At 46.5% G+C, this 72,089-nt stretch overlaps 1 protein-coding gene across 1 annotated transcript; it reads left to right on the top strand.

Moving 5' to 3' along the window:
* Nucleotides 1-25,611: 25,611 nt before the first annotated feature.
* On the top strand, nt 25,612-55,567 carry LOC311233619 (coiled-coil domain-containing protein 13-like; the record flags this gene model as incomplete). Its single annotated transcript, XM_084320585.1, is given in 13 exon segments — nt 25,612-25,826; nt 32,093-32,241; nt 33,655-33,797; nt 34,057-34,140; nt 34,269-34,382; nt 35,356-35,460; nt 36,568-36,738; nt 38,867-39,043; nt 39,332-39,541; nt 45,942-46,023; nt 46,026-46,041; nt 46,648-46,697; nt 55,068-55,567. Coding segments are annotated over 13 exon segments (2,016 nt in total).
* Between the last annotated feature and the right edge of the window lie 16,522 nt (nt 55,568-72,089).

Below are 72,089 nucleotides of genomic sequence, written 5' to 3'. Positions count from 1 at the left end.
TAGTCTACTGAACACCCCATAATAGTCTCCATTCTACCATTGGACGAGACCTTGGTGCCAGGTCGCCATACCCCTCAGACCAGGTTCAATCGTACCGCTCAACATGTATGGACAAGTCCTAGTTCCGTGTAGGAATATGTCTACCGCACCACTAATGGTACTATTTGTTCATAGTGCGTATATATACTGCGCTATTAAAGTAGAGCTTTCTTTTAGTCCAGTTCCTTACCCTCCAACAGAGTGACAGACGCAAAAGCCTCCCCGCGAACCACGTGTGGGCAGTAAGGCCAATTCGGCCCAGTATCGGCATTGAGACATCGTGTATATTAATATTTGAATAGTCATATTTGGCACTATATCGTCGAGTTGGACGTATTCTATTAAGCTAATAATAGTCTATTCATATGTAGTGCCTCGTGCGGTAAGAGTTCTATAGTAATCAGCACCCCCATCGTTTCGGGCATCAGCTGGACGCTTATCCAGGGTGGTTGACCCCACGTGAAGCTGCACCCGAGGAGCTCCAGGCCAAAGAGCGAGTGGACCTGTATATTGGATTATTCTACCGACGACGGCTAGCCTTCCCCGGCTTGGATTATGCTTTGAGTACTTTGATTATTCTATGGATAAAGGCCAACACTGCGGTGTGTTGGAAATACCCCCCCCCGGAGAGGATGACAGGTGAGAAGACACTCTACACGACGAGGTCGCCTCACGTCTCTCCATCGTGGACCGGAGGACGCCGGCCACAGAGAGTCCAACTGCTTTCATCTGTGGATCGAGGATCGCTGGGCACCGGGTCGCACGACTGTGGGCTCTCCCAGGATACCCTCGGCCAGACGGGATACAGCCAGACTCTACCCCCCCCCTCCAGCTGTCCTACAAGCAGTCGGAACCTTCCCCTAGTGTATCCAGCTATATAATCATTCAAGTATCATTGCTATTGTTCCCTAAATATTCCAGGTTGTATATTTGCTTCCTGCGCAATCAGAGATTGGACATTCGATATTGATCTACCTACGAATACTCATTTGCCATAAAAGTGCATACTATTTCAAATCATAAATGTAATTAAGTGATCGTTGTACATACCTTTTGCTATGTATTATTATTAAACGCAGACTTTCGAATTGGTACATTTGTGTTGGATCCGTTTCATCAGGTGGGAGTGTTTATCATAATTATTTATACCTAGTACTGGGTGTAAAGTACAAGCCTCTTCAACTCATTCAAAATGCAGCGGCCCGCCTGATCTCAAACCTACCGAAGTCAGCCCATGTCACCCCACTTCTTAGGGACCTGCACTGGCTCCCCATTGCTGCACGTATCCGCTTCAAGGCCCTCGACCTAGCATACCGTGCGGCAAAGGGAACCGCTCCCGCCTACCTCCGGTCAATGGTCTCTAACTACACACCCTCAAGACCCCTACGCTCTGCGTCTTCTGGCCGCCTCAGATCTACTCCTATCCAAGCTCCCGGAGGGTCATCAAAGAGAAGCCGCCTATTCTCAGTCCTTGCCCCACAATGGTGGAATGAACTACCCATCCCAGTTAGGACAGCCGAATCCCGTCCAATCTTTCGCCGTCGACTAAAGACTCACTTCTTCAACCATTATCTGAAATGATAAAAAAAAAAAAAAAAAATCTAACCCCGACTAACCTTAATGTCATGCACTTGTCCTAATAAACTAACCTACACTGTAACACGCAACACTTTGATGAACATTGTTACTCAGCTGATAGAGTTATACCCTTCTTGCTGTCTTGTCGCACAGAACTTGTAAGTCGCTTTGGATAAAAGCGTCAGCTAAATGACTAAATGTAAATGTAAATGTAAATGGGTGGCCAGAGTCTAAAGTACAAGAGGTAGTGGTAGTAAGTATCATATCTAACCATACAGTCAGGGAATTGTACCCCTCAGTTACAATTGGTCCTTCGAGCCGGAGGGTAATCAGTGTAATATTAATATAGTGTTATTAATATTAAAATGGCCTATGATGAACACTCCACGAAACGATCCTCCTAACCAACAACGCCCGCGGCGCAAACGACAGCTCCCTCAGTACCTAGAGGCTTACGCTGTCAGTCAACAACCTAGTCTTCTACCAACAGTAAACGCGGTAAAACTAGAAAGTAAAATTATGTCTAACCCTAACGACCAGGCTACCCCGACCATAGAGGCCCCTATGGGTTCTAACGTAACTGACCCAGCTCACGGTGGGGACCAGGGGGAACCAGACATGACTTTACACCCCGCCAATACCGAAGAAGTAGTCCCCGACGAGTCCCGGGAGGAAGACAACACTACCGAGAGAGAACTCGGCACGGAAGAAGATGAGGAGAGCACCGTGGAGATAGAGCTCCAAGACTCCGCACGGAGTACCCCAAGGGACGGCTCCCCTATACAACCGTCTTCTCCCAGCGAGGCAGAGAGGACACTACAGCAGGCATTCCTCGTCAGCCTGAAAGCCTCTACTGAACGCGATAGACTCCAGGGTGAACGCGATCGATTGCAGATACAGCAACGGAGCGAAGAAGAGCACATACGCCTGGAAATAAGACGCATTCAGATGGAAGAGAATATGGCAAGAGACCGGGCCGACGCCCAGCGCGCCGCCACCGGTGCCCAGAGAGAATCGGATCTCACCAAGCGCGAAGCCGAGCGCGACAGAGCACAAGCGCAACTAATAGAACAGCTGATCAGAAGGACAACACCCCCTCCCTCCACCAGAGGCTCCAGGAACTCGTCTAGACATCACTCCAGGGCGGCATCCCCTAGCCGAGTAAGCGACCCTGAACTTGACCAACAGACGAGGTTTATACCCCCCGCAGACCCCCTTCCCCAACCGGTCCAAGCGAGACCCAGCCACCGGGAAGGAGCAGCATACACTGCGGAGAGGCTAAATCAGAGACTACAAGCCCTGGATGACCTAACGGAAGACGAAGAGGAAGAGGAGGAGAACCACGCCCGACGACAGCACAGTACTCTACCGGACCAGGAGGTCCAGTACAGCCCAGGCTATACCCCCGCGGAGCTGCGCTACAGACCCCCGACGCTATTCACGGGTGAGCACGACGCACGACCCGCACCGAGGAACAGCACCTGGACCAGCGGGCCATGGTACACAGCCGGTACCAGCCCACGCCAAGGAGCAGGAGGAGACTCGCCTAGGAGGCCTCTCCCCCAACGCTCGCCGATGTATCAACAACCCGCGTCATACATTGGCACACCTATGGTACCAGACTTCACCCAGGAGAACCGGGCCCAGTATACGGAGCTCCGCATGTGTCTGGAGACAATGTTGGTGGATGTCATTGATGAACGCCATAAATACGCGATACTACTGAAGCATTTAAAGGTACCCCGCGCGCACAACATAGCGCTCGCCTACGCCACTTCCACGACCCCATACACCGCAGCGCTGGTAGCGTTGGACCAGAGATATGGACGTATATGGGATTACGTGATCCAGGAGATCAGGCACATCGACCGCCTACCCCCAGCAACAGACAATCGAGCACTGGACGACCTGTCCATCAGAGTGCAGTCCCTGGTAGGGATGCTGGGAGCGCAGAGGGAAAAGGGTAGGCATGAACTATACGCCAACTCAAATGTAGAGAGGATCTTGGAGAATCGCTCTGGTGGTCATGCATTTGAATACAATACCCCACCGCTCCCGACAGGAGCGCTTTAGGCGGCAGAGAGACCACCGAGACCCTAATGGCCCCGAACCGAACCTCCTCGATCTAGCCGACTTCCTGGCGAGAGAAGTCAGCAGCTTACGGCTAGATACATTCGGACGGAGCACCCCTGGCTCCAGAGAAGGAACCAGGAGACTAAATGATGGAAGAAGATCGGTGACTGTCATGCACCAATCGGAGTCAGTGCCAAGCAGTAGGAGCCACAGTACCCCCTCAAGAAAGGAGAAGTGGAAGATAGTGTGCCCCTACTGTGAGAAAGAACACTGGCTGTCACAATGTGACTCATTCCCCAAGATGAATGCGGACGAAGCGAGTCAATGGATAAAGTCCAACAGACGCTGTTTTCGCTGTGCGCGATCACACATGGCAGCCGAATGCCGCTTAAAGAAAAAGTGCAGTCGGTGCGATGGAGCCCATCTGGACATACTCCACGACAGTAACAGACGGCGGCCTCCACCCGCACCATCAAGCAGCAAAGCAAGCGTCATGTACATCGACCCCGCCAGCAGCAGCGGAGCCAGAGTGCTCTTAAAGGTAGTCCGTGTGACATTGAGCTACCAGAATAAAGTCATGGACACTTACGCCGTCCTTGATGACGGGTCAGAGAAGACCCTTCTGCTCGCGTCCGCTGCGGCCCAGGTAGGGCTGCGGGGGAGCGAAAACCAAATGACAATTCGGACAATAAGAAGAGATTTGAAAACGATAAAGGGCGAGAATGTCTCATTCTCTATCGCAGCAAGCGGCCAGCCCGAGCGACGGTACAGGATTACAGACGCTTTCACCAGCCAAGAAATGGGACTCTCGCGGTACACATACCCCGTAGCCAAGCTGATGGAGAAATATGTACATCTACGCAAGCTACCGATCCCACTCATAGACGGTGCTACCCCGACACTGTTGATAGGCTCCGACCATGCAGACCTCATTGTCCCGATAGACCGGGTTCATACCGGACCCAGAGGCTGTCCTGCAGCAGTCGAGACCCGCCTAGGATGGACTCTCCAAGGCCCACTCGCCAAATCTCTCAACCGAACCACAGCCACTAGCTGTCTCCACTCCCGAGTCACAGAGGGAGACACCGCACTCCTGCAGCATGTAGAGAGGCTATGGACCTTAGAACAAATGCCCTTTAAGAACGAAAAGAAAGACATTCGCTCTAAAGACGACATCTACGCCATTAACCTCCTCGAGACGGGAACAAAGAGAGTCCCAGTCAGCGGCGTGTTGAGATACGCCACGCCACTCCTGCGGCGGGAAGGGATGCCTACCTTTCACGCAAAGAAAGACGCCACAGAGCGGTACCTACTAAACACAGAGCGGCGCTTAGCCAAGGACCCCGCCCAAGAAAGTGTATACCGCGCTGAGATTGAGAAGCTCATCACAGCGGGACACGTCACAAAGATTGACATTAAAGAGGCCGACCAGACGACTGAATCGTGGTACGTGCCCCACCACAAGGTTCATCACAACGGCAAAGACCGCATCGTGTTTAACTGCAGCTACCAGATCGGATCCCAAAATCTGAATAAAGAGCTATTGCCCGGTCCTACACTCGGCCCCTCCCTACTAGGCGTACTACTCCGCTTCCGCCAGGACAGGGTGGCTATCAGCGGGGATATCAAAGGGATGTTCCTGCAGGTGAGATTAGTAGAGGAGGACAAGCCCCTGTTGCGGTTCCTATGGAGAGAGAGGCCAGGAGATGAGTACCCAGCCATCTACCAATGGGAAGTCCTCCCTTTCGGAACTACATGCAGCCCATGCTGTGCTACATTTGCACTACAGAGACATGTCGCAGAGGACCCAGCAGCGGACGAAGAGGTCCGACACAGTGTGAAGAACAGCTTCTACGTAGATAACTGTCTACAAAGCGTTTCGACCCAGGAAGAAGCCGAGGCTCTCCTACTTAAACTCCGCGCCTCTCTGATCAAAGGCGGCTTTGATCTCAGGCAGTGGGCCAGCAGCGATCCGCACGTACTGCGCAGCCTCTCCTCCGAGGACAAGGCAGCGAGCAGCGAGACCTGGATGGCCACAATCCCAGGAGAAGCCCAAGAGATGACACTAGGACTAGTGTGGCGCTTCAAAACAGATTCGCTCCACTATAGACACAAACCCCTGACCACGGAGCAGGGAAGGTCGACGGCAATACCGACCACCAGACGGAGTGTGTACAGAACACTCGCCCGACAATATGACCCGTTAGGATGTATACTACCGTACACCACCAGGGCAAAGATGATTGTACGAGCATTGTGGGACAAGGACCAGGGCTGGGACGACCCCATTCCCGCACACCTTGCATCCACCTGGAGAGAGTGGGAGATGGAACTCCACTCACTCCCAGGCGTTAATATACGCCGAAGCTACTTCCCACCCACGGTGAGGCCAGAGACATGTAAAATGGATCTACACGTCTTCAGTGACGCCTCCGAGGTCGCCTACGGATCAGTAGCCTACTTGCGGGCCCAAGAAGAGGGGGGAGAGATCTACACAGCATTCATCCTCGCCCGCTCGAGAATAGCCCCACGCAAGCAACAGTCTATCCCACGTCTAGAGCTCTGCGCAGCCCTCGCAGGAGCGCATCTAGCCACGCTCATCCAACGTGAGCTCACCATTCCGGTGCATAGAACAATCCTGTGGTCAGATTCCACGACAGTACTCGCCTGGATCAAATCGGATTCATGCAAATACAAAGTCTTCGTGGGAGTCAGAGTCACTGAGATTCAAGAGTTAACCGGAGAGTTAACAGGAGAAGCAAACTGGCGCTATGTTGATACAAAACACAACCCAGCTGACGTCATCACCCGGGGAATGTCCCTAGATGACTTAACCCGACGGACCAGCATTCCTCAAGCTCCCGGAAGGAGATTGGCCCACGCCCACCCCGAGGGAAGCAAGTGACGAGGAGGCTGAGAATAAGAAACCCATGTTCTGTGGATTGAGCACTGTTGTCTCCGCAGACCCCAACATAGACGATTGCATTACCATAGAGAGTGCGCAGCAACGGACATTCCTGCGGCACCACCCAGAGATTAAGTCCCCCGCTGATATGTCAGCAGCTGACTACGAGGAAGCAGAACTGCTTCTACTGCAACGAGCCCAGAGAGACTCGTTCCCCGATGAACTAGACTGTCTACAGGGAGGAAAGCCCGTCCCATCAGACAGCAGATTGATTCATCTGGCCCCCGAGAGTGACACACATACCCTCATCAGAGTGGGTGGTCGCCTGCGGAGAGCCCCCAATTTACCGGATGACATTAAGTACCCGATCGTATTGAACAGCCGACACAAGGTCACAGAGCTGATTATAAAGAAATACGACGAGGATGTACACCACGCAGGAGCAGAGAGAGTCTTCGCGGAAATCAGACGTCGTTACTGGATACTTCAAGGAAGAGAGGCGGTGCGACGCTTCCAGCGAACCTGTCTAGACTGCCGAAAGTGGCGCGCGCAGCCCAGCATACCACGGATGGCTGACCTACCTCCATGTCACCTCCGACTCGGCGACAAGCCATTCCACTCAACAGGCATGGACTGTTTTGGCCCGCTGCACATAAAGAAAGGAAGAGGCACCGAGAAGCGGTGGGGTATTGTATTCAAATGCATGACCACCAGAGCGATACATATCGAGCTCCTTCCGACCATGAGCGCAGACTCATTCCTTATGGCCTTCCGAAGATTCACATCACGGAAAGGAAAACCGTCTACATTATTGTCCGATCACGGGACAAACTTCAAAGGCGGAGAAAGAGAGCTGAGGGAGAGCTTCCAAGCTATGGGCCCAGAACTTAAGACCCACCTCGCTCCAGCCCAGATTGACTTCCAATTCAACCCCCCAAACGCACCCCACTTCGGTGGAACTTGGGAACGAGAAGTACGTTCTATAAAGACAGCCCTGTACGCAGTACTTGGGGCCCAGACTGTGGTGGAAGAAGTCCTAATGACAGTCCTCACGGAGATTGAGGGAGTATTGAACTCAAAGCCCCTCGGTTACGTCTCCAGTGATGTAGCAGATGTCGACCCAGTCACCCCCAACACCCTCCTGATGGGGCGGCTAGATCCCGCGTTACCCCAGACAATGTACCGGCCTGAAGAAGCGAACGGCCGACGAATGTGGAGGTACAGCCAAGTATTAGCCGACAAGTTTTGGAGCAGTTTCCTACTGCACTACCTACCGTCTCTACAGACCCGCCAGAAGTGGGTAAAAGAGAGAGACAATTTGACGGAAGGAACAGTCGTCATGATTATTGACCAGTCACTACCCAGAGCTATGTGGCCGGCTGGCCGCGTAAGCAAAGTGATCACCGGTGCCGATGGCAAGGTCCGAGCAGCTGAAGTACTCGTCCAGGGGCGCATTTACACCCGTCCTGTGGCGAGGCTCATAGAACTGCCCCGACTCCCAGACACAATCGATGATGACCATGACCCTATGACTTTGTGAGTTGACTGACCCTTACAGCGAACCCTTGAGTGGTAGACAGTGCGGTTAATCTGTCTCTGTTTAACTAATTGGGTTGGGACCAATTAGGGGGCGGCTGTTCTGAAGGATCAGATTAAACCGAATATATATATTTATTTATATATATATATTTAATTGTATTTGTATATCCCCTGATATCCCTTGTATATTCCTTGTACAATATGCATTGAATATCCCTTCTAGTCTACTGAACACCCCATAATAGTCTCCATTCTACCATTGGACGAGACCTTGGTGCCAGGTCGCCATACCCCTCAGACCAGGTTCAATCGTACCGCTCAACATGTATGGACAAGTCCTAGTTCCGCGTAGGAATATGTCTACCGCACCACTAATGGTACTATTTGTTCATAGTGCGTATATATACTGCGCTATTAAAGTAGAGCTTTCTTTTAGTCCAGTTCCTTACCCTCCAACAGAGTGACAGACGCAAAAGCCTCCCCGCGAACCACGTGTGGGCAGTAAGGCCAATTCGGCCCAGTATCGGCATTGAGACATCGTGTATATTAATATTTGAATAGTCATATTTGGCACTATATCGTCGAGTTGGACGTATTCTATTAAGCTAATAATAGTCTATTCATATGTAGTGCCTCGTGCGGTAAGAGTTCTATAGTAATCAGCACCCCCATCGTTTCGGGCATCAGCTGGACGCTTATCCAGGGTGGTTGACCCCACGTGAAGCTGCACCCGAGGAGCTCCAGGCCAAAGAGCGAGTGGACCTGTATATTGGATTATTCTACCGACGACGGCTAGCCTTCCCCGGCTTGGATTATGCTTTGAGTACTTTGATTATTCTATGGATAAAGGCCAACACTGCGGTGTGTTGGAAATACCCCCCCCGGAGAGGACGACAGGTGAGAAGACGCTCTACACGACGAGGTCGCCTCACGTCTCTCCATCGTGGACCGGAGGACGCCGGCCACAGAGAGTCCAACTGCTTTCATCTGTGGATCGAGGATCGCTGGGCACCGGGTCGCACGACTGTGGGCTCTCCCAGGATACCCTCGGCCAGACGGGATACAGCCAGACTCTACCCCCCCCTCCAGCTGTCCTACAAGCAGTCGGAACCTTCCCCTAGTGTATCCAGCTATATAATCATTCAAGTATCATTGCTATTGTTCCCTAAATATTCCAGGTTGTATATTTGCTTCCTGCGCAATCAGAGATTGGACATTCGATATTGATCTACCTACGAATACTCATTTGCCATAAAAGTGCATACTATTTCAAATCATAAATGTAATTAAGTGATCGTTGTACATACCTTTTGCTATGTATTATTATTAAACGCAGACTTTCGACTTGGTACATTTGTGTTGGATCCGTTTCATCAGGTGGGAGTGTTTATCATAATTATTTATACCTAGTACTGGGTGGCCAGAGTCTAAAGTACAAGAGGTAGTGGTAGTAAGTATCATATCTAACCATACAGTCAGGGAATTGTACCCCTCAGTTACAGGTACAGTATAGTACAGCTCAATACATACAATTGTTAAGGGGATGCAGACCAGAGAAAGACTTTCGTCTTGTTTACATCAGGGTCCCCCATTTTCAATTCATCATAACATATATGACATACATGACATACAGATAGACAGTACTGCTACATCTATGCATTTATGACATATCAGATTTGCAAATACAGTACTGTTTGTGATACAAAAGTGTCCAGAAAAGGAGTGTTTATACATTTGGCGTAGAAACTGTACATTGGAGGAGGTTGGTTGGGTGGGGTGGGGTGGGGTTGGGTGGGTTGGGTGAGGGCTGTACATTGGAGGTGGGGGGGGGGGGGGGGGGGGTTGGGTAGGGAACACACACACATTTTACACTGTACATTGGAATATTGACAAAGCCTTACTTGGTCATTTACTGTACAACTAGGTTAGGACATTTGTAGGGGCCAGTTTCGAATTGCAGTCTCGCGTAGGTGTTTTTTGAGAGTGTTTTTGAAAGTGGGTAGTGATTCACATTCTGTTAGAGCCAGTATTTTGATTTTCATAAGAAAGCCACTTAATTGTGACGTCTGTAGTCAACGCACTACAAAGGACTACAAATCCCACAGCGCCTTGCGCTAAAGCCGCATTGAAGGCAACCTGTTGAGAGACGCGGTCGGGAAACAGTTTTTAACCGTTTCATATCGTTTCATACTTTTTCCTACCTTTTCACAACGTACCTTTTCGTATTATACGTACATACAACTTGTACAAATACCCTTTAAGTTATAAAGTTATATAAGCATTACCAAGAAAGAAAGAATACCTAAGTTGTTTGTTATTTACTTTGAGTTTTGCATATTTTCTTTTGAATATTGTAAAGGCCTATTTTCTTTGTTGCATGTGCAAATGTTTGGTACTTTATTTTGAGCAAACACATCGCAACATCATCGAAACCATCGGAGGCCAAGCAACACTTCGAACTGTGAGTAATCTAAGGAAAGAAACGAGTTAGAACTGTCTGTTTAAAGCGTCTATTGGCTTGATGGAAAGACTGATCGATTGATTGATTGACAATGGAAGGAAGCCACGACATTGTTAAAAACTCTCGAGACGGACAAATCCGTGTGGAATTAAATGGTTGCCACCATAAATAGAAGGAATTAAATACTATTGGAAATTATTAATGAATCAATGGAGCGGATGTGAATCGTGAGTTTACAAATCACGGACTTCAGAATGAATAAAAGCATGGGACCGCATTGACTTTCTGCATTGTGACAAGTGGATTTCTCTTTACCTGTCTAACAACCAGAGCGGTGCACTTGGAAGTAGCTCATTCGTTAGATACAGATTCGTGCATTAATGCCTGCAGACGTTTCATCAGCAGAAGAGGACAAGTATTGGAGATGAGGTCGGACAATGGAACTAATTTCGTTGCCACTGAAAGAGAACTGAAGGAATCTATAAAAGAGTGGAATCTGAGCAAAATAGAACAAGCTCTCCAGCAAAATGATGTCAAATGGACCTTCAATCCTCCTTACGGAGCACATCATGGCGGAGTATGGGAAAGACTAATCCGGCTTGTAAGGAAAATTCTGCTATCTATCACAAAACAACAAACACTTGACGACGAAAGCCTTTCAACAGTTCTGTGTGAAGTTGAAGGAATTCTCAACAGCCGACCTATAACTACAGTGTCAAATGATCCAAATGACTTGGAACCTCTCACACCAAACCATTTGCTACAGCTCAAGGTCAAACCTTTGTTGCCCCCAGGCGTATTTCATCAGCAAGATATATACTCAAGACGCCGCTGGCGACAAGTGCAGTATATAGCGAATTTGTTTTGGACCAGATGGATCAAAGAATATCTACCACTTTTGCAAGAAAGACAGCAATGGAATCGCGTCAAAAGGAACTTCATACCTGGAGACATTGTATTAATTATGGATTCAAATGCACCTCGTGGATCCTGGTTAATGGCAAGAGTTATGGAGACGCGTCCTGGATCTGGAGGACTGATTCGGAGGGTTCTTCTTAAAACAAAAACCAACATGCTGGAAAGACCAATAAGCAAAATATGCCTACTGGTGCCTGCCTTAGAATAGGGAAATAACTGAAGATGGACAATTAAGACATCCTGTCTATCTCAAATAGAATATGAAGACTTTACTTTGTCTGGCTCTTTTGAATTTTTGTTTATTGTTATTAAAGATGCCCATAACAATAGGGGCCGGTATGTTAGAGCCAGTATTTTGATTTTCATAAGAAAGCCACTTAATTGTGACGTCTGTAGTCAACGCACTACAAAGGACTACAAATCCCACAGCGCCTTGCGCTAAAGCCGCATTGAAGGCAACCTGTTGAGAGACGCGGTCGGGAAACAGTTTTTAACCGTTTCATATCGTTTCATACTTTTTCCTACCTTTTCATAACGTAACTTTTCGTATTATACGTACATACAACTTGTACAAATACCCTTTAAGTTATAAAGTTATATAAGCATTACCAAGAAAGAAAGAATACCTAAGTTGTTTGTTATTTACTTTGAGTTTTGTAAAGGCCTATTTTCTTTGTTGCATGTGCAAATGTTTGGTACTTTATTTTGAGCAAACACACCGCAACATCATCGAAACCATCGGAGGCCAAGCAACACTTCGAACTGTGAGTAATCTAAGGAAAGAAACGAGTTAGAACTGTCTGTTTAAAGCGTCTATTGGCTTGATGGAAAGACTGATCGATTGATTGATTGACAATGGAAGGAAGCCACGACACATTCCTTTACAGCTTTAGGTAGGGCGTTCCACATTGATGTGGCATAATTGCGAAACGTGTTTAGTCCCTTGTTTGAGCCGAATCTGGGTTTTACATGATTTGTGGAGCTCCCTCTGGTGTTGTGATCGTGGTATTCACTGACCTTTGGGAAGTATTTTGACATGTACATGGGTACCTTGGTCGCGTAGTGTATCTTGTAGACCAGGCCCATTGCAAGTTGCTGTACTCTGTCGTCTACTCTAAGCCATCCTAGGTTGTCAAAGTGGGCAGGGGTGAGGTGGGTTCTAGGAGTCAGGTCAAGTAGTAGTCTGACTAGCTTGTTTTGAGATGTTTGTAATTTGTTTTTTAGTGCCTTTGAGGTGCTTTGGTACCATGAGGTGCAAGCATAGTCGTAGTACCCTTGAATGAGTGCTCCTGCTAGAGTCTTCAGGGTATTCTTGTTTACCAGAGAGGAGATCCGGTACAAGAATCGCGTTCGTTGGTTGACTTTTTGTATTACATTGGATGCCATTTTGTCACAGGAAAGATTAGCCTCTAGGATGGAACCCAGGTAGGTAATTTCATCTTTCCTTGTGATAATATTGTCACCCACTGTAACCGAGAAGCCGTCGGTCTTGCTGAGTTTGTTATTTGAACCGAAGAGAATGGACTCTGTTTTGCCCGTGTGTAATGCTAGTTTGTTGTCAGTGAGCCATATGCAGATTTTGCCTAGTTCCGAGCTGAGGGTTTTTTCAACCTGTAACCTGTAGAGAGAGAGAGAGAGAGAGAGAGAGAGAGAGAGAGAGAGAGAGAGAGAGAGAGAGAGAGAGAGAGAGAGAGAGAGAGAGAGCGAGCGAGAGCGAGAGCGAGAGTGAGAGTGAGAGTGAGAGTGAGAGTGATAGAGAGAGAGAGGGACGGCGGGAGGGACTGCAGAAGTGTGTGTAATGTGCAGGGGCGGACTGGGACACAAATTCAGCCCGGGACATTCAGACGCACCAGCCCACGCACCGGCCCCGAAACTGGCCCACACAACGGCCGTTATGAAACACTCGTCCAGTATTAAACAACCCAAGGCTGTGGCTAAGGAGTCAACATCAGGGAGACCAATCTACACCCCACACACACACACACGCACACACACACACACACACACACATGAACATATTGAAGCACTTTGAACTGCAACCCCTGTATGAAAAGTGCTATACAAATAAAGTTATTATTATATATACCGTTACTTCCTGTCATTGGCATACGTTTTCTTTTTTTTAGCCTAGGGATAGTATTCTACACCATAATAATATTAAGGTTTTGATCCATAGAAAGGTCTGTGCTACACAATTTCAGTTAGATTCGATTTATTGTCCTTTAATTTTGCACTCATGACATTAGTTGCTTGCCGTTTAATCAATATCGAAAGACCCCCCACTTCCTCCCAGACACCCATTTCAAGAGCCTGTTCGCTGTGTCTCTCTCTCTCTGTGTCTCTCTCTCTCTCTGTGTGTGTCTCTGTCTGTCTGTCTGTCTGTCTGTCTGTCTGTCTGTCTGTCTGTCTGTCTGTCTGTCTGTCTGTCTGTCTGTCTGTCTGTCTGTCTGTCTGTCACTCTCTCTGTCTCTCCCCCAATTAAACTGTTCTACTCTACATCACCAGCATGTTTCGCAGCAAGTCACTTGTTGTTTTTGTTTTTTAATTCTAGCTTTTTCAGCTCCACCATTTCTTTTTTTACAGGGGCCAATTTCGAATTGCATATCATTCTTGGTTGACACTGAAGTTAGTAAAATACCATCCAAATTATGAAAAAGCTTTCTTGATGGAGAAACAGTGTCAAAAATCTGAAAGAAGGAAAGATAGCCTACTGTTTGAAATTCTCAGTTGTTAGATTACTGCTTCCCTCTGCTGATCAGCTCTTCCACCTTAGAGCTATATCTCCAGGCAGCCTCACGTTGTTCACTAAGCACAACATTTGACGACAAGGGCTGTCCCCGACTAAGGATTTGGATAGTCGACTTTGATTGGCCGAAATGAGCCGATAGTCGACTATTAGTCGACTGAGACAAAAAAAGTTGAAAAAAAGAAAGTATATATATATTTTTTTTATCGTTCCATTTGGGCTGTGGGGGTGCTTAATGTCTGAAGGAGTCGACGAAAGGCTTCTTGTCCTCTGCAAAAGCATGCAATTGGTCCACTGATGGATACATCTTGATATTTGTCTAGTCTAGTGTGTTCATTAGATGGGTGAAATCCTCTTTCAGTGCCTCTGTGCCTGTTTTCTTAGGCAGTTAGCCTCTGGTATGCGTGCCATTAGTGTTAGCCACACTTCTAGGCCTCTTTTCTTTTAGAAAGAATGACAATTTTTTTTTAAATAAAATAAAAATTCTAATATTTTTTTTTTCATTCGACTAAGAGGTTGGCAGTCGACTACGGCTCCTTTCGATCGATTAGTCAACTATTTGACTAATAGGGGTCAGCCTTAGACGACACAGAAACAAATCTTCATTCAAACAGCAATGGCAGGCAGCTCGCACAGTAGAAGCAATCGTCCGTGTTATCTGATTTGGAGAGTATTCCTTCATTAAAAGGACAACAAAAAACGTTTCTGAAGGCTTATATTGTCAGAGAATAGGCTACGGTGTCAGAGAATTAGGAGAATTAGGCTACGCTACGGTATGCTCCAAATGGCATTGAGTTTCTCTCGTTCTATGTCACGGATAGGCTAGGGGACACAAATTCAGCCTGAGACGTTCAGAGTCACTCCGGCCCGCGCGCACACACGCACACACACTATTGTCACCTATGTGTGTCGTTGCGCTCTGGGTAGTGTATCTGTAGTAGAGCGCTGTGTAGGCTACATCATCTGGACGGACTGTTTCTGTGCGAGCAAGCATGCGTACTATGGAATTTAATCCTGCCGGCACCACTGCCGGCCCACACACCGGCCCACATACTGGCCCACATTAGTGGCCCACACACCGACTCACACACTGGCCCACACACTGGCCCACACACCGCCCCACATTAGTGGCCCACACACCAACTCACACTAGCCCACACACCAACTCACACTGGCCCACACCGGCCCGCCGTACAGACCATGTAGCCTGGGAGATGACTGAAATCACTGCAAGAGCTAGTAGGCTATTTTTACGCATCTTTCTGTGGCAATTTTCATTTTTACATCTAACTTTCTCAGCCCTATACCCTACCAAAGTGGGCTGATCGGAGTGGACTAAATGGGCCAGTCGAACCCCCCCATAAAAACAAAAAAATTACAAAAAAAAAGATTTTTTTGTTTTTGGACCAGCCCACTAGCTTGTTTGCCGACAGGAATCGGGAAAAGTTTGGTCCGTTCGGAGGCAGCTTCCAGGGGAAGTACATACACCGGAAATTCTACCCCATAGACACTTTCGGCAGTAGTTCTTTACCAGGCTTTATCTCACGGAGATAAAACTAGGAATGGAACATATACTGTAGCGAATTTGGGATTTGGGTGATTGGTTAGCCGAGCTGTCACTCTGCACACTACCAACCTGGGGCTGGCAGGCGACGCTATTGGTCGAGCCCAGGGTTGGTAGAGGGGAGGGGGCAGGGGCTGACCTGGGGGAATTTCTAGTTTGAAATCATCTTTGCGTACCCCTAGGTTATTGTAGTAAGTAGGCTATGATGTGTTCTACCCCAAAATGCCCTGAGTGGGAAGGTGGTTTATTTACCAGTGTTGTGGCTATGTTTGTGAAGAAAATGTTTAAAGGTCAACCTCCACGTTGTATTTTTGTTCAATAAACAATGTGGACTAGGCCAACAGTGGCTTTCATGAAGAAGGGGAAAAAAAGTATTGAAATTGACCCAGTTTTAGTGTTTTTATCAAACATTTTGTCTGCCCAACACAATCACCACGCACATGCATATTTTAATCAATGGTTCATAACGTGCGTGTGTAATCGAAATGATCGTCACAACAGGTGCAGGACAACAGGGGGCTCACCAGGGGACGCTGAGAGTCACACAGCTAGTGGCAGGCAGAGAGCCTTGCTACCATAGATATATGCTTGCTACTACTAGCCGAATGGAAATGTATCTGTTTCACCTCACTATTGCTCCGTGATTATAGCCATCCATCCATCTCTAAAGCTAACCACTATTTGTAAAAGCCACAACCACGTTACCATATTTGTAATAATGTAAATCATTGTGTCGTTGTACACATATTGTGTTTATAACGTTAGTAGATAACATAGCTTAGCTTGGTAGCTATTGTGCTAACAACATATCCCGACATCCGGCTCGCTGGCCGGCATGAACGGCCGACCCAAAATGGTTCTCTCCTCTCTGTACACCCCGACCCGTCCCCACGGGTGCCCTGCCGGGGGGCCCATGGACGCGACGGCGGCGGCAGCCGCAGGGCGCCCGAGCCCGCAAAGGCTAGTGTTACACGATAGCTATGAGCTAACTAGCGCTGCGGGCTCCGGCGCCCCGCGGCCGCCGCCGCCGTCGAGTCCACAAGCTCCTCCGCGGGGACGGGGGCACACAAAGAGGAGAGAACCACCCGCAGGGACGGCGGGCTATAGGCTAACGTCAGTGAGTGTAGTGGTCCCGACTGCGTGTAGCAGGGACGGCGGAGATATAGGCTAACTGTGATGCACCGAGTGAGCCACCATTGATCTAGTACTATGACCCGGACGGACATAAGGCATACGTTTCCTGAAGTGACGTCACGGCCGTGCTAGGTGCTAGCGTCTGATAAGCTTTTAGATTCGGCTCATTAATATGCACCTGTTGTCCTGTTGACCTGTTGTGACGTCGGCGTTTGATAAGCTTTTTTGATTCGCGCGTGCATGTTATTCGTGCATGGACCTTTTTAACTCTTTCAGAGTGGCATTTCCGGTGTCAAATGGAAAAAAATAAATAATGAAATGATATACCAATGATGTAAACTACCCATAATTGATCAGTAGGGTTTAACCTGGAGGTTGGGCTTTAAGTAATTGGCCACATCCAGCTTGTCTGTGATGAGCGTGTTGTCAGTCTTTATGTTTATGTTTGAAAATCTGGTTTTAAGTTTTTTACTGCAGCCTAGTTGATTATTGAGTAATTTCAAAAGTTCACAGGGTTTATTTTTGTTTTCCTCAGTTTTGTCATTGATGAAATTCTTTTTTGCAGTTTTGATCATGGAGTTTACTTCATTTCTTAGTCTGTTTCTTTGCAGTTTGAGTTCACTGCTCAAGCTTTTGGTAAGCTTTGACTGACTTTTACGAAACTTTTTTGTCTCTGGTTTTCATAGCGGTCAATATTTCGGAGTGCATCCACGGCTCAGTGCGATTTTTTACCTTGGTGGTTCTTAGGGGGGCCAGTACTGTTGAGAATTTGGTTTTGGGGGGAGGAGGGGTAGCCTACAGGTATGGCAGAGTAATAGTAGAAATACATAGATAAGCAATACAATTAGATCTGACTATAAAAATAAGAAAACCTAAACAATGTAAACAATATAATTAACTGAATATAAAAACGTGATTATTGAAAGGTGTTTTTGTGCAGGAGATAAGTTGTAAAATACGGCCTCGCTAGAGCGTTCGCAAATGGGGGACTCGAGGAGGGACAGACCAGACATTCACACCTTCAACGCAACGGCTGCATACCAGAATATTAACGAACAGTTCCCTGCTCTTTACTTCATTGGTTCATCAAAGTTTCATTAGTTGCATTTCTTTGTCTGTGTTTATTTTCTATACGTGAATTAGCCAATAAATCACACACATGAAGTCAAGTATTCCTGTATTAATCCCCTTCGAGGAAATTCAAGCATCATAGGCAAGTAATAGTGATAACAGTAGTAGTATTACTATTAGTGAACAGTAGCCTACTGAGTGGAAGGATTCAATCAGACGTTAGTAATAGTGATGATGGTATGTATACATGGATAGTAGCCTACTAACAGTTCTCAAAGTTCACCATGAGCTCTCCAGCAATTGCCATGTAAGGACTGGAGACTGTAATGAAATTACATTACAGGGGGACCCTGATGGAAACAGGGGGACCCTGATGGAAACAAGACAAACGTCTTTCTCAGGCATAGGCGTAGTTTGAACCTCACGCCCGGGGGTGCGACTGCGTGTTGAACGATTTTTTTTGACCTTTATTTTATTATTTTAGCGTTTTTACAATGCCCTAACCCCTAATTTTTTATTTTATTTAGGTAGTACAGCAGCACACACACACACTCACACACACAGCACTACGGGGGATCATTTTTAACTGACTTGAAAAATGGAGGCTCTAATTATTATTATTCATAGAGACTCTCGGTCTCGAGCAATAATAATTATTACAGCCTCCATTTTTCGTGGACGAAAAATATACCAGACTATAGATATCAATTTTCCCGAAATAACGCTACCTGCCTCGACAAAATCCGTGCATTGGTTATCCAGATACATTAATTATCATCTCAGAATAAGTGGCTTTGTACAAGTGTTACAATCTATCGCGGGGCATTCTGCTGCTGCTGCTTGGTGCTTGGCCGCGCGTTAACCCTTTCACTGCCACACTACAGAAGGTTCGCCTTATAATGTGACATGATTACTACTATAAAATGAATGTATTGTAAAACAAAACATAATAGAATTCAGATTTGTTTCTCACAATTATTATAATTTTAATAAAATAAAATAAATTTTTTTTAAAGCAATTTCACCCCCGGCCACCAGGGGGTGCAATGCACCCCCTGCACCCCCATAAACTCCGCCCATGTTCTCAGGTCTGCATCCCCTTAACAATTGTATGTATTGAGCCGTACTGTATTGTACCCATTCTGCAATCTGTTAAATAAAGTTTTCATTCATTCATTCATTCATTCATTCATTCATTCATTCATTCATTCATTCATTCATTCATTCATTCATTCATTCATGTTTTCAGTTTGAAGAAATTGGCCGTGGAGTTACCTCGTCTACGCTAAGTGCAGTTCGCTTGATTGTCCAACAGATGGAGCCAGAGCTCCTTGTGTATCTGCAACGTGAGACAACATAACAGAAAAACAGGGAGAGATTGGATCGTAATAAAGTGAACTTGATGGCACCCGCTGAGCGTTCGGTTAATGTTATTCGTTTCCTTTGTCTATAATGATTCAGATTAGTAGAACATATTATGAAACTCTTCCTCTTTTAGGTGTTTTTGAGTTTAGATATTTTGCTCGTATCCTATTGGAGGGCGGCTGCCACGTGACGAGGGCGTGTTGGGAAGTCAAATTTAATATCGTTACATTGTTCTTTAATAATTCCTCCACGGTTACATTTGTATAAATGTAGACATATCCATATATCGGACGCTACACGCATGTTGTCTGAGAGTATTTATCTGAAACATTAAGAGACATTATGCATGAGAGTGAGCTTTCCGGGAACGACGCCGCTCCGCTTCTCGGCCTTTTTTTTTATCTAGACTGAGAACCGTTGTCATGGATACAGTCGGTGGCATTTGAGGAAGTGTAATAATAACAGCTAACGTTAGTTTTTGTTGGTTAAATGTTGCACACCACTGTTTGACCGCACATGATCATTCATCACCGCACTAATTTACAGGTAAGTAATTTTCTACATAGGTTTTCCAATTAGCTAATTAGTTAGCTGTTCTTCCTTGCGCTACCGTAATTTACAGGGCGCAGTCCACGTTAACGCAACATGCTAGCTGTATAGTGCCTGCAAAGGTTCTCAAACGATTATGTCAGATAGTTACCTAAAAACAAAACGGTAATGGTTTTCGTGTGAGACAGTGGTGGAAAAAAGTAACGTCACCCACCCAACCTTTGACAGGGTCGTGTCCCCACCTGCATGCAACTGGGGTAATTTGACAAATCCCTATCATCAATCTTCAGTGAGAGTATGTGGTCATCCTTAGAGTGAATAGAAAATAAATAAATACGATTTTTGTCCTAACAAGTTACAGGTTGAAAAAACCCTCAGCTCAGAACTAGGCAAAATCTGCATATGGCTCGCCGACAACAAACTATCATTACACACTACAGAGTCCATTCTCTTCGGTTCAAATAACAAACTCAGCAAGACCGACGGCTTCTCAGTTACAGTGGGTGACAATATTGTCACAAGGAAAGAAGAAATTACCTACCTGGGTTCCATCCTAGAGGCTAATCTTTCCTGTGACAAAATGGCATCCAATGTAATAAAAAAAAGTCAACCAACGAACTCGATTCTTGTACCGGATCTCCTCTCTGGTAAACAAGAATACCCTGAAGACTCTGGCAGGAGCACTCATTCAAGGGTACTACGACTATGCTTGCACCTCATGGTACCAAAGCACCTCAAAGGCACTAAAAAACAAATTACAAACATCTCAAAACAAACTAGTCAGACTACTGCTTGACCTGACTCCTAGAACCCACCTCACCCCTGCCCACTTTGACAACCTAGGATGGCTTAGAGTAGACGACAGAGTACAGCAACTTACAATGGGCCTGGTCTACAAGATACACTACACGACCAAGGTACCCATGTACATGTCAAAATACTTCCCAAAGGTCAGTGAATACCACGACCACAACACCAGAGGGAGCTCCACAAATCATGTTAAACCCAGATTCGGCTCAAACAAGGGACTAAACACGTTTTGCAATTATGCCACATCAATGTGGAACGCCCTACCCACAGCTGTAAAGGAATGTGAATCACTACCCACTTTCAAAACCACTCTCAAAGAACACCTACGGGAGACTGCATTTCGAAACTGGCCCCTACAAATGTCCTAACCCAGTTGTACAGTAAATGACCAAGTATGGCATTGTCAGTATTCCAATGTACAGTGTGTCCCCCCCTACCCAACCCCCCCCCCCCCCCCCCCCCCCCACCTCCAATGTACAGCCCCCCCCACCCACCCAACCCACCTACCCAACCTCCTCTAATGTACAATTTCTACGTCAAATGTATATACACTCTTTTTCTGGACACTTTGTATCACAAACAGTACTGTATTTGCAAATCTGGTATGTCATAAATGTATAGATGTAGCAGTACTGTCTATCTGTATGTTGTGTGTGTCATATATGTTATGATGAATTGAAAATGGGGGACCCTGATGTAAACAAGACGAAAGTCTTTCTCTGGTCTGCATCCCCTTAACAATTGTATGTATTGAGCTGTACTGTACTGTACCCATTCTGCAATCTGTTAATAAACTTTTCAATCAATCAATCAATCAATCAAACGGCGGCAGCATCAAGGACCCATCAACGCAGGAGCACTCCTCAACCAACATTTTGACTGCACATAAGACAGTACAGATGCCACGCGTTGCAGATGTTTTTGACCCTAATAGTAAACATATGTACTAACCAGAACAATGGTGACAACATTTCCATGCAAACTATAAACATTTCTGAACCTTACATAGGGTCAGCTAAAATGGCGGTGTGGTCCAGGTTGATGGCTTCCTTTTGCTGCCTGGCTTTAATACCTGATTGATTGATTGATTGAAAACTTTATTAACAGATTGCAGAATGGGTACAGTACAGTACAGCTCAATACATACAATTGTTAAGGGGATGCAGACCAGAGAAAGACTTTCGTCTTGTTTACATCAGGGTCCCCCATTTTCAATTCATCAGGACATGCATGACATACAGATAGACAGTACTGCTACATCTATATATTTATGACATACCATATTTGTAAATACAGTACTGTTTGTGATACAAAGAGAGCCCAGAAAAAAAAAGTATATACATTTGCCATAGAAACTGTACATTGGATTGGGTAGGTGGGGGGGGGGGGGGGGCACACACTGTACACTGTACAAACAAAACTGTACATTGGAATATTGACAACCATACTTGGTAATTTACTGTACATTGGAGGGGGTTGTGTTATGACATTTACACCTAGCTTTTATATATTGCATGTATTGTAAGCAAAACCCTTTTAATTAAAACATTAATATTAGCATACTTGCAGGTGTTATACTTGAATATAAAAAGTTGGATTTTTGTATGAAAATGTATAGTAGTCTAACTTTCTCTAACAATGCAAACTGAATTACAGTGTAACTAGCTTATATCAAAAACGTACTTCAGTACAGAACTTAAGTCAGTGTACTAAGTTACTTTCACTCTCTGGTGAGAGTGACACAACTCAAAGGCGCTAAAAACAAAATTACAAACATCACAAAACAAACCGGTCAGACTACTGCATAATAATAATAATAATAATAATAATAATAATAATAATAATAATAATAATAATAATAATAATAATAATAATAATAATAATAATAATAATAGATTGAATTTGTAATGCACTTTTTGTTTGCTGGGATCCCAAAGTGCTACACTACAGGGTTAAAACATAGTTTAAAAAAAATGAAATAGTTATTAGTAAAACAAATAAAATAAAATACAGAATAAAAATAAGATAAAAATAGAACATAGTTAATTAAAAACATAGTATAAACAGAAAATTTTAAAACAACAGCACAAGAAAATTAAAAAAAAAAGCTAACAGTCAAAGGCCTTTTTGAACAGGTAGGTTCTCAGGCCTGCTTTAAAAGAGTTCAGGCTCTGTGGTGCCCTCAGCTGGATGGGGAGGCTGTTCCACAGGCGTGGTGCAGCCGCTTGACCTTACTCCTAGAACCCACCTCACCACTGCCCACTTTGACAACCTAGGATGGCTTAGAGTAGACGACAGAGTACAGCAACTTGCAATGGTCCTGGTCTACAAGATACACTACACCACTCAGGTACCCATGTACATGTCAAAATACTTCCCAAAGGTCAGTGAATACCACGACCACAACACCAGAGGGAGCTCCACAAATCATGTTAAACCCAGATTCCGCTCAAACAAGGGACTAAACACGTTTCGCAATTATGCCACATCAATGTGGAACGCCCTACCCACAGCTGTAAAGGAATGCGAATCACTACCCACTTTCAAAACCACTCTCAAAGAACACCTACGGGAGACAGCAATTCGAAACTGGCCCCTGTAAATATCCTAACTCAACCCCCTCCAATGTACAGTAAATGACCAAGTATGGTTTTGTCAATATTCCAATGTACAGTTTTGCTTGTACAGTTGTACAGTGTCCCCCACCCACCCCTCCTACCCACCCCTGCATCCCCGTAACAATTGTGTGTATTGAGCTGTACTGTATTGTACCCATTCTGCAATCTGTTAATAAAATTATCAATCTAGTAGCACACCATGTAACACGCTGCGTCGCAAAACGGCCAACCCGAGTTCGACTCCCGGACCCGGCGTCCTGTGCCGAATGTCTTCCCCTGCTCTGTCTCCCATTTCCTCCTCCCCCTCTCTCTCTACCGGACTGCCCGGTAGTACAACCAACAGTCATGCATACATTATAAAACTTGTGGAGGATATCACAATTTCCATTGTGGTCTTAATTTAAAAGACACAATGTATAGACAGGCATGACAGTGGCAGGTCTAACATGGCTTGAATCATAAAACACGTATATAATAGAAAAACAGATAATCTAATATAAAATGAGCTCACAGTTCACATCGGTTAAAATGTGTAGTGACCTCCTGAGTGTAAAATGAGTGGTTCACCTTGCCATGTTACACAACATCCACCTCTTCACCTTCAAGTTGAAAGACATCAGGCTGACTGTTTGTAATCTGCAATTCCAATTTATTTCCCTGTTAGTATCTTTTTAAATCTGTAGATTTAAATACAATTGCAATAGGTATGGTGTATATATATACCAGATATGGATAAATGTAGGCCTATATACAGTATGTAGTTATTATTATACATTGTTATACAGTGTTATATGGATAGACTATAGATTGGATATAGTCATACAATGTAATAGGTACGAGTACAGTGTAAGACAGTAGGCAGTGTTGTAGGCAGTAGATGGATTATATGCAACAGAGTTCATAGTTTATGTATGGTAAGGGTTGAGTATAGGCAACAGAGTTTTATAATACAGTATGGATTGAGTATAGGCAACAGCGTTCAGAGTTTATATGGTTTGGATTGTGTATAGGCAACAGAGTTCAGAGTTTATACAGTATGGATTGTGTATAGGCAACAGAGTTCAGAGTTTATACAGTATGGATTGAGTATAGGCAACAGAGTTCAGAGTTTATACAGTATGGATTGTGTATAGGCAACAGAGTTCAGAGTTTATACAGTATGGATTGAGTATAGGCAACAGAGTTCAGAGTTTATACAGTATGGATTGAGTATAGGCAACAGAGTTCAGAGTTTATACAGTATGGATTGTGTATAGGCAACAGAGTTCAGAGTTTATACAGTATGGATTGAGTATAGGCAACAGAGTTCAGAGTTTATACAGTATGGATTGAGTATAGGCAACAGAGTTCAGAGTTTATACAGTATGGATTGTGTATAGGCAACAGAGTTCAGAGTTTATACAGTATGGATTGAGTATAGGCAACAGAGTTCAGAGTTTATACAGTATGGATTGAGTATAGGCAACAGAGTTCAGAGTTTATACAGTATGGATTGTGTATAGGCAACAGAGTTCAGAGTTTATACAGTATGGATTGAGTATAGGCAACAGAGTTCAAGAGCTCAGAGTTCAAACAGAGTTTGAACAGAGTTCAAAAATTGGCTATACTGCCCAGTCTGCCCCTGGTGTTATTATTGTGATTATGATTGTGTAATTCCCAAGATATATTGGAGCATTGTTATGAATCTTTCTGTGAACCATGCACAATTTAAATTTGCGTGACCCTGAACAAGGAGTCAATGAAGTTGTTGAAAATGGCTCCTGCCCACATGTCCACAATGCCCCAACCTCAAAACAACCCTGATTCATTTATTTTCTAGTTTATTATTTGTAGTTGGCTTGCATTTTACAATATGACAAGGTTGTGTGCCTATTTCATAATTATCCTTTATTTTTTTTATCTTTCTTGCTCAATGTTGCCAAACCCTCTCTCCTAACATCCAAGTAGGCCCTCACTCACAAGGAACAGTGTCACCAAATCCTGCCTTCCGTTTCCTTGTCACTTTTTTTTTTACACTTCAAATCCAAGCCTGGTTCCTGCATTGAGCCCCACCCACGTTTCAGAGCAGTGGGGATTGTTGTGTCAGATGCTGTAAATCTGTAAACAACCAAAAGAGCCACCGACTTGGTTTAATTAGTTTCTCATGCCCTTACAATCCGTCTGTTTGTGCACGGTCATTCTTCCATACTCTCTCAGAATCTCCTGCTTAATGTTTGTGCTCTGCTGTGTGGCTCTTAGGCCATGGAGGAGGACGACAGACTGATGGACAGCTTGCGGCTCCAGTTCCTGGCTCTGCAGGAGAAACAGGAGAAGCGTCTCCAGAGAAGATTTAATAAAAAGGGAGAGAATGCGGAGGGGCTTACTACTACCGGTGGCCCACAGGAGCCCCTCCGAACTCAGGGTGACTTGAACCTGTCTGAGACAAACACTGTTCATACAGACCATGTCAAAGAAAGGTGAGCTTTATAAAAGTTGAAATAATAATAATAATAATAATAATCTTTATTTACACTACCGTTCAAAAGTTTGGGGTCACTTAGAAAATGTCCTTATTTTTTAACACATTGGGTGCCATCCACGTAGATCTACGTGTCTGTGGCCCGACCGTTGAGTGCCAGAAACGTAGATCTACGTTTCTGTTTCGTTATTTCTTTTATTCGCTATTGCCATTCATAATCCACTGAGGCACCTTGTACATGCTGTCCTGAATGTGTCTGAGATCGCAAACGGCAAATACCGCCGCCTAACGCCTTGCGGCCGCTATTGCACTCCATTTGAAACTATGTGGTTTGTTTTCTTGGCCGAGCTGCGGCGTGGGGGCGGGGTCTAAACACTCCGGCAAAACAAGCGGTCACCACAGTTCCCTCGACGAGGATCCCCGCCCGCCAGATCATCTGCAATGCTGGATAACGTTTGACAAACGATCGCGATGAAAATTTGGAATGGCGATCAGATAATTGGATTATTCTTTTTGCAGTACATCAGATACAAGGTAAGGACTATATGTCATAGCTGTCAACATTGGGATTTGAAAAAACAGGAGATTTCGCCCCGTTGAAAAACGGTTGTTCATTGAAAAGTGGCGCTCAGGTCGCGAGTGGCTAGGATATGATCCAAAGCAGAAGTTCATGTTCTGCATTGATTTGTCGTATGTATGGCACTGACAAGTCCAAAAGCTTGTCGTTTGTTATTGTCACAACCAATTTCAAATTGGAAACGATAAAGGATCATGAAATATCAAACGGCCGGGCCACATACATACTCTAGCTACCAAGCGGGCGAAGACTGGTCTGTTAGTCAGAGGAGAGTGTTGCGGTGAGATCCCTGGTCTCAATGAAAAAAAAAACGTATTTTTCTGTAAAAACACATCCAGTTGATGAAAGATAGTTTTTTCTAAGACCTTGCCCAGAAAAGGGAGATTAGAGATAGGTCTATAATTACTCAACACAGAGGGATCAAGGTTGTGTTTCTTTAGTAAGGGCCTAACTACAGCCGTTTTCAGTGAGTCTGGAAAGACGCCTGATTGGAGAGAACTGTTTACAATTTTAAGGATATCTCCAATCACACTGTCTAAAACCTCTTTGAGGAAGGGGGTTGGAATAGCATCCAATGAACAGGAGGATGATGACATTTGCGATATGGTTTTGCGGCGTTCCTCTTCATCAATTGCACGGAATGATGTTAGACTTCCCCTGGAGTGATTTACACTGTTGCATATAGCACAACTAGCGGCATTTGCAGTTTGAGAGTTTGTGCTAGGAGCATCACTCATAATACTAGCGCGAATGTTAAGAATTTTGTTATCGAAAAAGGATGCAAACTCATTACACTTAGCTTTAGTGGCAGCGAGCGACTGCTTGTAGGACTGGGGGGGATTTAAAAGTCGTTCAATGGTGGAAAATAAGACTGCCATTTGTCTTGTTCTCATTAATAATGCCTGAGAAATATGCAAGGCTTTGTTGTAGGCAACTGTAGATTGCTTTAAAATCTGTAGGTGGACAGTTCGCCCCGCTCTACGACGTTCCCATTAAGTGAACGCATATGTTCGGTGATCCAGGGTGTTACTCTGGCGTTATGTCTCCTCTTGGTTTTCAAGGGAGCCACTTTGTCGAGAGCTGACCTTACTTTAAGACTAAAGTGTTGAACCATATAATTTACTGACTAGGGAACTCACTGGCTGCTGACGGGCTAAAGAAACGTTTTTTAGTATAGTCTCGTCTGTACTGTTTTCCTCAAGATCAGGGACAGTCATACTAAAACACAGCAGATGGTGGTCAGTTAGCTCAGGCCTTTCAATAGTTCTGTCAACAGTGATACTCAGACCTCTAGAGATCACCAAGTCCAGGGTGTGGCCGTGTTTATGTGTTGGGCCGACAACATGCTGAATAAAATCAAAAGAGTACAACAACTGTAGGAAGCCCACAGCCTCAGCATCCGAAACATTATCCACATGAAGATTTCTGTCGCCTGTTATCAGGGTTCTGTCATAGTTAGTGGAACAGATAGATAGAAGTTCTGCTATTTCTGTTAAAAATAAGGCTTTACTGAGCTTTGGAGGACGATAAATAGTAATCATTAGCATAGGGGATTTACTCTCAAGTATGGTGGCCTGATATTCAAATGATGAATAGCTGCCAAGAGTCAGAGGTTTACATTTAAAGTGTCTGAAAAATTATTTGCCAGCCCACCTCCTTTCTTAACCTCACGTACGGAGTGCATAAAACTATAGCCCGCGGGGCAGGCAGCGGCCAAAGTTACCACTCCATCAGAGCCAAGCCATGTCCGTTAGAAAAATAATATCTAACTTCTCATCGCAGATGATGTCGCTCACCGATGAGGACTTGTAAAGAAGTGACCTGATGTTAAATAGGGCCATCTTTATCCCATGACATTTGACTGGACGGTAATATTTTAAAGGTCGGAGGTTTGCCAAATTTGCTTTACCAGATGCTCTATTATGATGTCTATTGCTAATTATTGTTGGAATGGGATGGAATAGTAGAGGTAACTTTGATGATAAAATTGAAGATGATATTAGCGGGGCACTATATTCCTGATTACTAAACTGCCCAAGCCTAGACTGGGGAGAGAGTTGAATGGGGTAAGTTAATTGAGCTACTGTAGAACTTGGACATACAAAGCATCAATTTACAGGCATTTGGAGAAATGAAAAGAGGGCTTGCAATGTATCAGAAATATTCATAGAGAGCAGCTTGGCTCCAGACCTGTTTAAATGTACTCCGTCCCTATTGAAGAGGTCGTATCTGTCATAAAAAAGAGTGAAGTTATCTATGTAGGTAATTTTATCTATGTAGGTAATTTTCCAGAACTAGCAGTGTTCCTTCAGCCAAAGATGTAATTGGCGAAGGCGACTGTATTTCATATCCCCACGATATAGGCAGGGTAAGGGCCCTGAGATGGCTATGGTCTTACCAGTCTCCCAGAGAGTGTCCAGTAATCTATTAAACTCCTCTTTTATCAGTTCTGATGCATCAGCTTTGATATCATTGGCTCCAATATGAACCACCAGGGAGTTATGACACACCTCGGACAACAGACTAGGTATCATAGTGTTAATGTCCGCCACTTTAGCACCAGAGTAGCACCTTGTCTCGCAACCCTTCACAGAGACATAGCGGACAATTGAGTCACCTATAATAAGAGTGTCCGAGACAATAGGGGACAAAGTAGGAACAGGAACAGCTCTGTCGCACAGAGCTGCAGCTGAGTGCAGCGCGTCGCTGGGGGAAGCCCCATTGACGATGCTGGCAGCAGGAACAGGGATTTCCTTGATGACGTCACGATTAGCCTCAGCTGTGTCCAATACTCCGTTGGTCAGTGGGGGCGAAAGCTGCAGCCGGCTAGTTGAGGGGACTAGGGCTGACCTTCTAAGCTTTTTTTGGCCGTCGAAGCTTCGGGCCGAGATTCGATTTTAATTCGAAGCTTTGAGATTAAAATCTTTTTTTTATTTTTTTATATTATAATCTTATTTTATATTTTTCATCTTATGCTGTGGGACTTGTACAGCACTTTGGTCAACTTTGTTGTTTTTAAATGTGCTCTATAAATAAAGTGGATTGGATTAATTAATTAAATTAATAATGACCTGCGCCGCCTGGGTGGCTGCTCTCCGTTACACAGCCAACAACATTACATTACATAATTATGTTGCAACCTTTGTCTATAAAGCAAACAATTATATAAATATTTATATGTAGTTAATAGAGACAAAGGCAGAATTCGACTTAATTTATTATAAAGACATGTTTATAAGACACTATAAAAAAGACTATAGAGAATTGTCAGTGCTGTAAAGTTTAAACCTTTTAAAAATCTGGCGGCTAGGTGGCGCAGTGGGCAAGGCGCTTGCCACCAACGCAGGAGATGCTGGGTTCGAGCCCAGCTCTCTGCGTTGCTATCAGCTTGGCTGGTCGTTCATACTAATAGAATTGGCAGTATTAGGGGGTGGGAAGCTGGTGGGTGGGGATCGGACGTTGTGGACAGCGACTCCTACAGGTTGGTTGGTGCGCCTGCGCAGTAGAATCAGGAAGCGACGGGGGCGGCGTGTCCCTCCCACGTCCCACGCAGACCCTCGCCGCTGAGAGATCGCGCTGTGCAGGTGAAGAGATGCGATGGCTGCCTCCTCGAGTACCGGAGGGGACGCGTCTATTCGAAGCCCAAACAATTCATGCGTCCGCGTTCGAGTTTTGCGCTCTGATTGGCCACTGACCTACGCTAGTTACGCCCCCCTTATCTACGCCCAGCCTGCGTAAAGAGAGGCAGAGTTAATGAGGCGTATGACGTTTGTTGCATTGGAGGCGCAATATTTTGCAGGTGGGAATCCCGTGCCCATCGAACAAAGATTGGAAGTATTTAAGACAGCCCTAGAGGGGGACACACTCGGACAGTAGGACAACAGGGGGCTTTCCCCAGTGTGGCCGTAAATAACTTGATGCTCTGCTTCAAAGAAGCAATTACCCACATGAATGTGTTCTGTGCTCTTCAGTGGCATAAGTGTGACACATTTATTTTTATTTTTATACTTTATTGTGTCAATAAAGTCACTCTACATTTAGAGTACACACACGTATACATAGTCACACATACATGTATGCATACATACATACATACATACATACATACATACATACATACATACATACATACATACATACATACATACATACATACATACATACGTAAATACACACACAAATGTACATACGTATATTGTAAATCTTGACACTTTTTTTTGTAATCTTTTCTTTTTTACCCATCACCCATACAAAAACAAAAACACATAGACAAAAGGGTGAGTACCAGTATAGATGTTACTGATCCTGGACTGGTAAACCTATACATCCAATATTCATCCCTACTCGTCCCCACATACATATAAAAATAAAAGTAAAAAAATAAATAAAAAATTTAAAGGGAAAAAGGACTTGAATTTTCATTATAGGTGTAGGCCTACGGAATATTCCCCAACAATTGAGTAGTAGATCAAAGATAACTCTCTTCCTACTACTACTGCTACTACTATTCTCGTTTTCTATTACTGTTTCATGTTACTTAACTCCTCATCTCAAAGCCTGATCTGTCTGTCGTCTAATACCTTTCCATAGTTTAAATAAACCCCATCTTTTTTCCAGCATATTTCCATTCTTATTAATTTTGTAAGTTACCTTTTCCACACTGTATATGTCCTCTACATTTTCTAACCACTTGTTTACTTTGGGAGATTCAAGTTTTTTCCAATCTCTTGTTATTTGCTTAAGTGCTGCAGCTCTCTCTAAAAAAAAAAGTATAATTCTTCTTTTTGTAGGTTTTTGGGGCGTGTTCCTAACAGTATATCTTGTTTTTCTAGATACCCCACTTTCTCAAACATCTGTTCCATTATATGTAAAATATCTGACCAGTAGATTTGTATTTTTCTACATGTGAAGAATATATGTGTATGGTCCGCATTATTCTCCCCACATTCCCTCCAGCAACCGGGATTATTTTGCGTGAATTTGGATATATTCGATGGTGTTCTAAAGTACCTCATATTTATTTTCCAAGCATACTAAATTCAACTCAATTGACTTCCATTTGGGACTCATCTCATTTTTCATCCATATTACAATCGGTTTTACCTGTGCTGCGTAGGGCTGGGCGATAAGCGATAATTATCGCAATATATTTTAATCGATATCGATTGATGATTAAAAAAAAAATTGTTATCCATGATAGTGGCTATTGCAGTTTTTTCTTTCTGTTTCTTTAGTTTAAATGCTAATCTTTTCAGTGCTTTTGGACTGTTATCATAATACGTTTGCCTACAGAGCATGAGATTATTTTCAATGTTATGTATTTCTATCGTTTCCAATGCTTTTTTAGCTACGTTCAATTGTATCTGTACTTCTTTGTTCCTTCCCTTTCTTTACTTTGTTTTCCAGTACCATCTTTTCTCTTTTCTTTTTTATGGCCATCTTGGTCTATGTCATTTGTTAAGTAATTGGTAAAGTATATTATTATATACTTATTGTTATGTGTCTTGTAAGCCCATATGGGCTGGGCATACATCTGTATGTAAGACACGAAAATAAAAAATATCAAATCAAATCAAATCAAACCATCTTTTCTCTCTCTTTGTGTGACACATTTTGTAAGACTAGTCTCCACCTCTTGTGATGAATTGGTTCGGCCTATTTCATATGTTGGTTTTGTTTCTCCACAGACTGTTACAGGATGAAAATCAGCACCTGGAAGGCCAGGTGAGGGGGCTAAGGGATGAAAACGGTCGCTTCTTCAAACTCCTGAGTGAGAAGGATTTTGAAGTCAAGCACCTTAAGAAGAAAAGAGAGGAGGAGAGACTGGCCTTAGCAGGTATATAACGCAACAGCAACTGAGAAACAAGAGAGAACATGAAGCCTACAATCAACAGAGTGATGAATACGTTCTCTCATTCTGCTGACTTGTAGTGAATGAAAGTACACTGTAAAAAAAAATGTATTCACGGGAAATTCACTGTATTATTTTACTGATTACTTTTGTTTTTCTACTTTAATTGTAAATGCCATAAAAATACAGTAAATTACCTCTTTTATCTAAATATTAACCACTAAATAAAGGTTGTAATCTGTAAATGTATTTGATTTTACACTGTAATTTGACAGTAAGTATTTGGCAGTTTGACAGACATTTACCGTTTTCTTTTTTACAGTGAGTGTAGGCTATTCTCTGTCCTGGTTCCACTGTGGTGGAATGAACTTCCCACCACGGTCAGGTCAAATGAAACGCGACCAATCTTCCACCATTGACTAAAAACACACTTTTTCAAGAAATATATGAAACATTTATTCTTACTAACCTTCTTACAGTCTATACTACTATGTACTATGTACTATGCCTATACTAGTATTATGCTACTATGTCTATACTACTATCTACTATGTCTATACTACTATGTACTATGCCTATATTACTATTCTACTATTAAGTCTAATTTAGGGGTGGGAATCGCCAGAGACCTCACGATACGATACTATCGCGATACTTGCGTCACGATACGATAGTATCGCAATACTAATACTTTTTTTTGATCAAATTTTATTTATTACCTTTTTTCAACTGCAAAGTTAAACTTTGTCAACATGTTTTATCTAATAAAATAAAGTTCAGTCTGTTCATCTCACTTCAATAATTTTTATTGCAGAATATGGTATTTTCTCAAGCAGACGGATGTAAACACTGTAATCTGTGTTGCATATACCTGACAAACTGAACTGTTTGTATTAGTCATATTCCAACTTAACTGAATGCACATGTGTGTGTGTGGACTACTGTACTATTACAGGTATTGAAATGAACAATGCAACTTCCTTATACATTTTGAATAATTAAATATCGATACTTGGCGTCCCTGTATCGATACAGTATCGCCACGCAAAGTATCGCGATACTACTACGTTACTATCGATTTCCCCCCCCACCCCTAATGTCTATACTACTATCCACTCAGTGAAGTGAAGCGCTCAAATTGCACTGCGATACTAACGATGCCACTTTCCCTTAGCCACCAGAGGTGTACCCCTCTTGCTGACTTGTTGCACAGGATTTGTAAGTTGCTTTGGATAAAAGTGTCGCCGAAATAACTAAATGTAAATGAATGTATTCCTCATTTTGCTGGGGGATCCCCTTGAACCAACTCAAGGACATCTGTGGGCCCACAGACCCTACTTTGGCAACCACAACTCTTAATTCATTACAGCTTTGTTGTGACCCATTCATGTCCTCTAGGCACATCGGGCATGGCGGGGGACGCAGCCGCCACCAAGATTGTGGAGCTGGCCAAGAAGAACAGAGAGTTAGCTGCTGAAATAGAACACGAAAAGGTTAAATCCAAGCAAAGCATCAACAGAGTCAAAGTGCTTGAGAAAGAGGTAATTGTTTTGGAGTTATGATGACATTTGATATGGTTTTCAAGTGTAGGTCTTCATCCCTTTCATTCATTTATATTCATAATTGAACACATTCATAGATTGAGATCAATTATGAAATCTGGCGGAGAAACCCAATAGTAAATGTTTTGGACCAGATTACATTTCAAACAACTATCTATTTGTTGTAATATATCCATTACTGGCTGACAGACAAGTGATTATTAGAATTAGTAAGGCTATTTGACACTCCCTATTATAGCTCCAGGCTGCTTCATCACTGTCTCCTCTCGGTCCAAAGACGGACACAAAGACACAGGACATGGGCTCATCTGAGGACTGTGAGGTAATTGTGTTTTTGTAAGAACTGACTGAAGATGACTGACAGTGCCAATGATTCCAACTGCTCTTAGCAATTATAATGAAGAGAATTCCATTAAAATGATATGGATTTATTTTTCTTCCTTCAAACAGAACAGCCCAATGGTGAAATCTCTGCAGAAAAAATTAGCTGCGGCGCAGTTAAAAATGACAGGATATCGCAACCAGATGCAAGCTATCAAACAAGAGCTGAAAGTAGCTCAGAAGGTAATGTGGGGACATTTTGCCGGCTTTTCACCTCGTAGTTTAAAGCATCTCTATAGTTTTAAGGAGAAATTGTTGAGAAGCGTTCATATCCGTATAGATCTATATGATTATACAGTAGGACTTCATCTTATGTTCCACAATTAATGATAGAAGTAATGAGGAACTATACTGTATGTTATATTAATGAAGCCTAATAACAAATATCTAACTGATGGGTAACTTTAAGAATTAGAGGTAAGCAGGTAGAAAAGGAGGATTTGATAATTACATATACAGTTGGTCTTTGAATTTGTCATTGGGAAGCTGAATAGAAGCCATTCTGGCAGAATTTCCCTGGAGATATCAGCTGTGAGACTCGAGTAACAGTTTGTTAACATATACTGTTGTTCCTTGTTAATTCCTGTGTGTGCTTAATCATTATTATTGTAATCAAAGTGTTACCACTTACCAACCAAACCATACTCTTACCCTATAAGTTGCCTAATATACAGTATTTATAACTAGACAATTCCTGTGAAATTGTGAAAAAGTGTGGTTGCGGCCAACGTACCGCAGTTTAGTGTGCTGAACGCGACAATGTCGGAACCATGTCTATGATGTGATCATGTGATATGATCTTCAAGTAAGGATCTTCATTCATTCATTCATAATTGAAAACATTCATAGATTGAGATAAATTATGAAATCTGAGGAGAAAGCCAACAATAAATGTTTTAGACCACATTCCATTCCAACCAAAGATCTATTATTGTAATATATCCATTACTGGGTGACAGACAAGTAATGAGATGGAAGCAAATGAGGAGAATGACTACATTCCGCAATTCATTCCTATGGCCACCGCCAAAAGTTGATTTGACACCTTTCTCTTGTGTGTGCCGCTAACACTGTGGGATGATTCTGGGCAATAGTAGCCTTGAGGCAACCCCACTAACTATCTCTGTAGCCAGGCTCATTTTGTTCCCTGTTGTAGGTATTGATCAGCGAGGTCGGAGAGGAGGTCAACCTTCAGCAGCTACTGGGCTGCCCAGGGAACTTTAGAGGTCGCTCCCAGCAGATACTGGCTCTTCAGACCAGGGTGAGCTGGCTGCATTCACTGACCGTTCATTGGTATCATGGTATGGTTTTATTCTTAATCCCGGAGGGGAAACATGGTTTGCCACCAGAGCGAATACAAATACACAAACAAGAAACAATTACACACAGTACAAGCAGGGATGTAAAAAGTACCCAGAAATTATACTTAAGTGAAAGTATGGGTACCGTCTCAAAATCGTACTCAAGTAAAAGTCAGAGTATCTGGCTAAAAGTTAAAAAAGTTTCTAAAAAAGTAAAAACTTTTTCTGACTGTTTATTCTTCTGATAGCAGGTGTTTAATCAAAGATCCCTGCTTTCTAGTCTTGCACAAGGACTAATCAGCATGGGTATGGCGGGTTAATTTTCCATTGGTGGGGATTTGATTGGCTGTTTTTAAATAAAGTGCGGCCGCAGGATTAATAACGTTAATGTTAGTTCGGCCAGAGAAACAAATATACTAATTAAAATGGTTGGACCTGCGAGATTTGTACTTTGTACTTTGTAGGTCTGCATTTTAAACGTTTAAATGTTTTTTTTCTCTGAAATGCAATTGAGTAAAAGTACAAGTATACAAACCTAATAATACTTGAGTAAAGTACAAATCCCCAAAAACAGTACTTAAGTATTGTACCGAAGTACAATTACTCAAGTACTTTACACCCCTGAGTACAAGTTACATAACACAGTAAAAGGACGAGAAGAAGAGAGCCTCTCAACACAGAGCTAGCGGTGTTCGTTAAAGAATTTAACTGCAGCAGGATTACCAACTGGACTGTCCCCTCAAGGTCATTTCTGACACACAGAGGAAGTTGAACCCTCTCCTGGGTGGTGCTGGGTGGTAAACCAGAGGGTCACTATGTGTAGTGTGATGAATAACGTCTATTTTGTTTACAAATGTATGTAACGTTTAATTTGTGCCACTGCTGATTGTATTTGTAACCATTTCCTGCCTGTCTGCCTGCCTGATCTTGTGGCCACAATGAAAATAAGTCACGTGATTTGATTGTGCTATCCTGATAATCATTTTTATGTGATATGCTTGTGGGTGTATTGTATTTTAATTCTGTCGAATAAATTCATTCAATCAATTGTGTTCTTTTGAGCCCAGGTACGGGACCTTGAGCAGCAGCTGAACCAGTCAGCTCAGCGGATGCGGCCCAGTGGTCTGAGTGTGGAGGAAGAACTTCCAGGGGTCCAAGTTCTGCAGAAAACGCCACCTCAGGACAAAAACCTCAGCTATATCCGCACCATGGAGAGGGAGAAGAGGGACGCTTTAGAGGTACAAGACAGGTCCAGTGTATTCATTATGACAGGGAGAATTATTCTGACAAAGAATACAGTGGGTGGTGCTCACTCTAAACTAGGGTTTTAACAGCAGGTAACCTACGCGATGTAAAATGTAGACGCTAGGGCAGGGGTCAGCAACCTTTACTATCAAAAGAGCCACTTTTCCCCCCTCCCACAAAATAAAATGCTCAGGTAGCCGCACAACCCATTTACCCTTAAAATGAAGATACCAGTGTATAACGTTTTATATATCCCCAAGCATACCCCACATTTAGCATAAAATGCCTGACAATTGCATACCCAAAGTAATTTGCAATTTATTATACTTTATACTTATAGCACACAGTTTGTTGCATTAATGGAATTATAAAGCAACAAAAAGAAAAATGCTGTTTTTACCTGTTATAACAAAGGAAAACCTCAAACTCTTATGAAGAGGAGAAAAATACTGGCTGTGTAGACCTACTTAAGCATTACATCACGCGCAGGAGTGGTTTGTGAACAATAAACCATGCCTAGGGGTGGTCGTTAGACCCCCCTAGGCATGGTTTATTGTTCACAAATCACGACTGCAAGTGGTGTAATGCTTTTATACAACTGCCATATTCATCCAACCTTATTGCTATACAATAAACACAATCGAAGATTTATTGAAAAAACCATCCGCCAGATAAAGTAGTTCCCACAACTACAAAAAAGACATGTTGCCTCCATGTGAAAGCAGCTTGAAGTGCATCCAACCAACTAACGCATCCAACTGTGTATTATTGGAATGATTGAGAGAAGTTGCCTCATGTGGAAGCAGCTTGAAGTGCATCCAACCAACTAACGCATCCAACTGTGTATTATTGGAATGATTGATTGAAAATTTTATTACCAGATGCAGAATGGGTACAATACAGTACGGCTCAATACACACAATTGTTAAGGGGATGCAGACCTACTTTCTATAGAACTTCATTCTTAGATGCTTCTATAGAAAGTAGGTAAAACAAATTAAAACGTTTTCTTTGCCCTATAGGAAAAAAAAGTTTTCTTCGCCCTATTTTTTTATTAATTTTTTTAAACCTACTGTAGAGGGCCTAAACTTAACCAGTTGGAAACCAAGCGTCAATAGGCCATGCTCACTTAGAACAGCGCAGCACCCAGCTCTCTCTCAGTCTGACTATCCCCTGCGTAACGTTGCAGACAGGTGTGTGTGTGTGTGTGTGTGTGTGTGTGTGTGTGTGTGTGTGTGTGTGTGTGTGTGTGTGTGTGTGTGTGTGTGTGTGTGTGTGTGTGTGTGTGTGTGTGTGTGTGTGTGTGTGTGTGTGTGTGTGTGTGTGTGTGTGTGTGTGTGTGTGTGTGTGTGTGTGTGTGTGTGTGTGTGTGTGTGTGTGTGTGTGTGTGTGTGTGTGTGTGTGTGTGTGTGTGTGTGTGTGTGTGTGTGTGTGTGTGTGTGTGTGTGTGTGTGTGTGTGTGTGTGTGTGTGTGTGTGTGTGTGTGTGTGTGTGTGTGTGTGTGTGTGTGTGTGTGTGTGTGTGTGTGTGTGTGTGTGTGTGTGTGTGTGTGTGTCGGACAGTGTGAGAGTGAGGGCTGCAGAAAAAAAAATTGAAAAAAAATTGAAAATTAATCAATCAATCAATCCGCGATTTTTCTTTTGTTACACAATGTTTCAAGACCCATCAATTACATCATCCAACATTGTTTAAAGGACTAAGCCATTCGCTGTGACAGAATCGCTTGATATTTAGTCGTTTAGTCGTTATCAACATATCCATTTGTTAAATTATTATCCGGCATCTTGTGATCCGGCGGAGTGATGTGATGTGATTCGGTTGTGGGCGGGTCCTGGGCCAGCAGCGTGGAATTGTGAAGAATAAACATGTGTAAAATGACTGTTTCAGCCAATCAGAATCGAGAAATTTGCATGCCGTTGTATAATTTTAAATAAAACACAGAAGAGGAGACAAAACACTGGTGTCTGTAGACCGACTTTGAAATAAAACCCTGAACTATTCAGGTATATTTGATTGATTGAATTGCTTGTGGATCCTATGGTCCCAGGTTAAAATCCACTCAGTTACCAAAAATATGAACATGTTCTTAAGGTCCTCTTCCCTTTACTGTGTACTGGACAGAAGGTCACTGGGCAGTATGACGCCCTCCTGAAAGACCAGGAGGAAATTAAGCTGAAGCTGGATGGTTCCAGGGCTAGGAACAAGTCTCTGACAGCTGAAATCAAAAGCCTGAAGAGCCAGATCTCAACCCTCATGGATAAGAGCAAACATGACAACGAGCTGGTGGACGCCCTGCTGGTAAGACATGACATCAGAAGAGAAATCTCACTCACTCACTCACTCACTCACTCACTCACTCACTCACTCACTCACTCACTCACTCACTCACTCACTCACTCACTCACTCACTCACTCACTCACTCACTCACTCACTCACTCACTCACTCACTCACTCACTCACTCACTCACTCACTCACTCACTCACTCACTCACTCACTCACTCACTCACTCACTCACTCACTCACTCACTCACTCCGTCCGTCCGTCCGGTCACGTCGTCTGCTCTGTCACGTCTCCCCTGACCAGGAGCAGGTGAGCCAGCTTCAGGAGACTCTGTGTCGGCTCAGCGAGCAGCAGGATGCACAGAGCAAGGACCCGCATCCGGTCCTGAGACAGCAGCTGACCGAGCAGCTGAGGCAGAGAGACCAACTCATCCAGCAGCTGAAACAGATCATTTCTGAGAAGGAGAACAAGGTCAAAGAGCTGGAGAAGGAGATCCAGCAGCTCTCCATCAAGGTAAACAGGCTTGTAAAAGTGCCACCGACGTCTGACTGTGGACCTGTTTCAAACACAAACAGGCTTTGGTTAGTCCAGATGGAGGTGTAGGCTCCACGTAGTGGCCTCGCCAGAACCAGAATTCAGGAGAGCTGGATTCGTAAATAGCCTTTGTTGTTTTACTTTCTTCACTTTTTGAGGCATGAAAGACAATTAAATGATGGCTTGAAGACCGGAGGATTGATGCAGAGGAAACACCGGTTACTAAATACAATCGTGAAAGTCTTTGCGACAGACAGCTATATTTGGAGAATTTCATCTCTGATCAGGAAGTGCTGGTCTGTTTGCATACTGGATTCAGATTTCCCCTTGGTTGGCGACTTCCTGTTGACTAAAACAGAATTGAACAATGATGGGTTTATTCATGCACTTGACTCAGAAACATCTCAGGGGAGTCTTCTGTTTGGGATGGGTGTTGCAGGTGTTGCCTATGTTGGCGTAGCATACACTCGCCTGGGGAGGAGGTTAGTCGAGATGAAGATGCATTTCACCTCTCAGCAGTTATATTTCGTATTGCATCGCGTCCCGCTCTGAGCCTTACGAGATACTCCTATCTCCTGTGATACCTAATGTATCTCCCACGAACAAAAACACATGCACCCCACCTGTATGGGGCCCCGCCCCTTATGGTGGTACCGCCCATATAACCATGACCCTGGTCATGAAACACCCTTCCTCTATTTTCGTCCCAGCGTATTGGATGCGTGCACCATACGAGCTAGCGGAATGAAAAGATTAAGGAAGATTAATAATGTTGGAAGCTTACCGGAGGTTGCTGGCCCCTGGCATCTTCGACGCATGTTTTCGGCGACACGACGGGCCTGTGATGTTCCTCGTTTGATGACTGCACATCGAGGTTCAGCTGTACAAGGCTGGCTGTCGGGCCAGCTTGTACTCAGGTAGGCCCTGTGTCTTCAGGCATGGGTATTAGTGTTAGTAATGCTGGTTTGTGTTGTTAACACAACCTTGTTGTGTGTTGGCGCCAGGGGCAAGATGGTTTGGTGAACGTTCTCTGCAGGGAACGGTTTCCAAGCTGTCTTGGGCGTGCTGCTAAAACATCTAAAGCTATGCTAACATGCTATCGCTACTGCCGCATGCTATCACTACTGCTAATTGCTATGCTGTTTTAATGTCTCCGCCGTGAGATGTTGTCACTCTCCCGCCTCTTGCCCGGTTCATCAATGAAGGTCAGTCGGTAGCTGTTGTGGGGTTTTGAGTTCTATTTACCTTTTTCGGGTAAATGGGTTGACAACGGGGTAGGTCGTGGCTAGGTTCTAGCCAGGTATTACCTTGTGTTCCGGCGGGGTTTGTTGAACGGTGTTCCCATCTGGGTTGGCGTCGGGTAGTGGGGCTATGGGTCCAGCCGACATGGTAAACATGTTGCGTGTCTGTGCACAGGCAATTGTTGTCTTGGGTTCCACATTGCCTGGCGTTAGGCTGCAGTAGTATAAGGGCAGGGCCGCTTGGGAGAAATGTGAGGCCCTGTGCGTTTTTAGACGCGAGGCCCCCATCTCCTGGGGCGGCCCTGTGTAGGGGGCTATTGTTTCATTTAGTCACTCTGCTATGAGAAGGTCTGTCTTGCTACAGCTTTCTCTCCTCTCAAACCATTCATACTGACGGTCAATCGGTATACTGGGGGAGTAGTGCGGGGGGGGGGCTTTGTTTACCTTTTTTGGTAAATGGGCTAAACTAGGGCTGGTGTTCTGTTGTGAATATTTTGAATGAAGACGGGTCTGGTCCGTCTCCCCTTAAACTTTGTGTGTATGGGTTTGCTCATTCTACAGTTTTTGTGGTTTAGCTCTTTTATTCATTTAACCTTTTCATGGTCCACACCACAGTGGAGGGTGCTGTTTGCAATCACCACTGGTGCTCCATGTTAACGTCAGTCCTTTGTTTTTGATATATTGAAACAATGCCCCGCCCGGCCGACACCATGGGTCGGCCTGGCGAGTGGCTGGTGGGCTGTTAAGGCTTGTACCGCCACGGTATGGAATTGGCAACGATTAGAACTGTGTTCGAATTGGTGTTTTTTCTATAAAAAAAATGGTGTCTGGTGGAGGGGCCTTGAGGGCCAGCCGACGTCGACACATCGCGCGAGGTTGTTGACGTTATTAGCTTTGACCCAGCCGCAAGCTATAACCGCTCAGGGTTCCCCTCTCCGCAGGGGATTTTGGTCTTCTGCTGGAGCGCGGGCGGTATTGTCCTAGGCCCTACACCGCCTCACACCGCGCAGCCAGAAGAAGAGAGAGCACGGCCTCGTCAGCGGCGATGACGGGGCCCTCGACAGGCGGCCATGTTTCCCCCGCCAGTGGTGCCCTGGTTGGAGAATCGACAGGGTATCGCGAGGCCGACAGTCTTGGCGGCCGAGGGATCGGCCATTTTGGGTGATTTCGGTGTTGGTAAACCACTCCGTCGTAATTTTGCCGCGAGCAGCCCGCTCCCCGCTCAGTCCGCTTTCTGTTACCCTCAGAAGCGGGGCTCTGGGTGTGTTCCTTTGGCTGCGGGCCGCGAACCTTCTTGAAGCGTATGCGGCCCCATTCTTCGCTTCTCATGGAGACAGGGGCTGACACCCAGTTGATGGCTGAGCCTGGGTCTGTCCGTGAGAATGTTGTGCTGTCAAGCGGCTCCCACACCTTGAACTGTGTTGGTTGAGCCTGGTGTTACGTCTGTCAACTTAAGTGTTGTCAGCAGGGGGGCTCGAAACCTTTTGAGGCACACAGTGCGGGCTTCCCCGGCCTCGCCTTCGCCAGGCCAGGTATCATGTTGGTGCTCCCACTCCTGGAATATTGACAAGTGGTCGCAGCTCACATGGTTTGGGGTGGTAATGATATCACTGCAGGGCTACGGTGTGTAGGAACCCATGGGGGCCTTACACCTTGCATGTCCGGCTGCAGAACAACTCCTTCAGCATGTTCTGGAGGGGTGTTCAGTGGGGGGGCTTTTTTGATCGGAAGCCCCCCGTATCAGACAGGCCCTTTTCTGTCGGGGTTCCCCCTTGGGTGCGATTGCCTCGTGGGTGGTGTCAGGGTCAGGTGTTCCGACACGGAACGCGCTCCTCGCACGATTCCAGGGTTGTCTTCGCACAGCGGGGGGGACCGGGCCAACTATCTACAGTTCCTGGCGGACCTGCGCCACGTGACGGCGGGTGCGTTGGGAGTGTCGTCACATATGACTACGGCAGTACCATATGTCGAGGTAGATGGAGAGAATGGTGAGGCGGGGACTTGTGTTTACACAACCCCACCCGTTTTCAGGTTTGGTACAGACCCTGTTGTCGGGGTCTCCAGCAGGGACAGCTCTGGTCGACGAGATCCAATCTCTGTGGACGAAGCAAGCCATCGTCGTGGCGTTCTCCTCCCGGTGTTCTCTGCCCGAGAAGTCGGGAGGGAGGGGTGTAAGACCCAGGCTGGACCTGTCCCATGGGAAGGTTCAGCATTTTTTGGATCGTCTCCTACCTGTTGAACACTGTCAGGTGGGGGTCTGGTTCTCCTCCATAGACCTGTAGGATGCGTATGCGCATCCCCGATCTTCCATCCTAGGGCTTACCTACGCTTCCTTTGCAGGGTTAGCGTATGAGTACCAGAGGCTGCCGTTCGGTTTTCTCTGGCTCCCCGCATCTTCACCAAGTGCGTGGAGGCCGCACTGGGGCCTCTGCGTCATCTGGGGTTACGGAGTGTTCTGCCCTGATGACGTTCTGGTCCTTCGCGGTCAAGGTGGATCGTCAGGTCTCGTACCAGGCAGGTCTCTACCAGCCTGGGGTTGCTGTAGACTGGATGTAGAGTATTCCTCTTCCCAGTCAACGGTTGGAGGGCTATGGGCATCCATCTCAGAGCGTGTTGTCAACACGCTCGGGAGGTTCCGTCCTAGGACGGTTACGGCGCTGTCTCACGTCGCGTTTTCACCGACGCCTCCCTCGCTGGTGATGCGTCGGGCCAACGCAGTAGGGGGCAGCTGGCAAACCATGCTGCCCGGTCTGCGCTACGTTCAATGTGTTGGTGTTGAAAGCGGTCCTTCTGGTCCACAAATGGTGTTGATCAGGACGGACGATACGACGTCAGTGTCGTGTATCGACAGACAGGGAGGAGTACGCTCCCCCTGTCTGCACCAGGCGGCGGGCGGCTGGCTATGGGCGTCCTCCATCTGCGCGGCCTAAGGGCTCCCCACATCCCCGGCAGGGAGAATGTGGGTGCAGGTGTACTGTCGCGGGGCGGCCCTCATCCTGACGGGTGAGGATTGCGTCTGGACATGGCCAGGCAGGTCTGGGACCGATGCCGTGCCGCCAGGGATTCTTCCCCATACATCTGTTAGGTCAGTTGTTGGGACGGGTACGTTGAGGGGCGCAGGTTCTTGATCCTGATGGTGTTACCATCTGGAATGCGCATGCTCCCTCCACTGTCGCGCTTACGCGGGCAGATGACGTATGTTCCAAGTGTGGTGTAAGGCGGGGGGCCAGGACTCAGTCTCCTGCCCCCTGGTTGCTGTCCTTAGTTACCTCCAGTCTCTCCTTGATAGACTGTCGGCTTCGACGGTGAGGGTATATGCAGCAGCTATATCCTCCTATCATGAGGGGTTTGAGGGGATGTCTTGTTCAGCCACCCTCTTGTGAAGCGTTTCCTGCTTGGCGCTCGACGCGTTAAGCCGGTGCAACGCTCCTTGGCTCCGACTTGGGATCTTCAATTGGTCCTCGGTCGGTTGTCCTTGGCCCCGTTTGAGCCGCTCGAGCGGGCGCCGTTGGGACAGCTGTCCTTCAGGACCGCGTTCCTTCTGGCTGTCACTTCCGCTAAACGCGTAGGTGAGCTCTGTGCTCTCTCGGTACATCCAGAGTGCCTGTCTTTTCGGACCGATTGCGGTGTCACTCTGCGACCTAATCCTGCTTTCGTGCCTAAGAATATCCGGAGTTCCTTCCGCTCCCGGGATATTGTGGTTCAGGCGTTTCGTCCTCCTCCTCACACTGGTGAGTTAGATGCGGGCCTTCACCTGTCATGTCCAGTCCGTGCTTGGGGATTTACCTCAGCCGTACTCAGGATTTCAGGGTTACCGACCAGCTTTTTGTCTGTTACGGTGGGGCTCGTGCTGGTAAGGCACTGTCGGAGCAGCGCCTGTCCCATTGGTTGTGCGAGGGTGTTACCCTCTGCTACACGCTGGCTGGGCAGGATCCCCCTGGGGGCGTCAGGGCGCACTCCACTCGTGGGGTGGCTGCCTCTGCCGCTCTCCTGGGTGGGGCCTCGGTGGAGGCCATCTGTGCTGCAGCTTCATGGTCCTCCCCGGGCTCCTTTGTAAGGTTTTTTCCTCATGGACATGACCGGGGGTTCTGTCTCCCAGGCGGTTCTGGGGTCTGTGGCCTTTCCTGCTTCCCGTCCTTTGGTCGGGTAGCAGGAGTGTATGGGTATGGGCCGCAGTGTGTTGTGTCACACGTGGTTCCGCCTGTACGGTGTGTTCAAGGGGTTCTGGCTCCCTCTTGTTCGCATTCAGGTGGAGTTGACTGCGCCCCCCCTTCGTTAGGAAGGATGGGGTGACAGGGCTCCCTGCACCCCTTGATGTGGGCTTACGGGTCCTCAGGGGGTACATCTGTCGGGTCTCGCGCCCGCTCTTCCCCATTATCTCGTAAGGCTCAGAGCGGGACGCGATGCAATACGAAATATAACGATAGGTTATGTAGATAACCTAGTTATATTAGTATTGGCTAAGCGTCCCGCTCTGCGCGCCCTGAGTTCCCTCTTGAGGGATCTTTTCCTGGGACGGGTTTTGGCGAGGAAGGGTGTTTCATGACCAGGGTCATGGTTATATGGGCGGTACCACCATAAGGGGCGGGGCCCCATACAGGTGGGGTGCATGTGTTTTTGTTCGTGGGAGATACATTAGGTATCACAGGAGATAGGAGTATCTCGTAAGGCTCAGAGCGGGACGCTTAGCCAATACTAATATAACTAGGTTATCTACATAACCTATCGTTAGCATGGAACCAGAGTCCAGAGATTCAGATTCAGATGATTTTATATACATTCAGAAAAAAACGTGAGATGCTTGTTTTTCCCGGTCTCCTCAACCGTAGTAGATTTGTAAACAACAATACACGACGATCTATACAATACAAGGTAAAGAAAACAGCTAATAAATAATTCTACAGTGTAAATAGCAGCTGTGTGTGTGTAATAAGTGTGCTTGTGTGGTGTGTTGAAATTGAAATTCTATGCTAATAATAGTCATTAATCCTGTTTTCAGTTTGGATTTACAAAGGAATTGGTCTTACCATCTGTAGTGTGGTAGTGAAAGGTTAACCTTCTATAGTGTGGTTGTGAAAGGGTTAACCCTTTGTCGTGTGGCAGTGAAAGGGTTAAGTGTACATTTACACCTGTTACAGAAGGAGGATGGAGGCAGCCAGTTTCTCATCAAGATGAGAACGTGCAGTTTCACCTCATCTACAGCAGAGGGAGACAGCAGCAAGGAATAAGCTCTGCACGGTACGTGTGTACTAGTGGTGATCATGTTAGAAGTTCACGTTAGATCATGTTTTTTTGGGGTTTATGAAAAAAGAGAAAGATTATTACTTTGCTCCAGTCAAATTGATCAGTGCCAAACAGTATGAGGCTGGTTCTCCTCAGCAGCTTCGACGTATGTGTGTGTGCATGTGTGAAACTGGGGACGTTGCATTCAGTCATTTTTTCTTCCAATTGGTGACAGTGGTTTATAGTCTGAAATATGTCCCCAATTTGAGCACAAGTCGAGAACATACACACACGCACACAAAACTACTCCCCAAGATCTTTGCAGTAAATATGAATGTGTTCTTCTTAAAAATCTTGTTTCATTCACTTGTTCCATTCACTTGTCAAACCCTGCCTTCTTTTCTTGATCCTCCAATCACAACTATTGGAAGGAAGCGACAGTTGTGATTTGAAGAAGACATCGTTTGAGATTCAGAACAAGTGAACAGAACAAGTGAACGGAGGCTGTTCATTTAGTGAAATGCCTCACACTTCACAGATCTTGTACTTGCATTGTTATGTCTCTATTCAGGCTATCTGTATCTATATACAGATGGTTCTCTGTGTCCTCATCTCGCCCAGGTCAGTGTCTACACTTGGACATAAACTGGTGGAGTCTGCTGTGGGATCTAGTTTTCCATGTCCAGCTTCCACTCCTATGCCGACGACACACAACTCTACCTCTCCACCAAACCATCCACCCATCTCCCCCACACTCTTATCAACTGCCTTCATGAAATAAAAACCTGGATGTCATCTAATCTTCTCAAACTCAACAACAATAAAACTGAGCTCATGGTTGTGGCACCCAAGGCCCTGCTCCGGAAGGTTGGGGATCTCACTCTCAACATAGACGGCTGCTCCATCTGCCCATCCCCAAAGGTCCGCAACCTGGGCGTTATCCTGGACTCCACCCTTTCCTACCAAGCCCATGTCAGTTCCGTCACCAAATCCGCCTTTCATCTCAGAAATATCTCTAGACTCCGACCATCACTTTCCGACTCCACAGCTGAGACCATCATCCATGCCTTTGTAACCTCCCGCCTGGACTACTGCAACGGGGTCCTGTCCGGGGTCCCAAGCAAAACCCTGGACAGGCTCCAGTATGTTCAAAATTCAGCTGCCAGGGTTCTAACCCGCACCAAACCCTGGCAGCACATCACCCTCATCCACCTCCACTGGCTCCCCATCAAATCCTGCATCACCTACAAAACCCTCCTGCTCACCTACAAATCCCTTCACACTCTAGTTACCTTATTACCATACTTGGCTGAAAATAAACTTTGCTGCCTGTTGTGAATGTGTTTTTCCCTGTAGGCTAATACATAAGTAGGCATAGATTTTTGCAGTTGGGCAAAAAACTTGCAGTTGAGTAGGCTATATGTGCTGTGTTTTTATGTCTTCCATCGAGGACCACCTTGGAAATAAGTGTTTTAATGAATGCTTTTAGGTGATATCCTCAGGAATACAAATTGGTCAAGATAATTTGTTTTTATGATGTGTTTTTAATTTCCAAATACAAATCTAATCAAATAAAAAAATCAGTTTTTGCAGTTATTTTATTTATCCAGGAATGTCCCATTGAGATACAAGATCTCTTCTTCCAGGGACTGTAATATTCTGATCAAACTGGCCAGTATCACGTCTTCGTCTGTTTGGCTCTCCATCCAATTCCTCTGCGTTGTGTACTTTTAATGGTCCTGACGTCTCCGATACTGGTAGATAAGATCCTTATCTCCCCCCCGTTAGTGCAATCCATAAACCATAATACTTCTCCACCTCCGTAAGAATTCGACACTTCGACACTGTGAGATACCTTATGAGGAGAAGCGTTGTTTTATTGCTATAAACAGAACCTCGTAATCAGATGTTATCAAATTGTATCGTCCTTGAAGAGTCTATTCTAATGATCTCTCGGTGTGTTCAGATTGTCCTTTTGTTATTCAGTCCAATAGTGGTCAGGCCTAGTCGTTAGCCTAAGACCATCCTCGTGGTAGCCGAAGCTACTGGTGATGTGCCATTCCCCCCCCCCCCCCCCCCTCTCTCTCAATGAGAGGAGAGAGTCTCTTCTGGTTTCTTCCCTCTTAGTCTCAGTCAGATTTTAGTCTGCCTTACACCCGGAAACACCGTTCGATTTATAGATGTTCGTCGTCGCAACGACGGCCCCGCCTTCTGGTTGTCATGCGACGTGTTGTCATGACAACTGCATAACCTTTAACACTAATAAACTCACGTTTCATTAAGATGAACCTCTCTCCCTCCTGTCCTGGGAGACAGTACACTCTAATCTCAGATGTTCTTCTAAGGAATTCATAACAAAACCCTCGCTGACGCGGCCTGTGCCTGTGAAACCACTGGTTCCACCACCGTTCTATCACCGTCTCCTGCTTCCATGCACATTTCGATCTACCATTTTAGCTGTAGTCATCTCCCCAATCTATGCATCACATACATTGAAAAAGCACCGTTTTCTCTCAATCCCCCCTTGATTCTTATCACCCCTCAGAATCATAAGACTACTTGGTTTTTCAATTAATTATACACAAAAATAGCCTGTGGTTGAAGCAAACCAACCTCGTCTCTCGTGCACAAGAAACGAAGACGGCCCACGGTCAACCCAGTGATCCTGCTGCCTGATGTCTGTTTGCGCCCCCCTTCGTGCACAAAGGGAACCGAAACCGACCACCAAAACCAACAACATCCAACGACTCATAACCATTGGAGCCCCCCTGTCTGCTCCCAATAATTATATCCTGTTGTTCTACTGTTCTCAGTTATATCTACCTTCTATATATATATATATCCTTCTATACATATATCTTATATATGAATCCTCCATTTATATCTCATACTCCTAATCAATGAACACAGGACTTCTCGCTGTTGTCTCGTCTCTCGATCTCCTGATTGACTCTGAAAGGAAGTCCCTGCTTGTCCATGATTCACCGCCCGTGCTCTGTTGTTTCAAAGCGCTCTCTAAACAGCGTCTCCGCCGGGAAGGCCCCTCCGATGTCCGCCTCGTTCTCCCCTGGGCAACACCGCCTGTGACCACTGGACTCCGCCTCGTCGGCCGTCTCCGCCCCGTCGGTCATCTCCGCCCTGTCGGTCATCTTGGTTGAGGCTCATCTCCACCGCCGCCGTCTCCTCCCTCTCGTCGTGGATCATCTGTGTACCAGGCTGCGGTGCCTGGCCCCTGCGGCTTCCTCCTCCTCCAGTCTGTCTCCTGGCCATCTCCATCGCTGTCGGTGTCATTCCCCCCTTGAAAGCAGAAACACAACACCGGCAGTCGTCTGTCCATTCGACTTCCCTTGTTTTGCTATTAGTCTACCGTGGCTTTGGGGCCTGCAGCTCGTTCTCTATATATTTTTTTCCTCTGCAAGCCCCTGCCATGGCCACGCCCTTTCAGACTGTTGGACGGTGTGAGTGTCCTACAGCCCATGGCGCTATTTGTTCTCTATTAGTCCCCCACCTTCTCAACACCCATATCTAATCCTACAGGGCTGTTCCCTGTTTTGTTGTCTTCCGGCGTGACACCAGCAGCTAAACGATACCCACTCGGCGCTCTACGTTTGTCCCACGGGTGACCCCCAGCGCGCGCCAGTTCTTTCTGGTGACGTGTCCCCTCAAGACTCTGCCTATTTATTAGGTGTGAGAAGGCCCCACTGGAGATCGAACTCCCTCTTATTTCATAATTAAACTTATTTAATTAACCTGTATATCGATCTTATTATTATGATAATAACATACAACCGAGCATCGCTCTAACATACAACAGAGCAGGTTGGTTCCCTGCTCCTAACTCACATACGTACTCGTACTATCATCTAACATACAACAGAGCTGTCCGTCGCCCTATACCCTACGGGGCTGTCTACCGTCGCCCTGGAGCTGTCACCGTTGCTCTATACCCTACGGGGCTGTCTACCGTCGCCCTGGAGCTGTCACCGTCGCTCTATACCCTACGGGGCTGTCTACCGTCGCCCTGGAGCTGTCCCGTCGCTCTATATACCCTACGGGGCTGTCTACCGTCGCCCTGGAGCTGTCCCGTCGCTCTATATCCTACGGGGCTGTCTACCGTCGCCCTGGAGCTGTCCCGTCGCTCTATACCACACTTTGAGTTCCTTTACAAAGTTCTACATACACCACCGTGTATACACACAAGCAGTTGGTAATCTTGAAAAAATTAAACTCCTTAATTAACTTAAACTCTAAATATTCCCCTATGGGTAATGGAAACTCCCCAGCACTACCCCCCCCTCCGCAATTAAACTCCTTAATTGAATTAAACTCTAAATATTCCCCTATGGGTAATGGAAACTCCCCAGAACTACCCCCCCCCCCCTCCGCCCCTAGGTGGCGACCTACTCCTCCATTTGCCTGTATTATCCCACTGCCCCCCTAGATGGCGGCCAAAACTCAGTCTAGAGGATTGTAGGTGACGTGTCACTTCCTGATTCTAAACCCCTCGTGGCTCTGCGGCCATTTTGACTCGGTGCAAATGGCTACTCTCTCAACAAACGGCCGCTGCCCTTCCTTCCAAGGCCTGAAAACACCGCTGTTTTTCCTCTCTTTCCTATCCATTATCAGGGGACGCTTTCTCAGACTAATACTCTTGCCTGATCGGACATAATACACACTGGTACAATCTCCTTTCGACTTTCCTTCTGTTATGAAAACAGTCCCGCCATAACAATTTTTCGATCTGATTCAAGCGCCCCCCCCCCCCCCCCCCCTTTCCTCATCTCGCATTTACCCTCCTTAAACCAAAACTGTGCAGCCTGCCTCGTTTGCTTTTCATTCTCTGTAGATAACACCCTCGATTTCCACCATGGCTCTCTGCTCATATTATTACAGCTGGCATTCTCTGTGTCGAACTAGAAATGTTTACGTTTACGGATTCACTATCTGTTCGTTTTTATTTGGCTATAAAATCAAAACAACCGTGTGCACAGTGAACTCACATTTTTGATCGGAGCGCTGTTTCCCCTACAGCGCTGGTTCGCCTCCTGACCGCTCGACTCGCCGCTCTCTCCCAGGGCTGACCGGCCTTGCTTCGATCATGATTCTCCCACACATTGATGACTGTTGTCCACTGTCGCCCCATTATTGAAAAAGTCTTTATCCGTTGTTCTTATCTCTTGCTTTCTGGCTGTCATCAACAACCAACTGTTCCCGTTGTTTTAATCTCTTGCAAATCCGGGTCCCAACGGCACCAACTGTAAGATTCTGATCAAACTGGCCAGTATCACGTCTTCGTCTGTTTGGCTCTCCATCCAATTCCTCTGCGTTGTGTACTTTTAATGGTCCTGACGTCTCCGATACTGGTAGATAAGATCCTTATCTCCCCCCCGTTAGTGCAATCCATAAACCATAATACTTCTCCACCTCCGTAAGAATTCGACACTTCGACACTGTGAGATACCTTATGAGGAGAAGCGTTGTTTTATTGCTATAAACAGAACCTCGTAATCAGATGTTATCAAATTGTATCGTCCTTGAAGAGTCTATTCTAATGATCTCTCGGTGTGTTCAGATTGTCCTTTTGTTATTCAGTCCAATAGTGGTCAGGCCTAGTCGTTAGCCTAAGACCATCCTCGTGGTAGCCGAAGCTACTGGTGATGTGCCATTCCCCCCCCCCCCCCCCCCCTCTCTCTCAATGAGAGGAGAGAGTCTCTTCTGGTTTCTTCCCTCTTAGTCTCAGTCAGATTTTAGTCTGCCTTACACCCGGAAACACCGTTCGATTTATAGATGTTCGTCGTCGCAACGACGGCCCCGCCTTCTGGTTGTCATGCGACGTGTTGTCATGACAACTGCATAACCTTTAACACTAATAAACTCACGTTTCATTAAGATGAACCTCTCTCCCTCCTGTCCTGGGAGACAGTACACTCTAATCTCAGATGTTCTTCTAAGGAATTCATAACAAAACCCTCGCTGACGCGGCCTGTGCCTGTGAAACCACTGGTTCCACCACCGTTCTATCACCGTCTCCTGCTTCCATGCACATTTCGATCTACCATTTTAGCTGTAGTCATCTCCCCAATCTATGCATCACATACATTGAAAAAGCACCGTTTTCTCTCAGAGTCCTGACCAACACGGCACACAACAAGTTTCAACATAAAACAGGGCATTAAACAAAAAACATACAATTCAAAAATAAATACAGAAGGTCATTTGTGCAGTGGCAAGGAGCATAATCACATCAACAATAGCATCAGGTAAAACAGTTACATGTTTCATAAAGGGCCAATCGTAGCATAACTTTAAAAGCATTCACAGTAGGAAGTGCCTGTAGACAAAGTTTTACTTGCAACGTATTCCATAAAAAGGGAGCATAGTGGGAGAATGCAGCTTTACCAAGCTCTGACTGCATCAAAGGAACATTTAAAAGCATCCCATTTGCTGTTCGTCTGGTATTAAAAAAGCAAGTATAAAAGGACAGAAGTCTGGAGATATATAAGGGCAGCTTACCTAGCAATGACTTAAGGATAAAAATCAACATGTGTGATGAAAGGCTGAGTTGAGCTACAGCCTTTTCATGCATCTTTATCAAGGGAACCCTTATCCTAATGATTTTTTAAATAATATTATGATGATACGATATGGACCCAGTAGTTGGGTCATCTGTGGCACTTCGTTTCTCAATGGATTTGTCATCTAGGAGGGTTAATAAACAAATTTAGCCGGGGTGTATTTTAAAAAAAGGCGGGGAAAATTTGTGAGAGACCAAAGGCCAAAATGGCTGCTGTGGAAATTAACTTTTTAATGGTTTGACCTACAATGATGCACAATACATGGTACCAGCAGTGTGCGAACCATACCATGGTCTTCGGGGGAGCTAATTATTTTTCTTTCGGGGGGGGGGGTGTAACATTACAGAACCACACATAGTCCACACCACGCAGGTGTCTGCATGCATGATGAAGACGCACATATTCAAATACACATGCTCAGATTAACCCCTCTGATCCAACACAAAAATTCACACACAGTCCTATTTACACATAAACACACGGATGAACCAATACCGAACAACAAGTCCACGACTAAACACATCGAGTCTAACATTATTATAGTAGGCAAATGCAACATTATCGCCACCCACCTGATGGTGAAGATCTGCCCAATTCTCAAAATCTGCATGTCACAGAAGTAGTCCCTGCAGCAGGCTGCTTCGCCTTCTTTGTAAAACCAAAATTGGTTAGAAGGCTTACTTCTTTGATATTTCGTTTAACTTTCGACATTATCCTGAATACCTGTATTTTCTTTTTTTTTAAACGGCGGGTTTGATTTGTGCCTGCAGGCTGCAGCGCCACCACGCTCCGAATGGTAAACGCAAGAATAGCATGCATGTTGCCATCTATTACGAGTAGGGTATATCTGCAGTGCCGCAACCCCATAGATTTATGCTATTGTTTATTACGGTGAATTAGTGCACAAATCATTAATCATACATCAAAATAGCCTAATTTTATTATTATACACGATGATGACGATACAGAAAATTACAGAAAAATGAGAAATGCATGGCAAAAATAGCATTTATTGTCAGTATTTTAGAGACCCCCCAAAAATGCACATGTTTTCAGGGGGGCTGATGTCTCATATAGGGGAGCCATGGCTCCCCTATGGTTCGCACCCTGGGTACCAGCCCCCTCTCAGTCATGTACCAGCCAGCCCCCTCTCAGTCATGTACCAGCCAGCCCCCTCTCAGTCATGTACCAGCCCCCTCTCAGTCATGTACCAGCCAGCCCCCTCAGTCATGTACCAGCCTCCTCTCAGTCATGTATACCAGCCCCCTCTCAGTCATGTATACCAGTCCCCTCTCAGTCATGCACCAGCCCCCTCTCAGTCCTGTATACCAGCCCCCTCTCAGTCATGTACCAGCCCCCTCTCAGTCATGTATACCAGCCCCCTCTCAGTCATGTACCAGCCCCCCTCTCAGTCATGTACCAGCCCCCTCTCAGTCATATACCACAGCCCCCTCTCAGTCATGTACCACAGCCCCCTCTCAGTCATGTACCACAGCCCCCTCTGTCATGTACCACAGCCCCATCTCAGTCATGTACCAGCCCCCCTCTCAGTCATGTACCACACGACTGGCGGGGGGGGTGCTTAGTAAGAGATGTGATTGGGCCAGCCCAGTGTTAGTCAGTACCAATACATGGTACCAGCCCCCTCTCATTCATGTACCAGCCCCCTCTCAGTCATGTACCAGCCAGCCCCCTCTCAGTCATGTACCAGCCAGCCCCCTCTCAGTCATGTATACCAGCCCCCCTCTCAGTCCTGTATACCAGCCCCCTCTCAGTCATGTACCACAGCCCCATCTCAGTCATGTACCACAGCCCCCTCTCAGTCATGTGTACCACAGCCCCATCTCAGTCATGTACCACAGCCCCCTCTCAGTCATGTACCACAGCCCCCTCTCAGTCATGTACCACAGCCCCCTCTCAGTCATGTACCACAGCCCCCTCTCAGTCATGTACCACAGCCCCATCTCAGTCATGTACCACAGCCTCATCTCAGTCATGTACCAGCCCCCCTCTCAGTCATGTACCTGCACGACTGGCGGGGGGGGTGCTTAGTAAGATATGTGATTGGGCCAGCCCAGTGTCAGTCAGTACCAATGGGCCGCTGTCCCAGCCTAGTAGTGGGCCGGTCGTTGACAACATTTTTTTTTTTTTTTTTTTAATCAAATCATACCGGTCCAAATATGCGTCGGCCCACCGGGTATGCCAGATGGCCAGTCCAGGCCTGACTGCACATGACATACGCTACAGCCCCATCCAGAGAGCATAAGACAACAGCAATGGCACGATTCTGGATGGTGGTCTTACTTACGAACACATAAGCACCTACACACTGATTTAAAAACACCAGTGTCTTTTAACCTGCCCACTGCCTATATTTTTATTAAAGAATTCTTAAAAGGCCTGAACCTGGAAGGAGAAGAACTGGACGTTTTAACTAACCACCGCTCTCTTCTCTCTCTTGTGCAGGAGCGGGAGCTAGTGAGTCCGATGCGCGGGCTCGCAATCGGCGAGCCCTCCACAGTTTGGCGCAACGCAAGGTGAACCATCCCGCTCTCCCAAACAGACTGCGGGACCTGTCGTGGATGGTGGCTCATGAGATCCTCCTGGTCAAGTCCGTCATGCACTCTCGGGGCATGTCAGCGAGTGTCACCTGCCCCCGACCGGGTTGTGGCGCTCCCGAGTCGGTGAGGCATCTGCTCTGGGAGTGCAGCGCTGCCGTAAACCAGTGGGCAACAGCCGGCTCCCAGCAATTCCCGTACTTACCAGCGGGGGTCCTGGACACACAAATGGTCCTATACGGGGTGAGCCGGAGGAGAACAACACCATCCAAGTTCTCCAAGCTCTGGCTCACCCTGGCCGCCATCAAAGACGCCACATGGACCTCCAGAAACCTGCTGGTGAGCAGGCGCATGCAGATCCCCCCCGTGGCTGTGATCCGGATGGCCGCTTCAGGCGGCAGGCCCTAGGACACAGCCACAAAGAAGCATCGCCTCTGCGCTCATTCGGAGGTGGGAGACCGGAGCCCACACAAAGGTGAAGGCAGCTGCGGCTGACTCCCCCACGGGGCAACATCAGGGAGAGGGTCTCCGCTGAGCACCCCAGGCAGGTTCCTGGTGGTCTGGGTGGGAGAGGGGGATGAGTTACCCTGGTAGGGACTCACCCCGCTCCTACACAAAATAATGAAGGGCCTTTAAATAGAACGTCCTACTTCCTGTTTTAAAAAAACACTTTTTAAAAGACATGTATATTGGACTTCTCATCTACACTGATACTGATACAATGGACTTTTTATTACCACAAGCACATTTTAACATGTTTTACCCACCTTTATTTTATCTGTAGGCCTTTTAACATACGGTTATTCTATAACCATAGTTATATGAGTATAGCGAGCACTCTGCTCGTAGTGGAACTGTCCCTTTATCCAGTCTAACAATGAATAATTTTCTCCACATGCACACACCCATCCGCCTGGCCACACCCATATCCGCTCCTCTACATAAGCAGGGTCGTGGCCACACCATCAGCTCCTTCCCAAGTCTTTCACCACCGAAGGCGAAGACCACGGGGCCCTCAGTGAGTCCGAGCAGAGCGCTCGCTATACTCATATAACTATGGTTATAGAATAACCGTATGTTATATATCGTATAGCTTACGCTCTGCTCATAGTGGAACACAGGAGCTGAGCAGAGTGGAAGCTCGACAGATGTACCCGCTGAGTACCCCACAACCATCAGAACCGGGGAGGACCCGAGCCCCCTGGACCCCTCTAGAGGAGGACGGGAGGGAATCGGATCCGACTGTGCGAAGAGGGTTAAGACCGTGGGACTTACCTTCACACAGAAGGACCCGCGACCACTTAGGCGCGCATGCCACTAGGGAACGGACGGGAAGCAAAACACCCCCGTCACAGCCCCCAACATCACGGGGTCGAAGAGGTCAAGAACCCAACCCCATGGCAAGGCTGTAGCAGCGGAGCGCGGAGGAGGACCCAGCCCTAGGAACAACCTGAGGGCCAGGACCCCGCAAAAAAGGGGGCCCAGTGAGGCCAACGATGCCATAGCATCGAGACCCCACCAGGCGGTCACTGGTGACACCACCCCCCACATCGCCAGCGTATCGGACAGGGCCCAAACCAAGAGCAGGCCCTTCCCCCCTTGGCACGCCGCTCTGAAACACTCCACAAGAGGCTACACCCCCACAACACTGTGGGGCCAGTCGGCGCGCCGGGGAGACAACCCCCAAAGAGGTTGATCCCTCAATCCAGGCAACAGGCCCCAAGAGCATAACTCTACCTGTGCCCGGAGCACTGCGGACTAGACGGGCGCCTAAGGGGTCTACTGTGAGAACAGTACCCCGGCGGAAGGGGCGTTCGGTATGCTGTGCACCATGTCGTAACCTCCACAAACCCGACCCCTCCAGCGGGGTCGAGGTTCAAGAGAAGGCTGACACAATTGGCAGACGTCATGAAAGGTGCGGGGGCACACTCACGGGCAGACGGGGTCAAGCTGAGAGTCGACTCTGCTACCAACACAATGGGGAATCAACCACCCCCCTATGTCTGGTTAGAGGACGCGACCCTGGTCAGACGCCTCTGGTTTTAGCTCCGCAACGATGTACTCACTTTTAGCTATTATGTTTGTTTTTGCTACTTTTTTATTTAAAGCAACACTGGCGGGTACGTCATACGACCGTCAGACACTTATGGACCTGAACCCCGGGCTCAAAGAGGAGTTTGGAGACACTTTTGACCTAGAATGGCCAGCAGAAATCAGACGGGAGAATGGCGGCAAAGAAAAGAACAAAGGCGACGGCAGGAGAAGACACAGAGGGAGACGAGGAGGTATCAGATTGAGACTAAAAAGAGCTGCTTACCGCCCAGCAATTCCATCCATCTTTCTGGCGAATGCCCGTTCGTTGGAGGGTAGGATGGATGATCTGAGAGCGAGGGTCCGGTTCCAACGGGAGATGAGAGACATCAACATTATATGTCTCACAGAGACATGGCTCACGTCGACGACCCCAGACAAAAGCGTCTCTCCCTCGGATGCCTTCACAGTCTTACGTGCAGATCGCAACGCTGGCTCAGGAAAGACCATCGGCGGCGGAGTCTGCCTCATCACGAACAATTCCTGGGTTAATCCCGAGGGGGTGCAGGTCCTCTCAAACTCGTGTTTGCCGGACTTGGAACATCTTTCTATCCTATGTCGTCCGTTTCACCTCCCGAGGGAGTTCACAGCAGTCGTCATGACTGCCGTGTATATTCCCCCACACGCGAATACGGGCAAAGCGCTGGGCGAACTACACGATCATCTCAACAGACACCAGATCAAACACCCAGACGCAGCGATGGTAGTGGCCGGCGATTTCAACCAGGCCAACCTGAAGAAAGTGATGCCGTCCTTTTTTCAGCACATCGCTTGCTCCACCAGAGGGAAGAACACACTCGACCACTGCTATTCCCCGTTCAAAGCGGGTTACAAGGCAGTAGCCGCTCCGCCATTAACGGGGTCCACAAGCTCGAGCGATCATGACTCCATCTTGTTATTTCCGGCATATCAACAGAGATCACGTGACGCCGTCGTGTCACGTGAGACAAAGAAGTGGACCGACGAATCAGAGGCCACGCTCAAGGACGTGCTTGCAGACACGGATTGGGATATGTTCATAGGAAGCGCCAGTGACGTCAGTGAACTAGCAGACATAGTGGTGTGCTACATAACAACAATAGCTGATGGTATTGTCCTCAGGAAAACGGTGCGGATTTTCCCAAACCAGAAACCGTGGGTGGATAACACTATTAGAGCAGCTCTGAACTCTCGTACCACCGCCTACAACCTGGGTAGAGAGTCAGGAAACATGGAGGAGTATAAGGCTTCAGTCTATACTCTACGCAAAGCTGTCAAACTTGCTAAGAGGACATATGCTGACAAACTGGAGACACAAATGGCACAAAACGACACAAGAGGATTATGGCAGGGACTGAAGACAATAACTGACTATAAAGTCAGCGCCCCCTCAATGGGGAGCGACGACGCCTCCCTCGCGGACAAGCTCAACACCTTCTACGCTCGGTTTGGTGTAGACAGTGGCGCTGCTGGCTCTCCGGCTAGTGACGTCACTGGCGCGCCGGCTGTTGTGGAGGGGGGGGGGGCAACCGCGAGGGGGGGGGGGGGGGGCGCTCTCTCGTTGTCGGAACACAGTGTGAGAAGAGCATTTATGCAGGTGAACACCAGGAAGGCTGCTGGCCCAGATGGCATAACAGGACGTATACTCAAGACCTGTGCCAACCAGCTGGCCCCTGTGTTCACCGCCATATTTAATCAATCACTGGCGGAGTCAGTGGTCCCTGCCTGCTTCAAGATGTCTACCATCATCCCTGTGCCGAAGAAACCCTCCCCAGCATGTCCAAATGACTACAGACCGGTGGCACTCACCTCTGTGGTCATGAAATGTTTCGAGAGGCTGGTCAAGGACCACATTTGTGCCTCCCTCCCCAGTGATATGGACCCTATGCAATTTGCATACAGGACAAACGGGTCCACCGACGACGCGGTCTCCCAGGTACTGCACAGCACCCTCTCGCACCTTGACCGTCAGAAGGGGGGCTATGTGAGACTGTTGTTCATTGACTACAGCTCAGCGTTCAACACCATAGTCCCCACCAGACTGGTGGACAAGCTGATCGAGCTAGGTCTGAGCTCCGCCCTGAGCGCCTGGGTACTGGACTTTCTGAGCGAAAGACCCCAGGCGGTCAGGGTGGGGGGTCAGACCTCCAACACCATCACCCTGAGCATCGGGTCCCCCCAGGGCTGTGTTCTGAGCCCCCTGCTGTACTCACTCTACACACATGACTGTGTGGCCAAGTTCAGCTCCAACTCCATAGTGAAGTTTGCAGATGACACTGTGGTGGTGGGGCTGATCTCGGACAACGACGAGAAGGCCTACCGGGAGGAGGTTGAGGTACTGGAACGCTGGTGCCAGGACAACAGCCTGCTCCTGAACATTGGCAAAACCAAGGAACTGATCGTGGATTATAGGAGAGGACAGCAGGAGACACACACACCACTGATGATAAACGGGGCTACCGTGGACAGGGTGAGCAGCTTCAAGTACCTGGGGGTCCACATCTCAGAGGACCTGACATGGTCAACACACATAGACACAGTAGTAAAGAAGGCGAAACAGCGTCTCTACCACCTGAGACAGTTAAGGAAGTTCAGAGTATCGGGGAAGATACTCCAGTCCTTCTACTCAGGAGCTGTAGAGAGCATCCTGACCGGAAACATCACTGCCTGGTATGGAAACAGCACGGCACAGGACAAGAAGGCCCTACAGAAAGTGGTGCGCTCAGCCGAGTGTACCACGGGTATTGCACTACCCCCCCTGCAGGTTCTATACAACAAGAGGTGCAAATCCAGAGCCTGCAGGATAATGAAAGACCCTCACCACCCCAATAACAGCCTGTTTCAGCTGCTGAGGTCAGGCAGACGCCTGCGAACCCCAGCTACTAGGACAGAGCGGCTTAGGCTCAGCTTCTTCCCCCAGGCCATCAGAGCCATGAACAATGAACATTGAGTGCTCAGAACATCGAACTGTCCACACACAAGCACACATGAACACACACACGACACGCACACTGTGCACGCTCACACACGAGCAGCCACTTAACACTTTAACATGAGCGGGCACACACTCATGTCGCACACACGCACACTTATGGCCAAAGGAAAGGACACTTTAAATTAGAATAACAGGAACAGTGTATTGCACTACCAAAGCTAACTAGCATGTCACACATGCTCTGTAAATAACTATGTACAGATACCGAGATGTCACTCCATGTTACCTGCTACCTGTTACTGCACAATGTTGTTTCTTCTTTTGATTCTATTATATGTACCACTGTATTGCACATCGTTGCGGGCAAGACCACCCGCATTTCATTGTATACCTGTATGCCGTGACAATTAAAACTCTTGACTTGACTTGACTTGACTTGAAATGTTTAGTTTAACAGGAGGCGGTTGTTCCTTTAACCCACCAAGAAAAACGCAGAAACATAACTGCGCGTATACACAGGCTATACAGGCAGTACAAGTGTTTCAGTTTTTAAAGGGTTAACCCAGGCCAACAGGTAGACGAGAACGAGTTTGGACCTGGGCCCGGCGGACCGGGACCTACACAGGGATGCCAGAGGGGTTAACAGAAAAAGCTCCTCGACAGCCCCCTCCCATCCCCGCCCAGCAGGGGGAGGGAGATGTGAAAACAAATGGAGAAGGACCAGGCCCCCTAACACAGCGCAAGGTACAACACAGTATGGACCAAGCACATCACTGTGAAGGGCAACTCGTAGTGGCATACATATGACACACACATCCATGATATCAATCCCCCGCGACACCCGGGCCGACCCGGCATTTTCCCCCCGGAAAAGCACAAAGTCCTTCGGGGTACCAGAATAGCAGATCTGCGCCCCGGCGGACAACGGGTTAACTGACTAATATGTAATTATTGAGCCAAGTGACCAAAGGCCCAATACACATTCCAATAGAGAGCAGAGCAGAAAACAAACAGTTTCCAACACATCGTTGACAACCCAACCCAACCCAACCTTGACAATGACAGTGGTCCGTAGTACGGAGCCTGAAAGAACTCACGGAAATCTCATGGCCAATAGAAAACGCGCCCAGTGACATATTCCATGGCCGAGGAAATCCTGTGACCCACTTATCCTAATATGGCGTGGGACCAGGGAACTCCCCCTTCCCCTCCCTGTGACGCGCTGACCCCACAGCTCGACAGGGAGACAGACGAATAGGAGGTCCAACCCCCTGGCCAATCAGTAAAAGGCGGGAGGGGTTTATCAGTTCACCCCCTATGACCCCACACCCCGGGTACGATGAAAATAACAAGCAGCGCATGACACCAGTTGTCTAGCATGCTACATGAAAAGCGCATATACCTCTAGGATAAAGCTTAACAGTTTGCATGCCAGCCACAGACGATAAACTCGTTTGTGTAAAAAACTGGCTTCTATACAAGGCTTAGGCTCATGTGCGAAATAACTTGCCACCCGCATTTTTACACCTTTACCAAGTAAAGAAAAAACAACAGACATTAAGGAGAGGGTCCAAAGACCTCTGTACAATAGCTACATATGTGATCACTTCTGTAGGCTAACATTCAACCTAGTTGTGGACTCGATGCCACATTTCCTAAACGTAACATGAATACACACAACCCCCTCAGATAAAAAAGGTAAAGTTCACTCTTACTACTGCAAGAAGAACGCCGTCTTTTATGATGAGAGAAGACGAGTCTTTCGACCGAGTGCTAGCCACAGGCCTTGCTAAGCACACATATATAGCGACCAAAAAACTATTTTCAAAGAAAACTGCCCCACTCCCTAAGCAAGCACATAACCCCACAGCTAGGTGAGGGTTATACATCGTATCCCCAATATATACTGAATAAACACATTTTGTAACAAAAAATAGTCCTTCACCAGGAGGGATTTTTATTTAATAACAAAATTATATGGCGCTCTGCCGCGTGCAGAGCGCCGTTTGCCCCCGCGGGGAGCCGGCCCGGAGGGACGGTGCTGGGGAGTCTCCTGGTCAAGTCGATCCCTACCGTACCCTCCGGGCGTGGGACGACTGGCTGCAGCGGTCGAGGCACTCCCTCCACTCCTGGCCTTCTTGGCGGAAGGCCCAGCAGCCTCTGCCGGCGTTGCTTCCTCCGGACATCACCGGTGGCATCGGGTCGGGGGAAATGGGGCTGGAGCACGGAGCGCTCCTCCTCCATCTCCCTGCAGGCTGCCGTCATCTGCTGCATGGCCGAGCCGAATAGTCCAGCATCGGAGAGGGGGGCCGTGAGCAGCGGAATCCTCCTCTGGTCCGGCACCCGCGCCTGCTCCAGCCAAAGGTGGCGCTGGATGAGAGTGGCCAGGGCGTGCTCCTTCCCGGCGGCTATCGCCTGCAGCTGGGTCAGATGCAGGATGGCTCCAGCCGCCTGGGCGTGAAGGTACCGTTGATGGTCATCTAGTACCGACCTGCCCGCCATCAGCCCCGACATGTAGCGCGCCAGCTGCGCAATGTTGGAGATCGCAGCCAGGCTCTGTGTCGAGGCGATGTACACCTGGTCACTCCACGACGCCAACTGCCTAGCCGACTTCCCCTGGGGAACCAGCTTCCTTAACGGCTCCCACACCATTTCGGGGCAAATTATGGCTGCTATCGGGCTATCAAGCCGAGGCACCCCGTCCTTTAGCCCCTGGACCAAACCCAACACTCGCGTGACTGGCACGTAGGCGGGGGTAAGGCCAATGATGCAGGATATTACCTGTCCCTGTGCCACGTAAGCCTCCATTGCTGGGAAGAATGGGCAGACAACGCCCGTCTCTCTCACAGGATGACGTTGCCAGAGATTACCTATCATGTCATCAGGCGGCCGCCATGAGCTCAGGGAACAAGGCAAGCAACTCCCCTTGCATACCTTCCTCCATGTCACTCGCGTCCCTCGCGTACGGGAGGCTGCACCGGGCACCAACATCCGACGCGGTAGATAGCTGGACATCTCGTCTCGGGGTTGGAGGTTCTAACCCAGTCCCAGAGTACAAGGAACCCCAAGGAGACGTAGCACCCCCTGCCACTCCCCGAGGGGGAGAGTGACACGTCTCCGCTGGGTCTTCGAACAAGAGAGCTCCCGCCCCCTCCATGTAATCTTCAGTTTCCATCGGAAATGGAGAAGAGGCGAGAGAACTCTCGCTCGGCTCCAGCACAACACTAAAACCAGTCCGTTCACCCCCGCTGCTCGGCATCTTACGACGAGAGCGAGCCGAGGCGAAGAGTCTGCGACGCAAATCCTCGGCCACCAGAGGAACTGTTGGCCTGTCGGCCGACTGTCCCCTGGCGGGGGAACCAGGGCCGGAACCCAGCCACCTCACAGGAGATGGGGGCTCAACGGCCCCTCTGCAAGGCACACTCTCCACCGGGCGCCGCCCAGGCGCACCTGGCTGCCACGACCGTGGAGCCAGAGATGCCCCACGACGCACGGAGGACGCTGCGATAGTGAAGCGCTGGTGGAGGGTAACGTTGTGACCATCTAGACCCTCCGACGGCAAAGACATTATCTCTTAGTTTTTTTGGAATTTTGCGAGAGAGAAAAAACAAAGATACAATGTCAACGTAGCTCCTTTCCAACAACTATTTTGGCACTAAACTTAAAGTGGTGTGTTACAGACACTTTTCGGTGGTGAAAATAGGGAAGGAGCTGATGGTGTGGCCATGACCCCGCTTATGTAGAGGAGCGGATGTGGGTGTGGCCAGGCGGATGGGCGTGTGCATGTGGAGAAAATTATTCATTGTTAGACTGGATAAAGGGACAGTTCCACTATGAGCAGAGCGTAAGCTATACGATATATAACATAACTGTTTTTACGTTGTTGAAATGTTGTGTTTTTTGGTTTTACAGGTGTTTTTAATTTATCTGTAGGCCTTTTAACATGACTGTTTTTACGTTGTTGAAATGTTGTGTTCTTTGGTTTTACAGATGTTTTAATTGGTATACATGTTATTTCAGCTCTGAAATGTGCTTTAAAAAAATATATATTATATAAGAAAATGTGGAAATATCAAATCAAATGTATTGTGTACATGTACAACGACCTTGTGACAATAAACTTTTTTTCAAATGAAAAATCTGTTCTTATCAGTTTAATATCTGATACGTCCCCTACCCGGGGACCATATATTAAATAGATTTTTGGAGCAGGGAGATGGAAAAGGGGCTTGCTCCGTCCACTCCACACATCGACCTGGTATTGCAGTACCTCCAAGAACGGTGCACCCCCCCAACTCTGTCAAAATAAACTAAGTCAAGTTCTGTCTTGCAGATCATATATATATATAATATAATATTATAACACTGGTAACGTTATGCTGTTCTTATAGGCGCCATGTGTTTGGTGTTGAAGCTAGATTGTTATTTTCAAATTTGAATCATTATACTGGGACCACATACAGATTTACATGTAATGTTGAGTTTATAGGACTAGATATTACAATCCCTTAGATAATCAGCACTTTTTTGAATGGGGTAGTGGTTTTTTATTCCTCAGTCAGTAGTACTCTTTTTTTTTTTGTATATATATATATATTCCAGTTTAAAGTAAACTAGGGATAGATTTGATCTAGTCTAGTAGATTTCTTTTTACTTTTTATTGGTTTTTCACTGTACACATGTCATAGTTACATTGCAGATATTTTTTCACAAACAAAACCCCCCACCCCCTTATCTCTCTCTTAACATCTCCCTTACATTTAAATCCAGTTAGTATGATCATATGAACATAATACATATACATGTGATGGTACCTCTAACAAAATAGAACATACATAAGTAAAAAGTTACATCAATCAATCAATCAATCAAATTTATTTATATAGCATGTTTAAACATGACGCTTGTCAACCAAAGTGCTTCACATAGCTAAGCTAAGTACAAAGAAAAGTATAAAATAAACTGAAAAAGAAAATAAAATCAACGGATAGACAAAGGAAAAACAGAACAACACGTCAACAAGTAAGGCAAGAGTCAAAGTGAGTCAGGGAAGGCCAGGCGATATAGGTGGGTTTTGAGTTTTGATTTAAAAGACTCGATGGAGGGGGCAGATTTAATAGACATGGGGATGCTGTTCCAGAGGTCAGGGGCTGCGACCGCAAAAGCACGTCCCCCCCTAGACTTGAAGTTAGACCTACGGGTGGTTAGGAGACCCTTATCAGCCGATCTGAGGGCCCTGGCGTTGGTATAGGGGGTGAGGAGGTCTGCTAGGTAAGCAGGGGCCTTACCATTTAGGGCTTTGTAAACCAATAAAAGGACCTTGAAGTCTATTCTAAAGCGCACCGGGAGCCAGTGGAGGGAGGCAAGTAAAGGGGTGATGTGAGCTCCATCCTCTTCCAGGGTCGACCGCTATTTGATTCTTTAAGCATCCCGTCCTGAGTTTTCCTCCTGTAGAAACCCTCCTATATCTCACTTTTTATGTATTCATTAAATGGTTTTCAGATTCCCTCATAAACCTCTAATTTGTTTTTGAAGGTTTACGTTATTCTCTCCATTGACAATGGCTGTCAAAGTTAATGCGATATTAACGCGTTAACGCACAATTCCTTTAACGCCACTATTTATTTTACCTCACGATTAACGTTTTAGAAAAAACTTAATTTTTCTTTTTTTTACTAGACTTCACTCAGGTGTATTATTGATATTATGTTTGTTTCTGACTCAAAGTGTGTGTGTGTGTGTGTGTGTGAGAGAGAGAGACGGGGGTGAGAGATGAGGAAGGGAAGAGAAAGAGAGCTTGGAGAGTGTGAGAGAGAGGGGGCGGGTGTGAGTCCTTTATTCATTGTTTTAAATTATTATTTTCTATTAAGTTATTTTGTGCATCACTCTGTTTTGAATTTGATGCAAATTTGCAATGCATGAGGGTCAGACTTTTGTGTTAAATGGCTGCATAAAGCAAGCATTTGTTGACTCATGTTGATAAGAGTATTAAAACTTGAAAAATATCCGTTTAAGGTAGATTTAGAACAGATAAAAAATATGCGATTAATTTGCGATTAATCACGAGTTAACTATGGACATTTTGGACAATCATGCGATTAATCAGATTAAATATTTTAATCGATTGACACTGACAGCCTTCCATATTCTTGATCCAAGCATCGATTGTAGGTGTGTAAAATGTCTTACAGTTAAAAGCTAATGTTTGTTTTGCCTGCAGTATAGTGAAATCAATACACTTGTATTGGTTCTCACTCAGATTGAGATCTGTTGGATATAGGTTTAAGAATCTCATCTTGGCGTCTAACGGGATATTTTAGCGCAGCAGCTCGCGCAGGTCCGGGGCAACTTGGTCACGTGACTCAGTTGGTATAGCTGATTGGGTCGACCACGGTATGTTTGTATACAGCGAACAGGTCTATCTAAATCTGCATCAGCCAATTATATTGAAGTAGCTTTAAGCTGGTGTTGCTGTTTGCGTCTGAACCTCCTCACAAGCTTTGTTCCAGTCCTCGTTTGAAATGTCCTCTTTTAAGCCTCCACGCCTCAAGTCTTGGTACTGAAGTCTCATTTGAACCAGATGCAAGCCACTTATCAAAATCTGAATCGGAAAGGTCTTTATTTAAGTAGTTTTCACATAGAAGGAATTTGCTTTGGTCGTTTTCGGTGCGAACAGACAATAACGGACAGATAATAAAATAAAAAGGTGGAATAAAATGGAATATGAACTAAATTAAATAGAAGCCCAATATAATATAGTATAATAAGTTAAAAATAGGCCAGGGCTGTACACTGAGGTCAATATACACTAATTATAATACAATAACAATACAGTGGGGTGGGATTATACATCAGTGATATCAAGCCTTTACTGTTACAATTCTTGATATTTTCTAAAGGTGAAAGTGTAGGAACTACCAGTGGTTGGTTTTGCATAGAGGAGATACAACTTCTCACTTGCAGGTTGTTACATAAGACCTTGTTTCCACAGTGTTTATTTAGTCTCCATCTTGTTTACTCCCTCCGGTCAAAACCAGTACTCCACCATTCGTCCCTGCCCCGCCATTGGTGGACTACTTTTCAACACCTCACCGATTGGTCGATGAGTTTCAGGATCCCTGCACCCAATCTTCGATCACCACACCCTGAATAAACCTGGCTGATCATTTCACTCTCTCTCTGGCATGTGATTAGGCCTCTGTTTGTGGAAGCACTGTCTGATGGGGTGAGTAAACTTACTGAAGTACAGCCTTCTATGTCTGAGGATCATGATGTTGTTCAAGCTCCTGTTGAAAGTGCTGAGAAGGCAGGTGTGTAAGTTACATTGCCACTCTTTGATTTGGCCTCTCCTGTGTCGAATGGGTCTCGAAGGTGCCCAGGTGAAAGTTAGAATAGCACGTCTCCGGATGGAGGCTCAGGAGAAGGCACAAGCACCTGAGGCAGAGTATCAGCTTCGTAGAATGGAGCTTGAGGCAGAAAATGGGCTGTTGGCATTCGTAGGTTGGAGCATGAGGTGGAAAAAGAGCTCAGACTGCGGAAGTTGGAGCTGGAAACCCTAAAGAGTGAATCCAACTCTGCTACACTGGTGACTCATCCACAAGGCCCTGGTATGTCATTCTCCACAGCTTATTCATTACACACTTTTGATGTAAGTAAACATTGCTTTGGTGCCGCCGTTCCGAGAGACGGAAGTTGATACTTGTTTCAATGTGTTTTAGTGTATTGCTGCTTCATTGCGCTGGCCAAAAGAGGTCTGGCCTTTGTTGCTTCAATGTAAATTGACTGGTAAAGCCCAAGAGGTTTGTTCAACATTTTCCCTGGAAGATGGTTTATTGTATGATACTGTGAAGGCTGCTATCCTTTGTGCATATGAGCTTGTGCCCGAAGCTTATAGGCAGAGGTTTCGTAATCACAAGAGAGCTGCCAACCAGACCTTTGTAGAGTTTGCTAGAGAGAAGAAGGGAACTCTCTTTGATAAGTGGTGTGCAGCAAGCAAGGCCTCAGATCTTAACTCTCTCAGAGAACTCATTCTATTAGAAGAGTTTAAGAATAGTTTGCCAGAGCGTATTGTACCTGAATGAGCAGAAAGTGTCTGTAATATTCATGCTTTGAATATATCTTTACTATATTATTCATGCTGTGAATATATCATTAACGACAGGCGCGCCAGGCGCACCTTGCTTATGTATACCTGACCAGGGGTCCTGACAGTCAGTTGGCTGCCAGCCGTGAATGGAGTTACACTCATGCTGAACGATGCTTACCTTTGAATAAACATATAAATGCTATCTCCTCGTCCTGAAGATTATTCTATACAAATCGAATACGACATGGTGTCAGAAGCAGGATGAACATGGATATCAACGGAGTCCCGTCGCCACGGATGAATTGGGATTCTCTGGACTTACCGGGAGAATGGAAGAAGTTCAGGCAGCATGCGGAGTTGATGTTTTCGGGCCCACTCAAGAAGAAAGGAGAGGACGAGAAATGTAGCTACCTGCTATTGTGGAGCGGAGAAAGAGGGAGAGACATTCACAACACATGGACTCTCAGTGAAGATGAAGCAAAGGTATTGAAGAACTACTATGACAATTTCGAAGCATACGTACTTCCAAGGAGGAACACAATTTTCGCCAGGTACAAATTCCATGAGAAAACCCAGCAACCGAGCGAGTCATTCGAACAATTTGTCACTGCATTGAAACTACTGGTGAAAGACTGTGCATATGTGAACAATGATGAGATGGTTAGAGACCGCATAGTGTTTGGCATACACTCAGCAAAAGTAAGAGAGAAACTATTAAACGTTGGATCAGACTTGTCGTTAGACAAAGCGGTAGATATAGCTAGAGCCCACGAGCTAGCACAATCACAGATAAAGAGCTTTACTGGCGCCACGAGCAGCGCGCAGGAGCAGCTCGTGCACGAGGTGCACAGACATGAACAGAAGTATAGCGCTCAGAGATATCGCCCCAGAGCAGAGTGGACAGAGAGAGCGAACAGAGTGAGCGACACAGACACACGTAAGAACTGTGGATACTGTGGGGGTAGAGCTCACAAGGAAGGGGATAACTGTGTAGCTAGGGGAAAACAGTGCACGAAGTGTGGAAAATGGAACCACTTTGCCAAAGTCTGCAGGGCCGGTAGTTTCCAGAAAAAGTCAGTACACGAGATTAGCATGCGCTCTGAGTCAGGAGAAGAGTCAGACGAACTGTATGTAGACACCGTGACAGACAGACGGTTTGATGCAACAGAACAAGCGTTCGCAGACATACAAGTAGGAAAACAGGGCACAGAGCTTAAATTTAAGTTAGACACAGGTGCACAAGTAAATGTAATTCCTTTGAGAGAGTATCACAGTTTACAAGATAAACGAAAAATACAGCCTACTTCACGCAGACTGACAGGATATGGTGGAGAGAAGCTAGTGGTAAAGGGCACATGCACGTTAAAGTGTAAATACAAAGAGCGTGGCATGTTGTTAGACTTTTACATAGTAGACACTCAGGCACCCCCAGTTCTAGGTTTACAGGCATGCCTGAACATGGACCTCATTAAACTAGTATTGTCAGTAAATGCACACACAGATAAACAGACCATCATGGAAGAATACCACGACGTGTTTAAAGGGATAGGACTATTCCCAGGAGTGTCACATCCATATAGACCCAGACGCCACGCCAGTAGTCTGCCCACTGAGAAGGACACCGATCGCCCTGCGTGGCCGACTAAAGAAGGAGCTACAGAGTATGGAAGACACACAGATCATCGCTAGAGTCATCGAACCAACGGAGTGGGTCAGTGCACTGGTCATTGTTGAGAAACCACGCACAGGCAAGCTCAGACTATGTTTGGATCCTAAGGAGCTAAACAAGGCTATCAAGCGCCCGCACTACCCTCTGCCGACACTAGAGGACATCACACCCAGACTAACAGGCGCACGCTATTTCAGCGTACTGGATGCAAGGTCGGGATACTGGTCCATCAAGCTCTCCACAGAATCATCGAAGCTGACGACGTTCAACACACCGTTTGGACGATACAGATTCCTACGATTACCATTTGGGCTCGCTTCTGCCCAGGACGAGTTCCAACGAAAAATCGACGAGACATACGAGGGACTGAACGGAGTAGCAGCTATAGTAGACGACATCCTTGTATATGGCGCGACCAGAGAGGAACACGATAAGAACCTACATGCAATGATGGTGAGATCACGGGGGAGAGGCGTTCGGCTCAACGCAGACAAGTGCACCATCGGAGCCACCGAAGTGAGCTACTTCGGGCACATCCTTTCAGCTGACGGCATGAAGCCTGACCCAGGCAAGATAGCTGCCATCAAGGAGATGGAGGCGCCAAAGAGCCGTGCAGAACTGGAGACCGTGCTAGGTATGGTCAACTATCTGGCGAAATTCGCCCCGAGCCTCTCCGAGATCAACGCACCCATGAGACAGCTGCTTAAACAATCGAATGAGTTCCTGTGGGACGCGCAGCACGACGCTGCATTCCAAAAGATGAAAGACATACTTACCAGTGAACCTGGGCCAGTCCTCATCTACTTTGACCCAGATAAGGAGCTCAGCTTACAAGTGGACGCATCAAAGTATGGTCTGGGTGCTGTGCTGATGCAGGAAGGAAGGCCCATTAGCTACGCATCCAGATCACTCACGGACAGCGAGGTCAACTACGCACAAATCGAAAAGGAGATGTACGCAGTCCTTTATGGATTCAAACGTTTCCACCAATATGCCTACGGTCGCCATGTTATGGTGCAATCTGACCACAAGCCCCTGGAGTCGATCATGAAGAAGCCGATCGCCGCAGCCCCACCACGGTTACAGAGGATGATACTACAACTACACAACTTCACGATCGTGCACCGCCCTGGGAAAGACATCCCAGTAGCCGACACGCTGTCCAGGAAATCACTCACCTCTCACGACGACGGTCTCAGTGAAGGGATGGACCTTCAGGTACACATGGTGTACAACAGCTTACCTGTACACGACGACAGGCTACAGGAGATCAGAGAAACAACAGACAATGACACACAGCTAAAGCTGCTCAGCCAGGCTATCCTGGAGGGATGGCCTGAGGAAAGAAAACAATGCCCCCAGAACATCACCGAATACTGGAATCACAGAGATGAACTATCCAAAACAAATGGAATAATTTTCAAAGGGGAGAAAATAGTCATCCCTACCAGCCTCAGAGGAGAGATGCTGATCAAGATCCATGCAGGCCACATGGGAATGGAAAAATGCAAACTGAGAGCACGAGACATCATGTTCTGGCCTGGAATGGGTAGACATATAGAGCAAGTCGTGGAGAAGTGCTCAATATGCCAAGAGCGCCGCCCATCAAACACCAAGGAGCCCATGATGCCTCATCGTATCCCAGACCGCCCCTGGCAGGTTGTAGGGACAGATCTCTTTAACTGGAACAACCAGGACTATGTTGTGACCGTCGACTACTACAGCAGATTCTTCGAACTAGACAGACTTCACAGCACCACATCGGCAGCTGTTGTCCACAAGCTAAAGGCAGCCTGTGCCAGGCATGGCGTCCCAGAGACCATAGTCTCAGACAACGGACCACAATACAAGTCTAAAGAGTTCGAGGCATTCGCCAAGTCGTGGGAGTTTACACACGTCACGTCAAGCCCACACTATCCGCAAAGCAACGGACTAGCGGAGAGAACCGTGAAGACGGCAAAGTCACTCATGGACAAGGCTAAGGCAGACGGAAGAGACCCGTACCTAAGCCTCCTGGAATATCGTAACACCCCAGTCGACAACTTCAAATCGCCGGCACAGCTGTTGATGAGCCGCAGGCTACGCTCAACCCTCCCGAGCACCAACCAACAGCTGCGGCCAGGGGTAGTAAGCCAAAAAGATGGACATGACAAGCGAGTGCAGAGACAAA

This window comes from Notolepis coatsorum (assembly GCF_963971535.1).
Source record: "Notolepis coatsorum genome assembly, chromosome: 8".
Taxonomy (NCBI): domain Eukaryota; kingdom Metazoa; phylum Chordata; class Actinopteri; order Aulopiformes; family Paralepididae; genus Notolepis; species Notolepis coatsorum.
This window is presented reverse-complemented; position numbering and strand designations above follow the sequence as displayed.